This window comes from Protopterus annectens, chromosome 6.part0 (assembly GCF_019279795.1).
Source record: "Protopterus annectens isolate FY-2018-M chromosome 6.part0, PAN1.0, whole genome shotgun sequence".
NCBI lineage: Eukaryota > Metazoa > Chordata > Ceratodontiformes > Protopteridae > Protopterus > Protopterus annectens.
This window is the reverse complement of record NC_056737.1, coordinates 670,775,440-670,847,528: the sequence shown is the minus strand read 5'-3', so window position 1 is coordinate 670,847,528 and position 72,089 is coordinate 670,775,440. Positions and strand designations below refer to the sequence as shown.

Genomic DNA, 72,089 nt, shown 5'->3' with positions numbered 1-72,089 from the left:
GAAAAAAGTAATAATTAGTTTGCAGTAGTGATACACCAAAAATAGTAGTTCTCTCTATTTTCACTATTAGATAAAATGTATAGTACACTAAAACTCACAATTGCTGTCCTGCAGGACTCCAGAAGGTTTGATTTCTCCTTGCGAATGAAGCTTGACAGTCTGTCAGGTCAGAACAAATAGTGTGTCAAGATAGTTGTTCTAGGCAGGGATTGTTGATATTTTCTGAGGCACACAGCATTACCCATTTTAGGGTAGTATGCCAGATTACACTAGTGTATTCTGAAACAGCATGTGAAAATCAGATGAGATTAACAAAGACTTGGAGAATTACCACTAATATCAATATATAAATAGACCATTCGGAGGTAAGCACATTGCCAATATACTCTACTGGATGCCTTTTCAATCCCATTCATCAGTTGAAATTGGCAAGAGGTTTAGCTTCTCTAAGAAAAGATGATCATTTGAATTAACACCAAAACTAGGCCCTGAAGAATTCTAGTGGGAAACGTCAGAATATAAATATATTAAAATTAAAGCTAGGTGTGAACACCTAATGAGCAGGGCGCTTTTCCTAAAATGCAGATTTTGATAGTCTTATAGTTAATTCTGACCAGAGTTAATAAGACAGAAGGTGAACATAAACAGCATATCTGGTATCCCAATGAATATGGAACTAGGTCTTTCATTTTCTGACAGAAACAACAAACTAACCTGTGGCAATGAATAAAAAAATTAATGAGTGAATTAGCAAACATAAATTGGTCTTTGTGTGACTCAACAAAATCCCAAAATTCTTCAAGTGTCTGAACCCTGATAAATATGCAATGAGATACCAATAATCTTTATTGTATAGCCTTGAGTTTGTTTCCTTCAGTTTCCACTTGTAGACAGTATAACACCATTTAAATCAATTAACCAAGTCAGTGCTAATGTGCTCTGTGCTTGATAGGCTCATCTGGTTAACAAAAATGAAGAAGGAAATACTTCCAACAGGAGCTGTCAGGGGTTCCAAGTGTGTAGCTGTTATTTCCCTGTAATGGCTATCTGATGAATTCTGCTCATGCCTTATTGTTGTTGCAGCTATTGAGGCATTAGTGGAGGATGGCACTTAATTAGAAAGCTGCTTTTAACTACGTGCAGTTTGCGATTAAAGGCCCACTCACAAGAATAATAGTAAAAGAGAACTGTAAATATCATCCCCGATTAAGAAATTGGGTGCATCCATTCATTCTGTCTCAAAATCACAGCACAGAGATGTTGTTAGGGGTATACTTTTACAGAACCAGACAAGCTCAATACAACGGGCAAAAGATACACTTGTGTTTTTTTAGAATTATTTAGTAATAAACTAGGCTGTTTTAAGCACAAATGATGTTATTCACTTACCCTTTAGTAAAAAGTAAATTATTTGCCCTGATACGTGTGACAATATCAATTTTAAAATAAAATGAGCATAGATATGTGAAATATTGGAAACAGTTAAAACACCATCAAACAAAAAAAAATGAATGAATATTACAGAATGAATGAGATATGTATATTAATGTAATGCATGGAGTGCTGAGATTATTCCCCAAAACAGAAAAAATATATTAAATTATAGACCCAGATTCAATCCCCAGTAAGTAATCCAAACAAGCAGTAAAACAAATTACTGGCAAAATAATACAAAAATTACCCTAAGAAATTATTCAAATGTTAAATGTACCTGAAAAGTCAATTAGAACTTGAAAACTGTATACATGTACTCAGCTAACACTGATTTTTTTTTAGAATTGACCCTGACTTTGAACTATGATTTGACCTGATTGACATAATAAACATATATGGTGACCATTTATTCCAATCAAGTGTGTGTGGTGTGGTTATTGATATGTGCATGCTTATTTTCATCCTGAGACAATGAGAGTAAGGATAGGAACAGGAAAGGGAGGAGAGACCACACAAAAGTAGTTAGGTGGGTAAAGTATGGGATAAAAAGAGACAGGTAGTTAGGGTGAGTCATTTTTCAATTAGGAAACAGGGCAGAACATAGTGGAACACCCCTCTACCCACTCTTCCTTGTAAAAGCAGGAAGTGGTGTTGTTAGCATATGGATGATCTGGAGCTTGCTGACCCGTAAGGGTGACCAGTTGTCAGGAAGGAATTTCCTGCATTATTCCACTGGGTTTTAAAGGTTTTTGCCTTTTCCAGCAAGTGGTAGGCAGGATAGGATAGATGTCACAGCCATGTAGGTGGAAGGGCAAACTTCAAAGGCTAAATTTGCAAAGGAATCAGCCTAACTTGGAGCAGAGCTTGGACAACTTGGCTCTCTCTGGGTGGACCTCCCCAGGGTGCAGAGGGTAGGCTGAGGGCCACAAGTTGGGGGTCCCTCAGGTTGCAGATCCCCTTCAGCCACTAGTATCTAGCTGAATGCTGACAGGGGACTGTTGGTGGCTGGTTCCAGATCCCTTCAGCCATTGGTGTTGGTTGAGCATTTTACAGGGATTGTGTGTGGAGTTTGATGACCTGGTTGTTTTGCAGCCTTCCAAGTTCTGCCCTTTGTACACATCTGAATATTTGATTTTACCTGTGACTGGCACTGATTTTTTAGAATTAGCCCTGGCTTTGAACTATGATTTGACCTGACTGACATAATAAACATATGGCTGTGGCTATTTCTTCCAATCAAGTGTGTGGTGCGGTTATTGACATGTGCATGCTTATTTTCATCTTCTGACAATGAACTCTCCCAAGCATTTTTGAATGCTAGCTTTATATTCAGTGCAAAATTTTCCCTGAAGTATTTTAGTTTCCTTTACAGAAGAGTGCAATGTTGCTGCATCCATGCCAAAATACATCTGAGACATTCCATGCTGTGAGGCACTGCATAGCTTCACGAGCTCCTCATTCCCAAAGACTATAGAGATTGCACACAAAGTACTAGCCAGTGCTGCAGTATTGTACCAGAGTTAGTGGCTAATAAACTAAAGGCCCTAGAAAAGTCAACCTGTTTGTGTCAGATCAGCATCTTGGGCATTGGCTACATCAGTTTTTCCCCTGGTGTAGTCTTGTTCCATTTTTCAAATGCTTACACCCTTCTTGCAGATATATTTTAATGAAACTAGTGGGAACAGTCACAGACTAGATATGTGGAAAAACTGGAAGCATTTAGCACCATTTCCACAGACACAGCCTTCAAGCTGGGAAACAGTGTAAGGTTTATTGAAAATCCTATATTGTACTTTGAAAGTACTGTTGCTTACAAACTTACAAATGTGCAAATGCAAAAAAGCAATGTGAAAGCAATCAATTTTTGAGTCCATCCAAGTATGCATCTGCCATTATCTATAGTTGCTTTTGCCTTTCAACTCAGCATAGTCTTGCTTTATTCCACTTTTACATTCACCATAGTAAAGAAAGGAAAAAAGAGAAAAAAAAGGCATGTGTGAATAAATGAACATGCAAGTACTGGACTGTAATAGTTAAAGCTTTTTTGTTTTCTTTTTCACATGTGAATACATTGTTTTATTCCACTTGTACCTGAAGCCTGCCACCTTTAAACAAGCTATCATATTTCTTGGCAGTTTGCTCTATGCATTTATCTCTGTCTTTACAAAGAAAATTAATTTGATCCAGAATCTTCTGCCTGTGATCATCTATTTACATCAGCTCTTATTATCTCCTATTCTTCTTCACCAGAGCCTCTTTTTTATTCCATTATTCTTTCTAGAATTGTCAGTATTACTGCAATGCTACCAACATGCATCCTTCTCCAAAATACACAAGTACAACATTTCCGGATCCATTTCACATTTTGTTATTCTCAACCCTTTCAACAACTCACTGTACTTAGCACCACTTCAGCCATTCTGATATAATTTTAAAGTTATAGCCTCCAAAACTTGATACAATTCTCAATAGGCCTTGTAAGGGTCTGTTGATAATTTGTTGGTCCAAGAATAGTGAGACTGAATGACAGAAAACGCAGACTTACATATATCAAGTCCAGGATTGCAATTTCTCAGAATATTCCCTTTACTCTGATATATGGCAATCTCAGAGTTGAGATATATAAATTGGGGAGCCTGTCACCCACGTCAGAGAGTGGAATAAGGCTTACCCCCTACAACAAATAGCTTTAAAGGAGAACAGCGACATTTGGCATTTGTTGTTAGGTATTTTCTGTCTTTTTTGTTTTTGTTTTGTTTGATTGTTTCATAATTTTGTGGCTCGTATTTATGAGTGTCAGAATTACAATATGGAGCCAAGGCTGTCACAGTGGAAAGATAAACCCTTACTTTCCTGATTTTGGCTTTCCTAACTTTACATGCAGCAAACTGTTAGATAAGGGTGCCACCACGATGATCTAGAGTTGATTATTTCACAACTTCCCAAAGGTAGTTATCCACTATTACCTTTCCCAGCTGGATAAACCAATCAAAGAATCTCTTCTGAAATGTTATTTTCCATACTTTAATGTCTTGTGCTTCTATTTAGTTATCCTCAATTGCCACCCATTGTCCCAAATGCCACATTAAGACCTTCCTATAGGCTCCTGTCCTATTATTTCTTAGCCACTATGGCCCCCTTATGAAGAAATCTCATTCTAAGTAAGACAGAAGTTACAAAAATTATACAGATTCTGAACAGGTCTGGCCTAGCCCCACGATCTGAAGTGTCTTATTCTGGATTCACTTTATAATCTCGAAATACTGAAATGTCGAATTTCAGTATATTGAGACCAAAAAAGTCGAATCTGCAGAATAGCGAAAGTGCATAACCGCAAATCTGGATATGTCAAATTTGCGGTTATGCTTTAATGTACATGACGTGTAGTGTATGTTTGTATGGCGTGTGGTTTCATGTGTGGATTTAGGTGGAATTTAAGGTAAGTTAATAGTGTGTAAGGGTTTTGGATAAGTGTTTGAGTGTATGTGAGTGTGTTTGGAATTGTATGTGTGGGTTAGGGTAGGCTGGTAAAAGTATGAGTGTTTAATCGTTGACTGTGGTGCTGTTTGTATGTATGTGATGTGTATGTGTGAGGGACTGTAGAATGTCTGGTTGTGAGTTTGCTGTCTTTTAGTGTTCGGTGCAATCTCAGAGTTAGAATATATAAGTAGGGGGGGTGTGGTTTGTAGATGTGTGCTGTTATGTTTGTGTGTTTTTTTTTTGGTAGTGTGGGTAGTTTAGTGTATGTGTAGTGTGGTGTATGGTGTGTTTAGGTTTGGGATTTTAAGTTTCGTGGTTCTGGGCGTTTGGTGTTTAATGGGTTCGACTTTATAGTCTCGATATACTAAAATTCGACATTTCAGTATTTCGAGATTATAAAGTCAATCCCTTATTCATTGCCACCAGAGTGGTGATATCCAGCACACATTGCCCTCTGTTCCCTACTGAGTAGCCAGTTTGTGATCTACTGTAACGAACCATCTCAAGTCCAACCCAGGCGGCATTATATGTGTGTTTTTTATAACACACTAAATCTCTTTGCTAAAATCCATGCATGCATCATCCAGTGAATGAATCTTATCCATCTGTCTCTGTTATATCCAGACAATAATATTGCATCATGTTACTCTGGCACAAGCAGGCCTTTGTGAAGCTACGATGGTTGAGTCCCGGCAGCCTTTCACCAGCTAGGAATTGACCAGCATGATCATGAACATTCTATTCATATGTTTACCCACAATTGACATCTCAAGTTGACTGGCCAATAACTTGCACGGCCCTTTCTAAAACCATTCTTCTGTGTGTAGGGGGCAGTGGCCACTAATCCAAAGCCCACTGTGTCTGCAATATATACCAAATAGTAATGATTGTGTGATTGCATTCAATCCTGTTCCTTGACAACTCGTATTTATTTCTTTATCTATTTGAATTTGTTTACTGAGGTAGAGCACTGATCAGTTCTGAGCAATTTCAGTCTCAGCTCAGGGACAAATGTGGTCAGATATACAACAGAAATAAGAGTACAATAACACAGAAGTGACTGCAAAACAGCACAAGGGTAGAGACATGTTTTGGATGCATAGTAAATTCAATATATTAATTTACAACATGTACAAAAGTTTCAAAACATTTCAGAAGTTAGAGTAAAATAAATTATAGATGTGAAAAGGAGCAAAGGATCTTAGTGGAGGAGTCAGAGTAGAGAAGAGTTAAAGAAGTCTTTAATGATGTGCTCTGAGAGGTACAAGATACATTCTGCTTGATTAACTAAATGTGATTTTAATAGAGAATGAAATTTGGAATAACAGGATGAGTCTTTAATTTCAGGTAAGAGGGATTCCCACAGTTTGAGGCCGAGAAATGAGAATGCATGGTCAGAAATTTGTAACTTGAAGTGTGGGATTTGTGTTTTAGAGCATGAGTGGTTCAAGTTTGTTAGGTTATATGTGGGAGTATCTCGTATAGTTTTTAGCTTAAAGGAGGGAGAGCATGCTCATGTAGAAGACTGAAATGTTGTGAGCCTAGTAGCAGGTCTGCTCTTTGGTTATCAGAAAGCCAATTTGCCTTTTTTAGTGTTATGCAGTGGCGTTCATTTCTGGGGGGAATGTGTAATAAATCGACATATTCTGTTTCATAGTTTTTGAATAGTGGTGCAGTTTTTAATAGAAGCTGCTGATGTAAGAGGGAGGGTGAATTCAAGTTGAGGGATTAGAATTCTTTCTCCTAGTCAGGGCCGGATTTTCCTATAGGCTAACTAGGCTTCAGCCTAGGGCCTCAAGATCAAGAGGGGCCTACATTCAAATTGTTAGCAAAATTAAAATTACACTATTCTAAAAACAGTGAACACTAAAACACTGAACCGAAAATAAGGAAAAATTCTACGCATATGACTAATAAACAAACATAAAAATGTATTGGTTAATCAACGCGTTCGGCTCATTGGGTCTGTTCGTTTGTATATACTAGATTGCACCAAAGTATAGTTCATACGTTCACTGATTGCTATGGAAAATATTGACGTGCCTTATGCTACTAAGCTCTGGTTTGTTCTTGCATAAATAAAGTGCAGATTGCTGTAGACTGGAACAGACAAATGAACAGACCTATTGATATCCCGACGTTCGGTTATATTCGTGTTACTTCGATAATATGAAACACATGTTAATGTTATTAGAAAAGATTCTTATTTTAGGATTGCGTACACGATCATTTGATTCTCGCCTTTTGAGTTCAGTAGGTTCAATACTTTAGTGAAGTGTTTATAGACTATTGAAAAATATTTTTGTGACAATATCTTCATCTTATTTATGCACAATAATTAATAACTCAAATATTTTGTTCTAGATTCTAATCTAAGAATGAGTAAAAGATTTGAAAGTGGCGCTTACCTGGTGGAGTGTGAGAGGAAAGGGGATATTTTTAAGCCCAATAAGTAAGGATTTTTTTTTATATGTATTTTCACGATACACGCTAAACTTGAGTGAAAGATTTAATCAGAAACCATGCCACTTGAATGAGATGAGACCTGCTATAAGAGATAGTTGTGATCATAGATTGTTAATGTTTTCTTGGGTCTTCTGAGTTTCTCTTTAGTTACCAAAAGCATAGATTTATTTGCTAACATGAGGTTTTTTTTTTAATAATCCATTTATTGAGGTGATTTTAATAGAGAACGAAATTTGGAATAAGAGGATGAGTCTTTAATTTCAGGTAAGAGGGATTCCCACAGTTTGAGGCCGAGAAATGAGAATGCATGGTCAGAAATTTGTAACTTGAAGTGTGGGATTTGTGTTTTAGAGCATGAGTGGTTCAAGTTTGTTAGGTTATATGTGGGAGTATCTCGTATAGTTTTTAGCTTAAAGGAGGGAGAGTATGTTCATGTAGAAGACTGAAATGTTGTGAGCCTAGTAGCAGGTCTGCTCTTTGGTTATCAGAAAGCCAATTTGCCTTTTTTAGTGTTATGCAGTGGCGTTCATTTCTGGGGGGAATGTGTAATAAATCGACATATTCTGTTTCATAGTTTTTGAATAGTGGTGCAGTTTTTAATAGAAGCTGCTGATGTAAGAGGGAGGGTGAATTCAAGTTGAGGGATTAGAATTCTTTCTCCTAGTCAGGGCCAGATTTTCCTATAGGCTAACTAGGCTTCAGCCTAGGGCCTCAAGATCAAGAGGGGCCTACATTCAAATTGTTAGCAAAATTAAAATTACACTATTCTAAAAACAGTGAACACTAAAACACTGAACCGAAAATAAGGAAAAATTCTACGCATATGACTAATAAACAAACATAAAAATGTATTGGTTAATCAACGCATTCGGCTCATTGGGTCTGTTCGTTTGTATATACTAGATTGCACCAAAGTATAGTTCATACGTTCACTGATTGCTATGGAAAATATTGACGTGCCTTATGCTACTAAGCTCTGGTTTGTTCTTGCATAAATAAAGTGCAGATTGGTGTAGACTGGAACAGACAAACGAACAGACCTATTGATATCCCGACGTTCGGTTATATTCGTGTTACTTCGATAATATGAAACACATGTTAATGTTATTAGAAAAGATTCTTATTTTAGGATTGCGTACACGATCATTTGATTCTCGCCTTTTGAGTTCAGTAGGTTCAATAATTTAGTGAAGTGTTTATAGACTATTGAAAACATTTTTTGTGACAATATCTTCATCTTATTTATGCACAATAATTAATAACTCAAATATTTTGTTCTAGATTCTAATCTAAGAATGAGTAAAAGATTTGAAAGTGGCGCTTACCTGGTGGAGTGTGAGAGGAAAGGGGATATTTTTAAGCCCAATAAGTAAGGATTTTTTTTATATGTATTTTCACAATGCACGCTAAACTTGAGTGAAAGATTTAATCAGAAACCATGCTACTTGAATGAGATGAGACCTGCTATAAGAGATAGTTGTGATCATAGATTGTTAATGTTTTCTTGGGTCTTCTGAGTTTCTCTTTAGTTACCAAAAGCATAGATTTATTTGCTAACATGAGTTTTTTTTTTAATAATCCATTTATTGAGGTGATTGTAGTCAGATTGTAATTCTTGTTGTATGATATCTAAGAAATAGTTTGAGCAATCTGCATATAGCAGAAGAAATCAAGTGGAAGTTTATTGTTCTATATAGAAATCAGAAAAGGGGCAGAAAATGGATCTTTGAAGTACACCCTTGAGTAGCAGAGAGCAGAGTAAGGTATAGGAGTATGTCTTACTCTGTAAGGAGTATAGTTCACTTAGCAATGACAGTAAGTTAGATAACTTTGGAACCAAGGGATGGTATTAGGGTTAATTCCTAGTACTGAAAGGTGCACACAGGACACACAGCCAATCCAATTATTAAAAACTACAAGAAAATCCTGGCCAAGCTAGAGTTTTCACTGTGTGATTGCTTAAAACCTCTTGTAAAACAGGATACTGGGATATATGCAAATGAACACCTGATGTCCTTAATGGGTTATTTACATATATCCCATTATCCACTTTTACAGGATGTTTTAAGGAATCACACAGTAAAAACTCTAGCTTAGTTAGTTTTTTCTTTTAGTTTTTTAGTACTGAAAGGTGGATTATAAGAGATGAGTGACTGACTAAGTCAAAAGCTTTGGTGAGGTCTATAAAAATTCTACAAAATAACATTCCTTTGTCCATTAACATGAAAATTTCATCAAGAGACCAAATGGCTGTAGCCATGCTCTTCCCTGACCAGAAACCATGTTGTTTTTGAGAGAGAAGGTGGCATTTAGTAATATATTCTGTGAGTTGCAGAGACCGAGCTAGGAAAGATGTGCAGCAGGTAAAGGTGATAAAGGATAATGAGGGAAACATACTCACAAGCGAGGAGAGTGTGTTGAGCAGATGGAAAGAGTACTTTGAGGGACTGATGAATGAAAAGAATGAGAGGGAGATAAAGTTGGATGATGTGGGGACAGTAAATCATGAAGTACAATGGATTAGCAAGGAGGAAGTAAGGATAGCTATGAAGAGAATGAAGAATTGAAAGGCTGTTAGTCCAGATGACATACCTGTGGAAACATGGAGGTGTTTAGGTGAAATGGCAGTGGAGTTTTTAACCAGATTGTTTAATGAAATTTTGGAAAGTAAGAGGATGCCTAAGGAATGGAGAACAAGTGTTTTGGTACTGATTTTTAAGAATAAGGGTGATGTGCAGAGCTGTAGTAACTACAGAGGGATTAAACTGATCAGTCACAGCATGAAGTTATGGGAAAGAGTATTGGAAGCTAGGTTAAGAAGGGACGTGATGATTAGTGATCAGCAGTATGGTTTCATGCCTGGAAAGAGCACTACAGATGCGATGTTTGCTCTGAGAGCATTGATGGAGAAGTACAGAGAAGGTCAGAAAGAGTTGCATTGTGTTTTTGTAGACGTAGAGAAAGCATATGACAGGGTGCCTAGAGAGGAGTTGTGGTATTGTATGAGGAAGTCGGGAGTGTCAGAGAAGTATGTAAGAGTGGTACAGGATATGTACGAGGGTAGTGTGACAGCAGTGAGGTTTGCGGTGGGAGTGACGGATGCGTTTAAGGTGGAGGTGGGATTACATCAAGGATCAGCCCTGAGCCCTTTCTTATTTGCAATGGTGATGGACAGGTTGACAGACGAGATCAGACAGGAGTCCCTGTGGACTATGATGTTTGCAGATGACATTGTGATCTGTAGTGGGAGTAGGGAACAGGTGGAGGAGACCCTGGAGAGATGGAGATATGCTCTAGAGAAAAGATGAATGAAGGTCAGCAGGACTAAGACAGAATATATGTGTGTGAATGAGAGGGAGGATAGAGGAATGGTGAGGATGCAAGGAGTAGAGGTGGCGAAGGTGGATGAGTTTAAATACTTGACATCAATAGTTCAGAGTAATGGTGAGTGTGGAAGAGATATGAAGAAGAGAGTACAGGCAGGATGGAGTGGGTGGAAAAGAGTGTCAGGAGTGATTTGTGACAAACGAGTACCAGTAAGAGTGAAAGGGAAGGTCTACAAGAGGGCAGTGAGACCAGCTATGTTATATGAGTTGGAGACAGTGGCACTGACAAAAAGGCAGGAATTAGAGCTGGACATGGCAGAATTAAAGATGTTAAGATTTGCACTGGGTGTGACGAGGGTAGACAGGATTAGGAATAAATATATTAGAGGGTCAGCCCAGGTTAGAAAGTTTGGCGACAAAGCCAGAGAGGCAAGATTATGTTGGTTTGAACATGTGCTGAGGAGGGATGCTGAGTATATTGGGAAAAAGATGCTAAGGATGAAGCTACCAGGTAACAGGAAAAGAGAAAGGCCTAAGATAAGGTTTATGGATGTGGTGAGAGAGGACATGCAGGTGGTTGGTGTGACAGAGCAAGAAGCAGAGGACAGGAAGAAATGGAAACAGATGATCCGCGGTGGTGACCCCTAACGGGAACAGCCAAAGGAAGATGATGATTCTGTGAGTTGCAGGTAGTCAATTTTTTAAAGATTTTGCAGAGTTGGGAGGATGGAAATGGGGTGATACTGTGATAGGAGTGTGGATTATTTTTTTATTTTTTTTGTATGGGCAATTGTTTTACTATGACAGATTTTCATATATTAGACATGGTGCTGGTAGTAAGACAAAGATTAAGGATGTGTTTTAGGGGTGTAACAATGAACTCATTGGCAGTGGTAAATGAGTCATGGATGTAGGTTGTCTGCATATACTATGCCATCCAGCTCTATTTGTTCCAATAACTGGATTATGTCCCTGGATCAGATGTACCAGAAAAAGAAGAGAGGAAGATGCTGTGAGTGGGATGAGAAAGCATTTTTTGTGGTGTTTACAGCACACTTGGGGAGGTCTGTGGAAATCATCTGCAAACAAGCTGAAGGAAGTACTAGTAGCAATGTGAGTCAGGTTACTTCTTGCGATGATATTGACTTCTTTCCAAAATTTCCTAGGGTTTTATTTAAAAGAGTTTTGGAGGTGTATCTTGGTGTGACCCTTGTGTCTTCTAATAGCTTTCCTGGTCATGTTCCTTAGATTAGTACACTGCTCCCTGTTTTCTTAAGCAGGATTAAATTTCCAGGAGTACCAGGATTCATCCTGGAGTTTGAGGAAGGATTTTAATGAACGGGTAAGCCACTCGTTGGGTTTGGAATTAAAAAGACTAGACATTAAGGGGGAAGTGTCTGTCTGTCTTGTAGACTGGAAAGAGTGTGTGTAAGAAGTTCAGCTGCTTCGTTAGGATTTGTGGTGGCTAGAATAGGGGTCCAGTAAAGAGAAGAGAGAGTTGAAGAAAGTTTTCAATACTGGCACTAGATTTAGATCTTAAAGAGATTAATTTTGGCTTTGTTTTAGGAGCTGGGAGCAGAATGGAAAAACTGATGGGGCAATAATTGCTTAACGGGGGTGAGAGAATTATGATGTTGGAGATTATGTTTAGGATATTGGAGATGATGAGATCAATGAGTTAGTGTTTTTTGGTCAAAAGGTTGGGTCTGTTAGGTTGCTTGACTACGTCAGTTGTTATTCAGTGAGGTGGTCTTAAGACCTCTAAATTAATGGCCCTTATCATGCTGATATTAAAGTCACCTAGAATAATTATATTTTTCTTATTGTTTGTGTGGTTTAAAATCAACTGAATCACATCTTTAAATTGTCATACAGAGGAAGGGGGAATGAGGTATGTAACTGTTAACAGAATATTTTTAGTACTGGGCAAGAGGCAGTTCCTGATAGAAACAGCATTAATTTGATCCATTCTGTTTGCACTTCCTTGGACACTGAGAAGGTAACAAGAGAGGCTGTGTTCAATATTACTTTGAAGGAGACAGGAAATGGCTTGTGTAAGTATTTGTGAGCTTGACTTATGTTTGCTGGGTGGGATGGGTGAGTGGCTGATATTTAAGCAAAATGATGTGTAAGTAGTGAGTGTCTAGTAAAAAGAACAGAAATAAATTGGAGATGTATAGGAGTGCCTAGGAGTACTAAAGGTGACCAGTGTGTAGGTTAGATTGGTGCCTGCATAGGAAGGTAGGAGAAGTGTAATGTGTTAGTGAATAATAACAGCATATGCTGATGTAACAGACAATGGTTTTGAAGAGTGATGCTGGATAGGAAGAAAAAGGGGTAAAAGAGTTGGTACTGAATAGGGATTAGCATAATGAAATTGTAAGGAGAAGTGAGGGGAAAAAGAAGTATGATGGAGAAGGCATGACAGGTCAACAGTGGAAGGCCAGGAAGGTACAGGGATAATTTGTGGGAGAAATAACAGCATTTGAAATATGAAGGGAAGCATGTTAACAGGGCAATGTAGAAAAGGCAGAGCTACAGCTTATTGTAGCTTTAATGATTGATTGCAAAGGGTGAAAGTCTATACTGATGTTTAGGCAGTATTAGTAAGATCAGAGTATGACAATGTGCCTTTAAAAGTTTTTTTTTGAACTCAGGAAAAAGGACAAGAAGAGGGGTGGAGATAAAGTTGAGGAATCGGGGGCAGGAGAGGATGCAAGAGTGGGAGGAAAACGAAGTATGTCACACAAAAACATGTCAGCAGATGCCAGTCAGTCTGCAGATGTTTAGTGAGTCTGAGCGGAATGATCCAGCCGTGATCAGTATGCATGTTAGAAAAAAAGTTATTTATAGCTAAAGACTGAAGCAATTTAATCTAAAGAGGTAGCAACAAACTGATTGCGCTCTCCTGGCCAACCCAGGGTGGAGAATTAAAAACGTTGTGACCATGCAACTATGCTACTTAAAAAAAAAGCTTTCCCCAGAATCCTACTCTTGGATACTATTTTTGATTATGGCAACCAGCTACTAGCAAGAGCGATGGAAGGGTCATATACAGTAGTAACTGTGTGATAGCAAGCACAGTTATTTATTTATTTGTTTCTCTTTTGTTAACCGGGTTAGTCCACTGGGCTGGTGGCCCATTTTCACTGCAGATCCGAGGAGAAAAGCTCCACACAAAGAAGAAAATGTAGAGTTTACATAGCAGTAAAGTGAATTTGGATACATGACAACATACAGTCATGCCAGTTATGAAATATGAGTACAAAGCAACAAATAAAAAAGCAATAATGAAAATTCACAATTCATACCAGTTCAGCAAGGGCAATAGCTTAAAAGTACAAGAGGTAGAAGAAACCTGTACTAAAAACATGTAGGTTTACAAGAGGTCATCAGAAAAAAAGCCCTTAACATATCTTTCATGATTAAACCAAGCTGGTAGAGAGGAAGAAGAAATATTAAATAGAGGGGTGGAAGTAGAGGGGGAAGTAATGTTTAGGAGAGTCAAGAGAGTAAATAATGTAGTTGTAAGAAGGGGGTTGGGAAGTACAGTAGTAACAGAAGAGAAAAGATGAGATTTAGGCAGAGCATTGCTCAGTGGCATAGCTGAGGTACCACAGTGTTAGTATTTATAAGAGTTATGTTAGGGTCAGGAGAGGAAAATTGTTATACTCCAACAATTGGGAGAGTAAAAGTTAGGTAGAGTGGTGACAAGTGCAGGAGGGAGAATTAGCTAGGTAGCTCCTCAATTCTCTTTTGAAATGAAAGGAAGATTGGATAGAACATATACTGGTAGGGAGTTTGTTCCAAGTTTGAGATTAAAAAGCATTTATAAAGTAGTCTGCCTATTGTTTTGTTAGGCCTGTAGGTGCCAAGTAGCTGTTGCTCAGTGCTACGGAGAGATCGTGAAGGTTTATATAGGAGTAGGAGGGTAGACAGGGTGGAACAGTCTGCAGGTGTGTAAAGTAGAGAATGCATCATCTGTAGCTGAGAAAGTTGTAGTAGTTGAGGGATTTCAAGCCACTTTAGTTGTTTAATAGCAAAGCAGTGAATGAGATTTGCAAGGGAAGTTACAGGCAAATCTGGATATCTGGTTCTAGGTTTGTTCAAGTTTCATTAAAAGATTTGCTCGGAGGTGGGTAAATATAGCAGAAACAGAGAGTAGGCAAGGGAGGGCTTGAACTCAGGAAAAAGGACAAGAAGAGGGGTGGAGATAAAGTTGAGGAATCGGGGGCAGGAGAGGATGCAAGAGTGGGAGGAAAACGAAGTTGGACAGGTATAGAATTTTTTGTTTCTATACAAAGGACTGAGTTTTGATTAGTATTTTTGATGGATTGTTGGATATGAAGATCAAATTTCAATTCATCGTCAACTGTGATTCCTAGAAGTTTGGTATGGGAGTCAGCATGAATGATAGTGTTGTCTAGGGAAGAGACAGTGAAGGAAGTGTTAAGGTTGGGCATAGATTATGAATGAAAAGAAGCTTAGTTTTCTTTGGTAATGAGTTGGTTAATGGTTAGCCAGTGTTCACTGGTGTTAAAAGAAGTCTGTGTGAGGGAGAGAAGGTCGGTATGGTTGTTGGAGAGGGTAATAAGAGTAGAATCATCCACGGACTGAATCAGAGATGAGGTGTAGCAGGCAGAGCATAGATTGCTAATGAAAATATTACAGAGAAGGGGGCCTAGAATGGATCCTTGGGGTACATCTGTTTGGATAGGTAAGAAAGGTGAGCAGGAGGTCTGCCATCTAGCAGATTGCTGTCTGTTATTAAGATAATTGGAAAACCAGAGAGTAGTGAATGCAGAGAGAATGAGTTCAGTTAGTTTAGTAAGAAGCTTAGGGTGGGAGATGTTATTGAATGTCTTGGAAAGGTTGAGGAAAATACATGACACCAGTTTATTGTTATCTGTTGCTTCTGCTACAGTCTGGGTGAAGGATAGAAGGGCTGTGGACATGCTGTAGTGGGGCCTAAATCCATGGTGAGAGGGGGTGAGGAGATTTTCCTGCAGTAGATATTTAAGAAGTTGTCTGTGAATGCATTTCTCTAGGATTTTTGAGAGAGGAGAAAGGATGGCTATAAGTTGGAAATTGGAAGGGTCAGGGGAGTTGCCGCCTTTATGAAGTAGATTTGTATAAAAGGATTTCCAAATTCCTGGGCTGAGGATTCTTTGATAGAACACAGTCAATAAGGATTGAAACAAATGATATGCTATGGTATTAGCTGCAAGTTTGAGAAATTGGGGGAGTTGTCAAAGGAAGGAGAACAAGGTTTAAGCTCCTGCAGAAGAGATTTTATATAAACAGTAGGAACAGGTTTTAGGGGTAAGGCTGAGTGGAGGCAGGTGAAGGAGGGGGTGGGGGTGTGGTTGGTTAGTATTGGGAGGGTTAGTTTGCAGACAGAGTCTATGAAGTAATTGTTTAGTAGAATGGCTGTTTCAAGAGGTGTTTTATTGGGGAAGGGGTTGGGGGTAGAAGGTTTTTTCTGGATGGAGAATATTGTTAATGGTGTACCAAAATTTTGGGGGGTTTGAGGTGTGGTAGATTGAGCTTCTTGATAACATTTTTTCTTGTCTCAGACAATAAGTTTTTTGGTAAGGTTCCTTAGTTCTTTGAATTTAAGGAGGAGAGAAGAAGATTTTTACTTTGTCCGTTGTTTCTAGAGTGTCTCTAAGTTTCTTGGCAGAAAGGGTACCTTTGGAGAGCCAGTATGCTGGGTTAGATTTGATCCTAATTTTCTGATGGGTGCTAGGGAGTTTAGTAAGTTTAGGAAAATAGTGTTTAACTCAAGAACAGCGTCATTTAGAGGAAGGTTGAACAGGCAAGAACAATTTACAAGAGCTGATAGTTGAATGTTTCTGTGTTGAAGTTGGACAGGTTTTGGCAATCTCCATAAAGGTGGGTTTTGGTGGTATGTGAGGGTACTCTTAGTATTGAGATAGGGAGGTAATCACTTAAGAAGTCTGGTAGAGTATTTGGATTATAGTACTGATTAGGTTTGGAAGTTAAGATCCAGTCCAGAATGGAGTTGGAGTTGTTATGGATGCGTGTGGAAGTACAAATCCACTGGCTGAACCCAAAAAGGTTTATACTAAGACTAGGGGAGTTGGGGGAGAGTTTATTCCAATCGATATTGACATCACCTAGTAAGATTGTCGCATATGATAGGTGTAGGGGGATCCAGGATAAGACAGAATCACTGGAACACTTTAATGAAAAAAGTATGCAATACCACCCATTCAATTAAAAAGAGGGAGATCACAGGAACCATTATGTGCCTTTTTAAGAATGGAAATGGCAGTGACTCTGAGGCAAGCTAACACTTTTCTGGTTCTCAGAAGCCTCAAACCAAAGTTGTTCCTGGTAGTTTGCAGGAGTCAGTAAATGCTAGGTTCACATTACTGCTATTGCCAAGTAAAAGACCATTATGTTTCCTGGAGAGAAGAGAGGGATAGAAGTGAAAGAAATTGGGAGAGCATCTAGACCAGGGTAAAATTACAGAAAAGACTGATAAAGCTGATATTTATTTAGGGAGGTGACAGTATACAGAGAAAGGCAGCAGTTACTGACCTGAAATTAATCTAATGTAGTGAAGTCAAGCCAGTTTACAAGCTATTTTTATACAAACAGAACTTAGTTCTGATAGAACAGCTCAACACATTAACACATGGTACTTTAAAAGACTGCACAGAGCAATATACAGTGATCAACAGTTATGTCCTTGGGGAATTAAATAATGAATACATTTAATGAGCTACCAACAAAATGAAAAGTCTCAGTAGGATTTTACAATTAAATCTATATCAGAAAGGACCCTCTCAAAAATATACTTGGAGAGTCAAGTACATCACAAAATAACTAAGTATTTTGTTTTTGTTGTTTTAACAGTTTTTACTGCATTTTCCCTAACTTCTTCACTTTCCTTTTCTAGTTTTCCCCACTATTTGGTTCTTTTTTTTTTGTTGTTGCTATGGTTTGTCTTTCAGCATCTGTTCAGGGAACCACAGTAGCATATTTCCTCATTCCTACTTAAGCATATCTCATCCAGTCTCCCTTAGTTCTGCACAAATCTGGCCCAGTATGGATTCATATATTGCACCTAAAGCTTCATGTCTGTTATGAGAAATCACATTCTGTGAAATCCAGTACTAGGGTTGGTTGCTACTGTTCTGCCCCCATCTGAAGACATACAGTTGCCCTATCATAAGGTCATTTATCCTCATATTCTGAACATTTTCCCAGCTGATCAGAATGAAGAGGAGGGCATTCACTCTTCTGAAGCAACTGGAATCTTTCTGCATAACAAATAGTACAACACACTCCAAGGTACAAGATGAGACTAATGCTGTCCTGTCCACCCGCATAATGTTGAAGTTTACAATGGCATTTTTCATCTAGCTTACCTCCACAACTTTTAAACAACTGTCTGCTAACATTGCAACTTATTCTTAGCAGATGGTACATCCTCCATCCAAAATATCCTTGAATACCAACATCCTGGCAACATCCTGGCAGACAGATTCAGTGCAAACTTCACCCCCCTCTCACCCCCAAAAGGGCCCACAACAATACCGGAAAAGTGTAATGTCCTGGAAATCACAGATGCACAGGTGAAAACAGCCCTTTCAAAAGCCAAAACCACAGCGTCAATGGGGCCACATGGTGTCCCAGGCTGCGTCGTGCACGAACTACAGAACGAACTAACCCCCCACCTAAACACACTGTTGAATCTCAGCCTCTCCACAGGCTATGTGCCCATAGAATGGCACACAGCAACAGTTATTACGCTCCACAAAGGAGGGGCCACAACTGACCCTGGTAACTATCGCCCCATAAGCCTAACTAGCCTGGTCTGCAAGGCTATGGAGCCCATCATCATGGAACTCATTAACAAAGACATTGGGAACCTCCAAACACTTGACCCGACCCAGTTCGGCTTTGTTAAGGGCAGATCATGCCTACTAAATCTGGTTGACTTCTTTGAGACAGTCACCAAGGCCATAGATGAGGGGAAGGTAGTTCACACAGCCTACCTTGACCTCGCCAAGGCTGTTGACACCATTCTCCACTCAGGAATTATAGAAAAACTCACCAGCCTGAACATAAACCCCTACGTTACTAGACGGGTTGCCAACTGGCTTACAGACAGAACTCACACGGCAAGAATAGCGGACTCCAGGTCCGACTCTAAACCAGTCACAAGTGGCGTCCCACAAGGCTCGGTCCTGGGACCCCTACTGTTTGTCATATACTTCTCAGAAGTACAGGCAAACACAGGAGGACTATGGCTAACCAGGTTCACCAATGACTGCAAACTGGGAGCCATAATTGACTCTCCAGCTGACATGGACATTCTCCAAAAGGGCCTAACTGAGATGGACACCTGGTGTCAAAGTCATGGTCTCAAGCTAAATGCCAAAAAATGCATAGTCATCCCATTTGGGAAAATCAAAACACCCATAAATTGCCACATAGGTGGCAGCCCCCTTAATACAGAAGAGGTAATAAGAGATCTGGGGACCCAGGTAGATAGTAATCTCTCCTTTGACAATCATATTGCCAAAGTAGTTAGGGAATCCTTCTATGTAGCCCATATAATTACTAAAGGGTTTGCATCTAGAAATAAAGAGGTTATAGTGCCCCTCTACTCATCACTCATCAGACCCATCATAGAGTACAATGCCCCGTTTGGGATGTACCTCACAAGACACTTCCAACAGCTGGAAAGACCACAAAAGTACCTCACCAAGAAGATTACTGGTCTCAAACATATGTCCTATGCAGCCCGACTGGAAAAACTCCAGTTGTACTCAGTGGCATATCACTTATTCAGAGGTGATATCTGCCTGACTTACAAAGCCATGTCCAACTCAGAATTGATGGACATGCTCCACCTAAAGAAATCCGAGTCACTGCGAACCACTCGCTCTAGTGAGCTAAACCTCGACACAACAATAAACAGAACATGCTGGAGGGATAGATTCCTGTCACAGAGACTCCCCATGCTTTGGAACAAAATTCCTAACTACATTAGACAGAGCCCCTCACTAACACTCTTCAAGAGAAACCTTGACGAGTGGATGGGTAACAGAAAATACATTCCTGGGATCACTTCATTGGCTCTTCTTAACAGAGGCTCAGTTAATTAATCAATGGGGCTGCGAAAGCTGACACACTCTGGCTAGGCTTATAAATGCCCTTGGGCAGATAGCCTAGTACCTACTTATGAACCTATGAACCTATACTTGTTTGTAAACCAGGTAATTCATCAGTGACTCTTTCAAAAGTGACCTGGAAACAGTAGTTTGATTAACGGACATGGTCACAGTGACACAGTGTTTGAGTAACGTCTGAGGAAATCATATCAGTGGCTAAAGGATGGAGCTTTTTAGCAGTTGATAGACTAATGCATCTATGCTATACTGCTACCCAATGGTCAGATTATCATATAATAAGAATTTTGACTCTCTCAGGCTCCTCATCCTCATTCTGATCCTCTGTCTACATTTTCACTACACAGTTGTGCATTACTTTATAAAATGAGGCCTCCTTTTTCTCTTCAACTTATCTTGTCATTCCCACTTGTAATTCTGATGCCTTCCTTAGGAGGTCAGTGAAGTACTATCTCCTCAGAAGAATATTTTAACCCATGCAGGAATGCCTTTTTATTATTAATAATAGTTTCATAACTTACTTATTTTTTTATATTTATTATTTTTATGTTTTTTCTAATATGTAATTTTTACCATATCGTCAATGCCTTTGTTTTTAATCTGCACAGTACCTAGCCATGAACATAACCAAAAATCTGTCTCTGCTATGCCCCACTGGCACATATACTTGCAATAACTACCACATAACTACCACTGTCTCTGCTCGACAGTGGCACAGGAAAATAACTTTCTTGGGTGGCGTAGGCCAGGGAACCTTGTTGGCTAGGCTTACGTAGGCCCTTGGGCCGATAGCCTAGTACCTACCTATGAACCTATGAAGATGGCTTCCCATTCCTATAACAGCATCTATAGCAATGGCATTATATCACGAATTTCATTCAGTTGACAAATTTTGTCTGTCATTAAAAAAAAAAAAAAAAAGTACTTGATCCATAATAAACAAATGTGAAAAAGTAGCGTTAGTCATGGTACTGAAGAAACTGTGGTGGTGGTGCTGCGGTAGCGTTATCGCCTCATAGCAAGACGTTGTCCCATTCGATTCTCAGCTAGAGTGTCTTCTGTGTGGAGGCATACATGAATGGGGCATGCCTTCGTTGAAGGTTGTGCATCAGGGCTGGTAACCCGGTACGTAAAAATCCACTACCAATCATTAGCAGACCGGAGTTCTGCTGTGGTGACCCCTAACCGGGAAAAGCCGAAAGACACAAACAAAGTCATGGTACTGAAGATTAGAATTGTAGCTAATAAATACATACTACATGATAATCATTTGAAGTCTTGAGATCTGCTTTGCCTAGTCCCAAGGTGAGGAGACTGAATAGCCGAAAATACAGACTTACATATACCCTGCCCGAGATAGCCACATTTTGAAATATTCCCTTTTCTTTGAAGTAGGGCAGTTTTGGGGTTGGTGTATATATACATATATATATATATATATACATACATATATATATATATATATATATATATATATATATAAGTTTGGGGGGGCTTGTCCCCCCTGTAAAAAGAAGTTTAAAGGAGAAGAGTAATGTTCAATATTCCCTCTTCTCCTGCAGTTTTGTTCTTTTTTTCAGTATATCAGGCCTCGACATCTGGAGTCCTGACATTTTAATAGGGAATGAAAAATACTGTTTTATGAGAAAATCACCTCTACATTAGATGTCTGAATTGATTACCTTCTTTTCACAATGTTGTATTTAGGGATGCCATCAGTAGATGGTGATAACTGGTTACCATAGTTTTGTGGCAATGACTAATGAGCCCCACCCCAAGGCCTTTCGGCTGGTGACCATTTAGATGGTGCAGTCTGGTTACCATACTTTTGTAGCAATGGCTAATGATTCCCAACCCAACAACTTTCAGTTGGTAACCATGACACATGATGACTGGTATGAGGGGCTGGTTCCTTTAGATTTGTAGGATCAAGGCCTTTCTCAAAAAAGACAGCCTAAAGGAGTACCAACCAGTTCTTTCTCCACTGTTTCTTTTACAAGTCATGGTCATAAAGAAGCAGTTACTATCAATGATTTCAGATGTGTAAAAGTAACCAGCCCCCATCATGTTTGGATATCACTGTCTGCCATGGTCCACATCTATGAAAAGTCACAGCAAGTTGCTTTTGTTGGTTTCCCTGAAGGCAGGGCACCTGCTAGACTGAACCAGCATTTTTGATCCACAGAGCAGTTAATCAATCACCACTTAATATTGTAATATAATATATAATAATAATAATAACAATATTTAACATGAAAAAACAACACTCCTAATTATAAACATAATAACTTTAAGGTGAGTTAATAGAGCAAAAGAAAGCAGCAGACAAGTGTGAGACCTGCACGTACATTAAGATACATAAAGAGAATAAGGCGCAGATATGTATACAGACACAAAAGGTAATGTACAGTCACCATAATGATGATGCACTGTGACCTCATCCAAGAACAGGGCCTTGAAGGAGCCCACATGAAATGTGGTATGCTTATCATATGCAGTGCCATCACCACTTTTACCTAACATGGAAGATCCCACAGGAGCAGACCCAATTCCTAGGATGAGCTTGACAATTACTTGGGGGCAGCAACAGCAGTCCCAAACCTTTAAATGCACTTTGATAGGGTCTCAGCAGACACTCCCTGAAATGACCATGAAAGAGATAAAATGTGCTTTATTTGGTTGTTTGCTTGGTTTTGAATTTGTTAACCAGGGTAGAGTACTGATCTACATGGACCATTTTCTGGCCAGCCAATAATTCAAAGGAGATATATACAAAATAAAAGAAATAAGCAATCAAGAAAATAAGTAATCTTAACTGCATAACAATGAAACCAAAAATATACATAGCTGAATAATCGTGTTTACAATATTTACAACTAAGAGGATGCATATAGCACAATGGTTTCTTAGATGGTAAAGGCAGGTAGGGAGGAAGGCAGGGAAAGGGGGATGGTGGGGAGACAATAAGAAGTACAGAAAATGCTCAGAAGGAAGTGAATGTTGGTACCCAAGTATAAACAGAGACAATTATAATTATGAATATAAGGATATCATGTTATAAGCAAATTCTGAAAACAAATGCATTTTGCTTTGGCTATAAGATTTTTTTTTTGTCTGAACTGAGGGTAACAATGGATTGATTTATGCTGTATATAAAGGAATTCCCAGAGCTTAGGACCACACAAAAAGAAGCTATAGTCTATACAGTGATATTGTCCCACATAGTGCTTAAGGTTGTATTCTTATGGGTGAGAGATTTTAAATGGTATATAGAGTTTTTTACTGTTAGTCAATTAAAAAGAATGAAGAAGAGTCTTAACTTTAGAAGTTTAAATAGAAGGGTACTAAGTAATAGTTGGGTTCTTTATTCTACAGGAAGTCAGCTGGTCTTGACGAGGAGCAGGGTAATGGTGTTTGCTTTTTGGACAAAGAGTTATACATCTACATAAGTAGCTACTGCTTGTAGTGTTAATATTATGTTACTGCACTTCACAAACCATGGTGCAGGTACTCTATGGTAAGTACTAAAAAAAGCTGCCATTCTTTCAAATTTCCTCTGAAAATGACTTCATTTTCATAAGACACAAAACGGTGGCCTGAAAACCATGCTAACAAGATGATTTCTGCAACATGACTACTCAAGTAGTATTGTAACACATGTACACATGCACGTCTGCAGCACAAGCACACCACCATGAGCTATGAAGTACAAGCATGGGTGTAGCCTACACCTTATGCTGCAGCTGCACTGCAGTAAAATATAATGATTCATAGAAATACATGCTTCTTGACTTAATTACCTAGATGCTGCTCGAACAGGTATAAACATGGGCTCCCTACTGAAATGTTGGCAACTGTAATGCCGAATGCAAAAAGACTGAAAAGATGAGACAGAAATCCAGAAGAAAAGTGAACCTTGAACATTGCTCTTCTCCTTTAAAGTTCTTTTCTGCAGGTGGGTCAGCCCCACTGTGGGCGACCATGGCGGTGCAATGGTTAGCGTTGTCGCCTCACAGCAAGAGGTTCTCTGGTTCGATCCTCGGCTGGGGTGCCTTCTGTACGGAGTCTGCATGTCCTCTCTGTGGTCGCGTGGGTTTCCTCCGGGTGCTCCGGTTTCCTCCCACATCCCAAAGACATGCTGTAGGTGGACTGGACACTCTAAATTGGCCCTAGGCATAAGTGCATGTGTGTGTGTGTGCCTTCTTTGGAAGGTTGGGTGCCGGCTGACCCCACTGTAACCCTGAGCTTATATATATATATATATATATATATATATATATATATATATATATATATATATATACTCCAAGATCGCCATACTTCAGAGAAAAGGGAACATTCTAGAAAATGGCCATCTTGGACATAGTGTATGTAAGTCCGTTTTTTTCATTCATTCACTCAACATATTTTAGGACTCACTCTACCAGGTTCTGTCATTTCAAATGGTTACCATAAACATGTGTAGTCTTGTAGGCACACCACCATTTTCTAGGCCAAGCCATACAGCTTTGCATATTTGACCAGCAACATTATAGCCAATAATATCTGGCCAGTCTGGTCATGTACATGTCTGTCACTATTATGGTACTCTTGTTGCATATCTAATGTGTGTGTTGGCCCACTCAGGTGTGTACAACAGTCATATACCTACACATACTTCCCCCAATGTCCTACAGTAAGTCTTTATCAGTGGCTTTTACCAAGGTGACCCTAGATGTTAGTAGTAGGGATGCATACCATACCCTATACATGCATGCTGACATGTACACCTTCTATATATTTGCTCATATCTGTCCCTATGGCCATGGAACGTATTATCATGGAACTTATAAACAAAGACATTGGCAACCTTTGAACACTGGATCCCACCCAGTTTGGGTTCGTGAAGAGCCAATCTTGTCTCCTGAACCTGATTGACTTCTTCGAATCAGTCTCCAGAGCCGTGGATGAGGGTAAGGTGGTCCATACAGCCTATCTGGACCTCACCAAGGCCTTTGACACCATCCCCCACTCTGGAATCATAGATAGACTTACTAAGCTAGGCATCAATCCCTACTTCACTCGATGGGTTGCCAACTGACAGAACCCACACTGTAAAAGTAGCCAACTCCAAATCCAGCTCCAGACAAGTAACAAGTGGAGTACCTCAGGGTTCAGTCCTGGGAGCGCTCTTGTTTGGCATCTATGTCTCTGAAGTACACGCCAAAACTAAGGGACTCTGGCTAACAAAGTTCGCAGATGACTGCAAACTGGGAGCCATTATTGAATCCCCAAATTATGTGGATACTCTACAAAAGGACCTTACAGAAACAGATGCTTGGTGCCAGAGCCATGGGCTCAAGCTCAATGCCAAGAAATGTATAGTTATCCCCTTTGGGAAAAAACATGTACCCATGAATTACTACATAGGTGGCAGTACACTAAACACCGAAAGTGTGATAAGAGACTTAGGGACACAGGTGGACAGTGGTCTCACCTTCGATAACCACATTGCCACAACAGTCAGGAAATCCTCCTATGTGGCACACCCCATCACTAAGGGCTTTTCATCCAGAAAAAAGGAGGTTATTGTCCCACTGTACTCATTCCTCATTAGACCCATTATAGAATACAATGCCCCATTTGGTATTTACCTCTCAAGACATCTGCAACAACTGGAAAGACCACAGAAATACATCACTAAAAGAATCACAGGCCTAAAGCACATGCTCTACGCTGACCGCCTTAAAAAACCTCCAGCTATACTCTGTCACATTTCGTCTACTCAGAGGCAATCTCTGCTTAACATACAAGGCCATGTCAAACCCAGAGCTATTGGACATGCTACACTTAAAGAAATCCCAATCCCTCAGAGCCACACGTTCCAGGGATCTAAACCTTGTCATCACAATAAACAAAACATGCTGGAGGGAAAGGTTCCTGACCCAGAGACTGAGACTCCCCAGACTCTGGAATAAACTACCCATACATATCAAGCAGAGTGCCTCTTTGGCCCTCTTCAGAAGGAACCTTGACGATTGGATGGGAGAAAGGAAATTCACCCCAGGGATCACATCAGTTAACCTGCTAGACAGGGGTCCAGGGAAGTAAATAGTGTGGGAAGAAATAGCAAGGGAATTGTTATGGCTAGGCTTGCCTAGGCCAATAGCCTAGTACCAACCTATGAACCTACAGCTGTCATACGACATACTCCCAACAACCATCCCTTCGATTATAGGAAAGTTTATGTAAGTTACCACCTTTTCTGTAGTTGCCATTCTGTAGTCTTCATAGCATACAGTCTGCAACTCTGTGCCATGTGTTTACAGGTGCCTGCATGTCTAGAGAATGGACTGGACAGCAGAGTCTGGATCCTGATGAAAATTATGTTTTGCTAGCACCATTTCTACTGCAGACATTAACGAATGATAAAGGAAAAACAGTTTTTCCTTAGTAACAAGCAAACAATCCAACTCATTTCAGTCAAGAGATCTCCATAATACACTGCTCAGGTTCAGGACAGTTTTCAACAAGGACTGGAGCAGCAATACCACCTTCAGTCAGTGTGCCCACTAGCCTAGTGGGACTAGCCTGGTAAAGAAAGGATAAATAAATAAGTAAACAGACAAATAAATAAATACATGCATTTATTATAACAGAAAAGAAGATGCAGGAGAGGCAGACAACACCACAGATAAATAAATACAATGGTGGTCCTAACAGTTTGGAGACTTTTAATTATGATCATTTTTTTTTTCTGTGCTTAAGTTAAGTTCCATTCAGCTTAACGATGAGTAACTTGAGTTTTTTAAGCACAACTTTTCAATTTTTACCAGTAGAGTATGCTGATATTGCAGAAATGTCAGTTGAAATTGCTCAGTTGTTGACTTTGTTCATTTTTTATGCATGACAGTACTTTAGAGACTAATTATGTTAGATCTTCTGTAGTCAGTAAAAAGAGCAGTTTTAAGTCCCATCTTCAATAGCACTGTCAGCCTTTGGGGAAGGCAAGCGAAATAGAAATCAGAGACTCTGTATTCAACCAGCAGAAAGATCCTTCTCCTAATTTAAATGTAGTTATGGAATTAATAAATAAAAATGTAATGTATGTGAAGGCAGGTAATGGTGGCACATTCCATCAAGATATATTTAAACTGTTTGGTGTAAAAAGAAGATTAGAAAAAAGTAAATCTGAGATATATTAATTTAGCACGAAGATAAACTAATAATTTGATTAGATGATAGGTCACTGCAAGGAACAAGTGATGTCTTCTTCTACAACTTTTTAAGGGTGGATGATCCTAGGATTGTGATTCCCTTTGCGATCCCTATGATCCACAAAGGTACAGTTTTACCTCTTTTTTGACAAATAGAGCAGGGGACTCTAAGATGGAACCCTTTGTAGCATATATTGATAAAGTATTAAGTTCACAGTGTAAGTTTAGGTTCTTATATTAAAGATGCCATTTACATTTTTAAACAAACTGCACTGTTTGAACAAGAGTGCTTTGCCAGATGGCATAATTAAGGCTATAATTGATGTAACCTTCTTATATACTTGCACACCCCAAAAAGAAAGTATGGAAATTACTAGACGTTTTCTGTCTGAAAGGACAGGTTTGCCTAACGGAGAAGTGCACGGTGCGTAATTTAATGGAGATTGTTGAAGAAGACAATATTTTCATTTTTCAACAGACATACTTTAAGCAGATTAGTTCTACAATAAGTGGAGCTAGAGCAGCAACAGCAATTGCAAATACAGAAATGAGATAAAGGGAAGTTAACTATTTGTTCAGTTCTGATGGTTTTCTACAATGGTTTTGGACTTACATTTTATTGAGAATTTGTTTTTTGTTCTTGGTTTTTTTTTTTCTCTTTGACATGAAAATGAACAAGAATTTCTTTCTTTTTGAATTTCACTGGTACTGTTTCTAAGGTTAGCATTCATTTTTGGAATGTAAATGTGATTTTCAATGAAAGTCAAAAGTTTCAATCAACTATTTTCAGAAAATCATTTTTTTCAAATCAGGCATTAGGCCAAGCAAAACAGAAGGTACCATCTGGGTTATGCCAATGTTAAAAGGAATTCTGTCAAAGGACAGTTAGCAAGACTTTCTTAATTTACATCTGATGATACAGATATTTGCAAACAGATGTTTATTAGAAACAAATGTTTTCAAATAGAGATAACCCCAAGAATTTTGTTGAAGATATTCCCAGTTATGTTATCCGTGGTAGGTAGGATGCTTATGCACCCGTCATTCATTATAATTTATAACAATTCATACAAATAAAAAGCACATCAGAAGCATTCAGGTTTTGATCATGCCTTTGAATTGTCTTATACTGTTCACTTGTGTAACATCAGAAACATAATCCAAAATAACTGGAAATTACTGAAAGGTAATGAAAACATTTGTAGGAAACAGATGAGAGACCATGTTTTGTTTATAAAAGGGCAATAGTCTTAAGGGAATGTTAAAGCATTCTAGTGCTCCAAGAAATGTCATATGGCAGCAGACCAATGTGCATGCAATAGTGTGGTTTCTGTAGGTACATCAGCAAAGGGTCTTATATTTGCTTACCCCATGTTAATGAGAAATGGCAGTTCTAATACCATGGGAGTGCTGTATATTGGCATGCTTTCTAACTGTGACAGCTTCTACACTGGTAAAGCCATGTGAAAGCTGTTGTAAACATTATTCCATTAAGAACAAAGATGCTTACAATGTATTTTATAAACATGCTAAAGTCTATCAAAATACATAAATGTTTTGTTCATTTTGTAAGAGAATTCTTAAACTGACCTGAAAATAGGTGATTATAACAGTATTTTAGAAAAATGTGAACTATGCTAGCAACTTAAAACAAAGGCCACCATCATCTGTGTTTTTCATTGAACATGCTTGTTTTAAATGTGTCCTTAAGATAAGGCCCTGTAAAAGAAAAAAAAAGATTTGGTATACCCAACTGCATTAATAGTTTGTGAATACATTTTATGTATGCTTTTATAAGTTTTAAATATTTTTGATATTACAGTTTTTGATGGCTAATGCAATTAATATATGTTCAAAAGCAATTACAGTTTTAAACACCCTTGTCTCTCTAAAAATAATTTAGTTTTGATCATGTGATGTTTATTTATATATATATATATATATATATATATATATATATATATACACACACACACACACTATATATATATATATATATATATATATATATATATATATATATATATGGGTCTACTTCAAACATCAAAAGCCCACAATATTAAAGACCAAATTGTTAAGATGAAAACATCGAAACCTCACTTCAGCGAACAACCGGAATCCATTCCCAGGGTAAGTAACCATTCATCCCACAACTAACAAAAATTAATTCATACCATCCCCAATCCATGCAGGAGGGGGGCTATGCCCCCCACAATGCCCATAACTAAGTATACCAACTCCAAGATTGCATTACAGTTGGGAAAAGAGCAAAGTCCACATTGTTGGCCAACAGGTTACTTACTGTGGGAATGGATTCTACGATCCAGTCATTTGCTGAAGTGAGGTTTCGATGCTTTCATCTCGACAATTTGGTCTTTGATATTGTGGGCTTTTGATGTTTTCAGGTAGACCTCTATAGCTATAGATATGGATATATCAATGGTGATGTTAATGGAGTGGCCTTTATTCTGATTATTGTTTATTGTTGAGCTAAAGCTGCTTAGCTTAACTTATACTGATAAAGTGTTATTCTGTGTCTGCTGTCCTGTTTGGCTTTTTTTATTTTTATTTAGTTGTGATAAATTAGCCCAGTTTGTTAATTTTGCCATTTTTGTACAACCTAAATTACAGCACATACAAATACAAAATATTCATTATTGCTGCCCTTGGTAGGTCTACCAAGTTAAAAACAAAATCAAATAAGTAAATAGTTAAACCTTGTTTTAGGTGCATCTTCAGACCAAATGTGCTGCCAAGTGCCTTCAAGTACCCAAGAAGTACTGTACTTTGTAAAGTTTAGATCCAATTACATTTAAACCAGAATAAACAATTGTTTCATTGATGACTTTATAACCTTTAAAAATGCAGATATGAACCCAAAGAATGACATCTGCAACTAACTAATATTCATTTCCCAAGTGAAGATGCCCATCACACAGGGAGCAAAACTACTCCTGACCCTCAGATTACTAGCAACAACTACATGTTAACTCTTAAGCGTGTTCTCTACTCTCTGTAAAGTATACGATGCTGTGTAATATGTCCATGACAAGCTTATCTTATACAAGGATGCTACCTATTGACAAAATTACTGCTTAGAGAATTGCTAGTATTACAATTCTTCCCAGGGAATTATACTTAAAGTGGTGTTAGATAACAATTATGACCATTTGAGTGAAGCTTCAGAAGTTATAATTACTCATGCAAACTGCAAATTCTTACACAAGAATTATAACCGTGAGAGTGAAGCTTTAGAGGTTATAATTCATACACACTACAAAGGAAGTAGATATTTTTCTAATGTGGAAGCTGCCTTCTATTTCACATATTGGGTTCCTTTATGTTTTACCATTTAGGGAGAAATAATTCACTAAGTAATAGATTTTAATATTTATTGTTTTTATTTGGTTTGTTTATTTGTTAATCTAACTTGTTCATTTGTTAACCTCAGACCTTTTCAGCCACAACTTGGACAACAAGGACAGGAATAAAGACAATATCTATAGAAAGTTTACAGTAGGCAATTAACCAGCATATTTTTGTAAGTGAGAAAAAAAAACAAAGAACCCAAAGAGAAACTGCAAATACGTGGGCACTGCAGAGTATGCATACACCACAAACACACAGCAAGCAGAAGACAGGCATCTGACCTGAATCCTGATGCTATAAGATAGACACTTGTACTACAAATCTGCCATTCTGAATCTGGAGTAATGACACTTACTTTATAAAATAGTCTTCACTTCTGTTGCCACAGCACTATGAAACTGTACTGTATAAAGTGAGCAAAAAAGCTTTGCAACATTAAAACCTCTTGATTTTTTTTTTGCCAGAACAAGCACCTTCCATGAACTACAATAGTAAGTAATATTGGCATGCCCTACTACTACTAGGCTGGGTGCACAACCATACTGTAAGCAGACTGTGAGAAGAGAGTATTCATATCTCTAGATGCTCTTGTGGCCCAGGTCATGGCTGAAAAGGGTCAAAGAAGGACTATTTAATAGACAAACAAATAAACAAACATGAACATAAATAAAAATATCTAAGTTCTGCATGTCTACTCAGAAACACAAGTCATTGGCATAATCGCTAGCATAATCATAAAATTACTTTCCATGTGGCAAATTGAAAATGCAACTAAGAAAAGTGAAATAACACAATGCTCATGGAAGACTAAATTTTCTTTTTCTGCAAGTAATTCATTCAAGACAACTCCAACAAGCATTTAGACTAATATGTTAAAAATCTGGCTAACAGTGGAAAATTAAAGCAAACGATAATATGTGTTTCATTCTACTACAAATCACGCTCATTTTATTATCATTATTACTGCTCTTTTGCATCCTTGCATAAGCTGCACCTGTGCAATATCACACATTTGATTTGTGTTAAAACAGTACTGGTATGCATTTGTTAGTAATCATCATACATTTAACTTATGTGTTAAAATTGTACCACTGTGCATTTCTCAGTAAATGATAAAGTTAAAATCAACCTGACTACGTATGTTCAGATAAACACTTTTCTAGGCTTGACATTACCACCAGCAAACTAAAGGTGTCTGACAAGGTGGTCTCCTGACTTTATGCATTTAGTGTGTATGTGTGAGAGACACTTTGTTGCACAGGCTTTAACTGTAAACAATTAACATTAGTCATAAATGTCTAATTCAGTAACGAAGAAATATGGCAATATGTGCTAATATATCAATTACCATATCAGAACAAATCTTTATAACAGTCAGGAAGAACTGCAATACGAATTTTCCTTATATACACTAAGTTGCCTTGTTTCTCATGCATACATACATTACAACTGCATAAAAAGTAGAAAAAGCTATTTAAATGAAAAAGTTTCTTAAGTTCTAAAATCTTGACTGCATTTAAATTGCAAATGCCTCTCCACACATTTCAGTGACACCTACTCTCTCTTTTTGCTTGGTTTTCCAAAGAAAGCTGCCTACTAAAGACAGACACAACATAATTTGTACCTTTCTCAAACATATAACAATTTAAATGTGTCCTTAACCACTTACAGGGAAACAGTTGAAAACACAAGACTCATTTTTCTAAATGGGTAATAAACTCCATTAAAACTGTTATTTGTTTTATTTTGAACAAAAAGAATCTATAACAGTAACAATACAGCTAACCAAGATTGTCACAGTTTACAACACATTTATATATCTTTAAACAAAACTCCACAACAAAAAACTATGTAGTAAGTGTTTAAAAAATCAGTCACCCATCAATATGCAGATTGTCTTCTCTATACTAAACAATACCAAATACAAGAAAATATTTGTAATCAACAGTAGTAGATTTCAGTATAAAATTATATGCCAGTCTAAAGGCCTGTCCACACAGTTTATAAAAAATTCCCAAGGAGATTTAGTGACCTGAACGAAAATGCATGTATTAAGTATGAACATCCCCTATTCTGCAAGAAAAGAATGTAATTTGTAACTTTAATATATCCCACATTAGGTTAACTAATTACAGAAAGAATGCATTTTCATTATGTGTCCATTTGTAGAGATTTATTTCCAGCCAAATATAACTTAATTATATAAGGTCTGAGAAAGAGAACAACAAACCTTAGTATACATCACATTTTATAATGATGAACATACACTAACACACAAATTCTAAATTAAGATTATACCCTTCTTAAGAAGTAATGATGGGGTCTTTAGTAAAACTGTCACCTAAGTGCTGAATTACTTCCAGTATTTATTTAGCTTTTACTTTAAACTAAAACAATTAAGGGAAAATAAAGTTCATTGATCATCTGTTCGGTCACACTTTGTTTATACAGCAGTATTTGAACTTAATTTTACATTATTAACAAGCAAAGCCCTTAGAATTTCTCTTACAGCCACAGTTGATAGCATCAGTCACAGAAAAAAAATAAAGTGAAGTCACATTTTTAAATATTTTCTACAAAACGCATGTTAACTTATCTTCCAGATTTACAATATTGTTAAGCTGCTCTGTTATGAACAGTAAAAGTGCTGTTTACAAGAATATTATAAAAATACATAGTTACACATGCTGTCACTATAAAAAAACAATAAATGCTAATATTTTATTTCTGTTATTCTCATGAAAGTACTCAATTATTTTATTTGGCTTTAAAGCCATGTACATTAACAATTAAAATAACCTTAACTATTTCCTGCCACCCAACTAAAAGAAAAAAAACTAATAAATAACACATCAAGTTTATCAGGAAAATATAACTTACAATTCAGTATATTTATTCTCAGTGCTTTTCCAAGTCACAGCAAATGAAACATCTATTAAACATACTGCTTGAAATTATTCAAATGCTTTTAAATGAGGACTTGCAGGAGTTCAAATTAAAGGCTCAGGCTTACAGTAAAACTGGAAACAGTAGTACACATTTCTTGAATATGAATGCCAGTTTAAACAACAGCCAATGCACTCTTTTTACATATTTGCCAACTGTAAAATAGTTTAAAAGTGGACTGTTGATTACAATACATGCACACTCTTTCCAGAGTGTAATGTTTTCACAGTAAATGAAACTATATAGCTTGCAGCAGAATAAACCAGTGTAATCCAGATGTGAGATGCAGGCACACATTGTTAAAATAAATAAATAAATAAACTAACATAGCAACACTCCTCTGAGCATATAATTAAATCCCTTTTCAATTAATTTTAAGAGCTTATGTCTTTCAGAATATTAATATTTCAGTATTGCTTCATGTTTGACTTTTTAAGTAAAGCAAGTCAGATATTTTACACTCACTGCTTAGTGCTATGGAGAAGATAATGCTCAAACTTGATCGTGGAGTGGGAGAAAAGCAAGATGAATGTGATATTCAATAGAAAGAAGAGGCAAAACATACAATAATTAGGACTACATTCTGTAGCCTTACTTGGAAAGGTTTTTAATGGCAAATGACATCCTCTCAAATATCATGAGGCAAAGCATGTAGAACAGCTGTATGTTTTATATGTATTATAGGTAATACTAGTTTAAGATCTATTACTGCAATCATTTGTTGCAAAAGTTCAAACAAAGAATAACACCCTACAAATCAAAGTTACCCTGTACACTTACACAACTCAGGGCTATGAACAATGAACAGGGCACTAGTCACAATATAAAGAGTTCTGTGATTTTTCATAACAGATTGCAATCAGTTTTCTATTCTGAATCAAAACAGTTTTATATGTACTTTTGTAAAATGTCTTCATGCCATGAGCATTTGACGTTGTCTGTCCTTCTCTCTAAATAGACAGAGTTTTCAGAAGGCCACAGTGGAATTTGCGAATGTGCCTATATAGATCACCAGACTGTGTAAACCTTCTCTCACACCATTTACATGCGTGTGGTTTCTCCCTTGTGTGCACCACTGCATGACGGCTTAGATTATGTGAATACTGGAAACTTTTACCACACTGGCCACAGGTATAAGGCTTTTCACCAGAGTGTGTCCTCTCATGTCTCTTTAATGTGTACATACAAGAAAAGGTCTTCCTGCAAAGTGAGCAAGTTGGGATAGAACCATCTGGTGACAGTTTAGTCCTAGAACCATCTCTGTCTCTAAAGTGACTGCTCAGATGAAGTTGCAGAAGGGGTGGATTTGGAAACACTTTACTGCACAATGGACACACACAAATATGTCCCTGAGGCACCATTAAATTGGAAGGTGAGATGTCAGATGAAGTTATATCATCTTCACTTTCCTCCCCTTCTTGTTCCAATTCTTCTTCTTTAGCATGAATAATTCCATTTCCAGGGAATATGGGTCCTAACCCTGTCACTAAACTTTTGCCTGAATTCCCGAAACACTGGCTTTCTGGGCTCATTGCTATACTCTCTTGATCTGACAGCAAATCTTGCTCATCTTTAACAAGTGGCTCGCTACCCTGCTGCTGGCTGTCGGAAGCCAGCTGTCCAGAGACATAGGAGGAGTGTAAGGAATCTCTCCCAGACACAGACTTGAAAGACAAATCCAGAGCACAGTCCACATCACTTGGGGCCTGACTACATTTAACAGACATTTGGGACAAAGGTCCAGTGGAACTACTGACATCGGGTTTTGTTTTTCCAGCTGTTCTAACGCTGAACTCTGACTCCGGAGGCACTGAATTTACACTTGCAGGATCCAAAGACCAATCGGAATAAGCAATAAACTTCTCTTTGTGTAAAACTGTTTCGTATTCTGTGACACTTATTTTTTGTTTGATATCTTTGTCAAACGGGTCAGTCTGGAGCTCTTCACAGTCTGAAAAACTGTTTTCTTTTTCTGAACTCAAAGCATCCTCCTGATTTTTTCCTTCCGAAAATAATTCTTTATCTTTCAGCTTGCCCTTGCAGACTTTTACAATGTCATACATGTGAAGGTAGCTTGCAGCAGCCAGCACATCTTCGAGGGGTAGGCTGCGGAATTCAAGCTTTCCTTCATACATAAATTCAAGGAGAAGGCTGAAGGCTGGCGCTGTCACGATGTCACTGTTCAAATGCACAGTATCCCTTTTGTCTAGCTGGTCCCTGTAGAAAAGATGGAAGTACATACTGCAAGAGGCAAGGACAGCTCTGTGGGCTCTGAACTGCTTTTCACCTACTAGAACTGTGCAATCACATAGGAAACCCTGGTGACGCTGCTGACTCAGACACTGCAGCAACTGGCGGCTATGGTCTGGGAACTCCATTCTTCCTTCATAACCTGTTCAAAACAGGAAAAACTTGAATAAATAACACAAACTGTGCTGAGCATAGATAAGTGATTATATTTATTTCCTTAAAGAAACTAAATAAGTAAAAACATATTATGTGTACATCTACCAAACTTAACTGATAAAACACTACATTCTTCAAAACATATTCAGAACTGGAAAAACTTGTACATGTTGAGTAGACAAACGTTCGCAGGTGCAGCAGCCACTGGCTCGGACTATGACAAACAGGTTTTGGAATGCTGCTTAAACCTCGCTAATGTAGGTACTGTAACGCTACTGTTCAGTGATTTGAAGTCTAACATTAAACGGTTACACGCTACAACTGTTAAAACTCGGTTTTGACAAAAGTAATAGCTGGAATGGCCGATGCAGCTGTTCGTAGCCTATTTTTAACTACACCGTATAAACTTTGCTTATTCCGCAGAAGCTGCTTAAATGCTCTACCTGCACTGAATAACACACTTGGCATCTTACCTCTGTAACCCAGAAACTGCCCCTTTCTTTCCGGGTTGCAGTTGACCCTTAAGTTATATCCCGACCATAGAACTTTGTTCTTCTTTAAACTGTGAAGGATTTCATACAGGAAGGGGATCTCCAGCAGCAGTGAAAGAATAGCAAGTGGAGCTACTGAGTGCTTGGTTTGCTAATTACACTGCAAGCTGGAGAGTCAGCTGCTCTGACATCACTGCAATGGAAATGCTACCTCCAGCTGTGCTCCTTTTAATGCCATATGTTACTCCAAATCGAGCTACCAGCCAACCACAGCTTGCTGCTTTTTAAAGTTCTAGTAACCCATTTATAGGCATATGGGATACACGGCAGAAAAGATTAAGCCGGTTCCCGATGGTTTCGAAAATGATCCCGTCGTTCATAATGTCCAGTGAAGATCTGAATTTCCAAGGAAGGTTTTTACTCCCACTTGGTGAAACACTACAAACTTTAAGGAAGTGACCTGTTAAAAAGAATGTTGTCTCTATGTGCTTGTCTCAAATTTCAAGACGGACTGAAGTATTAAGACTTCATTCTACAAGTGCAGACAGTGTTTACAAAAGCAAGAAAAGAAGCATTTGTCGTGTTAATTAGGGGGCGGTAAACATCAACACCTGGAACTCCAAGCAGGCATAGCCCTGTGAAACTTCTCTCTAGACTCTTCTGAAAAGACACTCAAAACAGATACAAGTTAGCAAGTTGTATTTTAGAGAATAACCGTTAGTAATACTCACGGATCTAGTGCATGCGTTGTATTTTTAGAAGTCCTGGAGTGCGAAGATGACTTGGACTGCCCCCAGATGTGTTCTCCCTTGTAGGCTACTGTTTAACGACTCTGTTAGCCTAGCAGCGCTCTGTTGTGAGGGAGCAGGTTAGTAACGGGCTAATCTCGCGATAGTTCCTTTTGCTGCCCAGTCACAATAGCAATGGGCTACAGCCGCCGGCAGACAGCAGGAGTCCTAACAAAGGCTCAGTTTTCCAGATAATGTGTCATTTTTTTTTGTGCGCAGGCGATTGCAGATACAGTTATATGTACGTCCTGCTGCATTAGAAGTTTTGGGAGCGTTTGCATTCAAGAATTTATGTTTTACATACTTTGGTCAGGGCTGCTGAAGTAGGCTGATGTGCAGACAGTGATTTTTACAGTTACAAAAAGGCAGGGTACGTGATAAACTTCAATTTGGATATACAAAAATTATATAAAAACTGGATCCCAATCATAAATAAATATGCCTTTGACCAGAAGAAGGACACTTAAATGAAGTTTCAGATGGAAGCTCAAATGGAATGTGGGACAGGTGTGAAATTGAACCATGGGAAAATACTAACCAGGGAGACAGAAATTGTGGGTTTTGTATTTGTCGCCGTTCACCCCCCCCCCCCATACACGCACAGATTTAAAAATTCTATTCATTCTCAGACTCAACAGCTGCTGAGCCCCCCCCCCCCCCCATACACACACACACTTATACATTCATACATTTCCCCATCTGCCCCATCCAGTTTAGGAAATTCACTAATGTAATTCGACTGCTTCCTCAGAAAAGGGCGGCTTTATACATCATGGAGAGGCTCAGCAGTCAAAAGATGTACTTATTTTGTTAAAAAACGAAAGAAGCTGCTCAGCTTCATTTGTGCCACTCAGTAATTCCGTGGGTGATTTGGTTAAAAAAAATACCGAACATAAATACAGTCCTTATCATCCAGTGCTGACTGGTGGGAAAAGAACATGCTGAAGGAATTCTGCTCCGTTTTGTTGTTGATTGTATAACGTACCTCTTAACCTCTTAGCGCAAGAAATCTGGATAGAGCCAAAAATATTTGGGGGGGGGGCAAATGCTCTAAACTAGGGACAGATTTTAAATATTGCTCTTATAAACGTATGAAGTTGCTATCGTTTTGCATTAATGTGTATTTTCTGGAGGATATGAAGCCTGAAACTCGAATGCCTGTCATTATTTAGTGGCTTCAGTCCTCAGTGATACTGATTTGCCAGAAAACCACAAATTTGATGAGGAACGGGACAGAAATATGAGCCAAATATCTGGACGGTTGAGAGGTATGATTGGACACCTGATGCAGCGCCATAAAGGCAGACAAAGCGGTCACTTGTGTAGTTATGTACTCCTTCCATGGGATCAGCTAGCCTATTTCACAAGTCCTGCACGACTCTTTCCAGTCCTATAATACGGTTAAAACACTCCATAATACAACTAAGTAGTTAATCCACTCAATATCCTGCATTAGAATACAAAGCAAAATTCCCAATGTCCATCCCAGCTGATGATCCTGAAAGCGATAATTTTTATCTGTTTAATTTGATGTGGACCGCTACTTTTACAGCAGTTCAACGCGTGATTTACGATATTTTAACACACACGGTCTTTGATACGTCTTAAGTTTTTTAAATTGAGACATATGTTGACGTTGCTCCCATAACAAATATTTTCAAACGAATGATCTCAAAACTAACCTTAACTTCTATATGTAGCCTTAAAACACGATGAAGCTATGCAAGAAATGTGTAATCCGGTACCTGTGGTTTGGATTGTTCCATGTGAGAAGTGGGGCTGCTCTAACGGCTAAATGTGTACATTTCAACTTTAGAAACAATAGCTTCAAAAAAGTCACATTCAAAGATGTTTGCTGCTTTTTTTACCCGTGTTTATCTCAGACGTATTTAGGCATGTACTGAACTTTCGAAGACATGTCTGTCACAGCTGACATGTTTTTTTTCCAGATAGCAGCCCGACCATTCAAAGCCCATTATTTAAGATTTGATCGGTCAAACAGACTGCAGCATTTTGTAATATGCAAACAAAATTATTGCTATACCGTAAAACGGCAGTGTTATACTCTTGTTTTGTTCCTTTTCTTGTTTAAAAAGTTGTTAGAGTGACTTAGTGACGAAATCAAAGAAGCATAGAATATGAAACACAGAGGACGCCAGCAAAACACCACAAGAAAAACAAATACGGCACGGAGAAATACACGAATTAAAATAAACAAATATAAAAACATAAGTAAAAAAAAAGTTTAAACACTGAAACCCGAGTCTGGAACTCAAAAAAGTAAGATGTCATGGAATGCACAATAATCCACAAATTGTTGTGCATTGTACAGATGTTTTACTGTACTCAGAAGGACGTTTGGTGGCAGGCAAGGTTAGGTCCTTACGAGTTTCTGGAGTGCGGTAATATTTGTATAGCGCACACACAGAATGTTTTATCATGCTTGTAGAATGGCCTTTGTATTTTTAGCGTTTGGTTCTAGAGCTTGCTGATCATTTGTCCAAGTTGTACGTGCATTGCAGGCATAAGACTGACGAACAGGAAGCCATGTCTTGGTAAAACATCATTTTTTGGTTAGGGTGCAAGCCCCCCCCCCCCGCACCCCAAGAGGGGGACCCCCACACACACTAGGGTTACCACCTTTTCAAATGCTCAAAGTGGGACATTTTGTGTAGAAACACGAGATTATGTGGGACAAAACATACCCAAGGCCAGTGCAAAGGACAGAACTTCACTTTTTGGCCAAAATAAAAGCTTATTCGTGTAGCATTTTAGTTGTTTTGCTATTTCATGTAATAGGTATTTCAGATACAAAATTGCTGTTTTATGCAGCTATTAAAGAAAAATTATGAAAACTTGTTGTCCTAAAATCTCAGGACATTTGCTTTTTTTTAGTTTTTTTTTTGCAGGACACATCTGCCCAAAGAGGGACTGTCCCTCGCAAAGTGGGACAGGTGGTAACACACACACACACACACACACACACACACACACACACACACACACACACACACATGCATATACTAACTCCAAGATCATGCACCTTTGCGGAAAAAGTGCATAGCCCGTCCCCAAGACCGTGGACTCTCCCTCTTTCAGTGCATTTGTAACAATGACCACTTAAAACATAGGCAGGACGAGTTCTAGTACTACATCCATATTTGTATATGGTTGGGTAACATAATCATTCATATGTTGTTGTATTTTTTATATTTCATGGCGTTGTCGAAAGAAACGGATATTTTGAAAGTTCTGCATCAAAATAACAGAAATTGCTTAAATTACCAGTTGTGTATTCATGAAGTGAAATGACTCTATATACATTTGACAGTTGTAAATATGAAGATATTTCCCAAAACTGTTCAACGTACTAATTTTTTAGTACTGCCTGCTAATCCGTGAAACTATCATTCTGTTTCTAGTAGAAGTAATTTTGAAATTGCTGTTTTGAGAGTTTTGCTAATGGTGTGTGAAATTATATTTCATGATGGAGTAGCGAAATGGCAGCGGAACATTTCTTAAGGTGGGGTCCTGTAGAAAACATGCTGAAAATGTATACCCTAAATGTTGAAAACTGGTAGTTGCAAATAACCGTTTGCCTGATTTCTAGAACGACTGAAAATATATGACTGTTAATACCAGAAGCTGCTTAAAAGCTTTACCCTATGGGCCCATGTTTGATTCCCTCAATCTCCATCTGTATAATGTGTGACTTGGAGGAAGTTAATCAAAAGAGCTTTTTGTGACTCGTGTCTAATGTTGTAAAATATTTAAAAATAAATAGCGGATTCTAGCTTTGACAATAATTTTGTGCTAAAATAAATACAGTTTCAGGATGTGACCTTATATTTCTAACAAAAAAATAAAAAAAAAGCTTTTAAAGTAGCAAAAACACATTGAAATCAGCTGCATCTTTTCTGGGATAGTCTACATTGTAGATCTTTGCAACATCTACTTATTAATAGTAACATGTTCAAAACTTGTACAAGCTCCCTGCTGCAGTTAATAAATACACTATGCATTCCTGTGTTAGTAACTGTAGCAAGGAGCTTGCCTAAGCTCCTTACTGTACTGCTAATTGCATTCATTTAAGAAGCCTGATATTGTTTGTGGCTTATTAAATGAATGCCAGTTCCCTGCTCATGCCCCACCAGCAACTTGCAATTATTCCCACAAACAGGGCGTGCCCAGGGCAGTCGTCCCCTTCACCCCCCCCCCCCCTTACAGCAGTGGTAAAACAGTTATGCAGTTGCCAACATGTTAAATTAGAAAACTCAGTTTAACATGTTGGCAGTTTTGTAATTAATTGTCATGTGTTTTAATTTTACCAACTGATTAATCAGTGACTTTACAATATTTACTTAATTACTTCTTAGTGTCATGTGATAATAAATGCAGGTCAAGAGAGAGTTTTTTTTAATAGCACCTCTACTTGTTTTAGATTTTGAAATGTATTTTCATTTCACTTAGTAATTATTAATAAACTTCAGTTTACAAGAGAAGAATATTCACATGCATGATGACATATGCAAACACTGTTTTATGGAAAACCAAAGACAGACTAAAACATTTACTTTTATCTTTAAGTTATGCAAGCTGTTATAAATATCTTAACTCTGTCTATATCAAGGGTGTCCAACCTTTTTTGATGTGCGGGCCCCGTATCAGACTTGATAAGGTTTATGGAGACATATTACCATTATTCAACATATTTTATCTTTATTTTGAGAACTGAAGTTGGAGACTTCATAACATTGACATTGAAATTGCTGGTCTATCCAAACTATATACTAAGTTAAAGGCTGGTGTATTTTTGGTGGTTTTCCATGCTTCAAATATAGCAGTCCCAGAATTAGTCTGCTTATGTATGTAACTGGTGTGAATGCTAAACTTTCTGATGCTTGTGGTGCAGGGCGATGAGTTCTTTGGAAAACATGTTCTCAACATATTTACAAATTTCAAATGCTGAAATTTGACTTTACATACTCACAATTTCTTGAGTCACTGTTGTGTGATACACAGTAATGAGAGTGAGAACACATTTACAAGCCTGCCACAGAGTGAAAGTACTGCTCAGAAATAAGAGCAGATTTCTAGTCACTGTTATCATTACAGTTTCAAGTTTAACTGTAATCAAGTAGAAGAAATAGTGATCATAGAAACGTTTTTCATCCTGCTGCTTTCCCTTTCCCACAACATCCCCCAAAAAGGAAATAGACAAACTTCCTCTCTGCACATTGAATGTTTGATTGTGATAACTGTGAATGACATTAAAACTACAGCAATGTATTGCAACTTGCTTCATTCAAGCAAATGTACTACTCTTGCCAAACTAAATCAATGACTGTTTAACTACTAAATGATGGGAATCAGACAGTTTAAGCCACAGTCTGCCTCAACGCACACCAGTTTTTGCCATATTACTGACTGTGCATGTCTCAGGTGTCTGACTGTGATTGAATAAAAATAGTGATAATAACATAGACAGTAATGTTTTTCAACTTGCTTCATTTAAACGCTTGCTAGACCTGCGAAAAAGATAGAGGTACTAAAGTGACCACAATAATTTATTTATACTTGTTACTGTAAGACATATACACTGCCTCACTGACAAGCACCATCAATGTTTGCTGTAACAGCGATTGGAAAAGTGAATAAATTCCCTACATCCATACTCGCACACATGCACAGACATCACACTCACTCATTCTTGCAACATAGTCACTTACTTTTCATTTTTGTGGGGTTTTTTCAATTTTATGTGTACAATTCAAAAACATTAAAATAAGTAAAAATTCTGTATCTGAAAAAACTCTATTACAGCAAACAGCAGCTAAAATACAATTGGCTTAAAAGTACAGAAAATGCCATACAGTTGCCATGTGCACAATTAAGCAGCATGCAGTATGTGAAAAAAATAAAGAGCAGTATGGTCATCTACAATCAACATACACTCAATTTAAAGTAGAAAAAAATCACAATCTAGCAAAGAATAACCGAAATTCAATTCTTCAAAAAAAAAAAAAATCAGAACTCAATAGTTAGAGAAATCCAAAGATAAGCTTGCTTGGTCTGATTCAGATACCTCATTATGCTGTGTTAACACTGCATGAAGCAGTACATATTTGTTTTTTCTATCTAATCAAAATATGTAAAAAAAATTCAGTGGTGCAAAGAGAAGGGGCCGTGATCTAGGCAACTGAAGTATGATTAGCTGCCCTGGATCTGAAGAAACCAGACAAGGAGGGAAATGAGAGAACAGGTGTGGCCTGCTTGCCTCACCTGGGAAGGAGGAATAGGTTGAAGAAACTCATTGGATGGTCCTTATCTCTCTGGTGGAAGCCAGGGAAACAACACTCTGTGCTTGAGGATGAGGACAGAACTACTTGTTGGCAAAGTCCTTTATCTGCATGGTTAGCATATTGCATGTCCCCTTCACATATGCAATCCAAGAGTGTGCAGATGGCATATAAATAACAGAAAAATCTAAATCAGTTCTCACAGCTATCTCAATGATTGCCCCTCCTGGCTAACCTTTACCTTGGAGATGGGGAAAATGAGCTTTCTGATTGGCCGGGATGAAACTGACGATCAGTAGACAGTGAGGACAAAAACTGCAGGGAAAATGATTGCCTGCTGTGACTGGAGCAAGATATTTGCTACATGAGTCTCAGCCTTTCACACAAATGTCTTCATTCCTTTGAAGTGACAGGAAGTTTTCCTGGACTTTTCATGACTAGGACTTGCTATGCATCCCCTTTAGGAGAAATATTAGTCTTCCTCACAGCTGACAACAAATCAGATGTGCATGGCAGTAGCGTTTGGCTTACTGCTGATGAAACAAGGAGATTTGTTAAAGAAACTAAACACATTTTTTTACTTATAGGCCAACTACAAATAACAGGTATACACCATTACTTTTCAGTCAGCATTGCAAGAATCCTTCCTTTCTAAGAAAGTATATTGTTTCATCTCTGATTTAGAGGTCATGGAAAACCAGTACAAAGCAAAGGTCAGTGGGAGGTGTTGTAGCCTACTATTTGTTACTTAAACTTTACTGATGTTATGTGTCTTGCAACATGTAGATCCCAAACTGCAGTAAGACTGAACTGCAGAGAGACCTCTGTTGCTGTTTAAGCTTGAAATAGTGCAGGGGTCTGCAACCTGCACTATCAAAAGAGCCATTTTGGCCCTACTCTTACCAAATAAAATTCATCTGGAGCCACAAAACATATTTAAACTGTAAAATGAAGACAACAGAGCATATTAAGTTTTATATATAGTTATACTGTATATAAAATAACTAAGTTTATACGAGCAATATTTAAATCCATCCCTATTTTGTTCCTTTGTTAAGATTTTGATTGGGATTGCTTAATCACTGTGCGTATGTCTGTGTGTGTGTGTGTGTGTGTGTGTGTGTGTGTGTGTGTGTGTGTGTGTGTGTGTGTGTGTGTGTGTGTAGAAAGTTCATGTTAACAGAAACAGTGTTATTCTAGCAAGTTTCAAAGTTTATAAGAGAAATATTTAAAATCTGACTCTATTTTTTTTTCCTTTTTCCCCCTTTAATTGCGGCTTTGTCCAGATTTCTTGTGGTAAGAGTTTCAGAGGTATGGCGGAAAGGTACAGAGACCTTTTAGGCGATGCTAATGCTGCCAAGGAATTGCTCGATTGCTCTGCGTGTGTGGAATGCATGGTAAAAGAAACCATGTTTTTCTAGCAAGTTTTTAAGTTTATAAGAGCAATGTTTAGAATCCATCGCTTGATTGCTCTGTGTTTGTGTGTGTGTGTGTGTGTGTGTGTGTGTGTGTGTGGTGTGGGAGAGTGGCCATTTTTCAAAGCTACAGGGAGACATAGCAGAGGGGTGGAAGAGCTGCATGTGGCTCCAGAGCCACAGGTTGCAGACCCCTGAAATAATGCTACTACCCATCCTTGCTTTGCTGTGATATACATAACATTACAAGGCACCACTTTAAATTAAAAGAGAAATAGGGGGTGCAAAATAACTAACTGTAGCTTGTCTTTGATAATATAAAATACACTTATAGTAACGATTGTGGCTCATGGGCCATTTGTTGGACATCCCTGATCTAATCAGTTCTTCATCTGTCTCCCCTTGAGTAACTGTTTCCCCACCATTCTCTAGTTTTATTATAAAGAATAATTGTAATAATTCAGTTCATTTTTTTCTGTGTATTCCACAGCACTGAAAATACAGAAAACTGATCTTGGAATGTATGTCATGGAAAACAGTAGCTAAGAATAATGGCATTTCAAGACATTCATCATTATGATGACTGCTGCAGTAGCCAAAGTTGTATGTGTTATATCCTGCTAAGTATATAACAGTGGGACAGCTTGCAAAGCAAACACAAACCATTAGTCAGCATGAGCTGAGCTGACTAAAAGTCAAGCTTGTGCGCCAAGCCCTTCAGAGTTTTCCTACCACTCCTCTGCAGGCTTTCAAGGCTCCATGGCAGGTAATGTTGTTCAATTTCTGGGCAGATAAGTTCCCTTTGGGGGACAAAAAACTTCAACTTTACTTTATATCATAGAAAACATACTTTTCTGTAAAATAATACATTTTGAGCTCGAGAAAAAGCCAAGGTTTTGTTTTAAAAAATAAGAAGAATTTAAAGAGAGTTTTGTGTGATAACACTCTCACCAGACTCCAGAAATAACTTATTGGATATTTGGGAATGTATCTTTGCAAGAGATGCAAGGAGTGCAATTACATCAACAGTTCTGGCTTGTTTCAGCATCCTACTACAAAAAGGGTTTATAACTTTGAATTCTATGTGGACTGTACCTCTTGCAATGTAGTTTATTTGGCACTATGTGAACAATGTATTTGTGTCTACACTGGAAAAACTAGCAAAGCATTTAAAGTATATATTCTTCATCACTTAAGTGATATACATCTAAAGAAGAAACAAAATGCATTAGCCCGACATGTTATACATAATCCAACATAAATTTTGCTTCATGGCAATCCAACTTGTCAGATAATTTGAGGGGAGGGGATATATCCAATTGCATTGAGTACATAGAAATGAAATGGATAGCCAGGTTAGAAGCAAAGAGCCTGGACTCAGTGGTGTGGTCCCTTTCAAACCATCAATCAGAAGGCAGAGACTGACGAGATAAGATTTTTCAATTGGTGATTATCCTTTAAAAGGCTCCAAAGGAACAGGAAACAACAGGATCTGAAGAAGGCTGATTAAGCTGAAAGTGCTTGTTTGTTGTTTTGTTTTGGATTTCTTGGATTTACTTGCAGGTTTTTACTTTGTCATCTTTGGGACTTAAACTTTGAGCTTTGATTTTAGATTTTTAATTAAAGTGTTTGATTTTAACAGTTCTGCATGGTAACAAGACCTTTTTATACCAAAGCTATAAAGATAAGACAAAACCAGACAACACTTAGGTGAAACACAGGCTGGACCATGGGTTTTAGCATAATTAACCTTTCTTTTATGTTAACTCAAATCTGTGAGTGTGGCTGACAGTTTGGAACATTTGTTCCTATTAGGAGGGTAAAACTTCAATATTTAAAGATGTACTTAGTTTTGTGTGTTAGTTAATAGGTTTTAGGGGGTATTGGAGGTGTGTTTCTTTGTTTGTTTGCTTTTTTTGTTCAAGGGCTTTCAATAAAACTAACAAAAACAGTTTTTAAGATGTGACATAGGTTCAAATAGATATGACAAGAAACAATTAAATAAAAAATCAACCTGCCAACAGTGTAGGCACGTAACACAAAAAATGTAAGTGGACATTTAGCAAAGGAGCTGTTATACATAAAGGTGGGAATAATAACTTTTTAATACAATGATGTTTTCTGTAATACCTTTAAATGTCAATGGTCTCACAGATAAATGCAAAAAACAAAGAGCAATGAACTATATTCAAAATGTAGCATGCAAATAGCTATGCAGCAGGAAACATACTTGGAAAGAAATGAACATGTGAATTTGATGAAGAAAGGTTTTCAGGATGGCTATTCAGTGGAATACCTGGGACAAAGGGAAAAAAAAGATAATACTTATATTAATTGCAAGAGTAGCTCCAATAGTAATGGAAGAAGATAAAACAATAATAATGGTAGATTTGTAGTAGTAAGGGGCTGCTGGCAAGGGAGGAGGATTACACTGGATTCCATCTAAAACTACAATAATGGAGCTTAAAAAAATTCTGGGAGAAATAATCAGCTTTCAGCAAGGAATATTACTTATAGGTGGGGACTATAATTTGATTTGTAACAGCTAAGATGTGTCTGGGAGGTCCATAAAGGAAAATATAACAAAGGAGGGTAAATTTTTGAAGAAACGTATGAAAATATTTGCCATGAAAGATGTAAATTCAGTACTAGGAGTTCTGAGTTCATTTATATATTATTCCACAAGATACAAAACTGGGGTATTCTAGACAGAGTTTACATTTCAGAGGAATGTGTGGATTTAATTGAAGGTCTTGATACACACCCAATATCTATTTCAGATCATGCACCAATTATAACTAAAATAAAAACACAGGGTAATGAAATAAAAATGAGACACTGGCACTTTCCCAGTTATCTATTGAAAAGAGATTAATTTAAGGAATAGGTAGTGGAAATTATTCATGAACTATTAGAAAAGATAGACATTTCTTCTGAAAATATAGCTAGGGATTGTAATAAAATTAAAGCGGAGCTTAAAAATAGGGTGGAAATAAAAGAAAGGGAGATGTGATTAAAAGTAACAATTTTGTAAAGGGACTGACAGATGTTAAAGTATTGCAAAAAGGAGGTATCTCACAGAACAAGAAGAGGAGCAACTGCAGAATGCTAAGCAGAAAATAAGGGACTACCTCGATAATATGCATACATTTAGCAAGCTTGCTGTTAAACAACTGATTTTTAATAAGAATTCTAGAGCACAAAAACTTTTAGCACAATGATTCAGGCAACAGAAAGTAGAAAGGGCTGTCACCAAGCTTAGGGAACCTGTAACAAGGAAGATAACAAGAGATCCTGTAGAAGTAATAGAAATATCTCAGAAATTCTGTGAACATCTGTATAAAACAGAGAAATATGCAAATCAAGAAAAGGTACAAATGGAAATGTTTATGGAAGAATTAAATATGCCAAGGTTAGAGGCAGACGAGGCTCAATTATTAACAGTTAGGATAGGAGGAAATGAGATAAAAATGGTGATGTACAAACAATCTACAGGAAAGCCCCCGGGAGTAGACAATGTTCCTGTAGAAGTTTGGAAGCTAGATGAGAAAAATCTGATAAAGGTCTGGACGGTTTTGTTTAACAGTATTTTAAGAGGAGGAGAAGTACCAACATCCTGGAAAAAAAGCGGTGGTAGCTGTAATACCTAAAGAGGGTAAAGATCCATCAGATACAGCTTCATACAGGGTCATTTCAATACTAAACCATGGTTATAAAATGTTTATGTATATAATGGGTAAACAAATGGCCAAAGTGATGCCAAAAGTGACAGATATGAATCAACGTGGTTTTGTGGAGGGGAGGCAAATAACCAGCATTAACAGAACATTGATGATCCAGAGGGATGCAGAATGTAGGAAAATACCACTGTTGATGGTGAGTCTTGATGTAGAGAAAGAATTTAACAGAGTAAGCTGAGAGTTTATGAGCAGGGCATTGGAAGCATTTGCATTCCCTTATAAAATCTGTAAGTTAATTAGGAGGATAAATGAGGGATCGGATACAAAAATTAAAGTGGGTGGGTTCCTCTCTGATACTTGCTGCTTGAGCAGAGGAACCAGACAGGTATGTCCTCTTCCCCTTTGTTATTTGCATTATATTTAGAACAATTGGCAAAGAAAATAAGGGACTCAGAAATTCAAGGCTATAATTGTTATGGTAGTCAAGAAAAGCTGGCTCTATCTGCAGATGATATTATTTTATACCTGATAAAACCAGAAAAGGACATTACAGTTTTGTGGAACATTTTGAGAAAGTTTCAGATCTTTTCTGGATACAAAATCAATGAAGCTGAAACAAAGGCAATAGTGGTAAATTACGTACCTATACATGAATTGGTTCAGCAATATCGATATTTATGGAGACATGACAAAATGAAGTATTTAGGAGTATGGATTAAAAAGTTTTCCACTGTGGAAGCTAAGGATATGTGGGAAGAGACTAAAAAAAAGAATACAAAAACTGAGAAGTTGGAAGCTGTTATATGGATACAGATAGTAGATACAAGCAGTTAAGTCATTTTTAGTGCCTTTAATCTTATACACAGGTCAGGCATATTTTTGTCAACCAGAGAAGAAGTTGTGGATAGCAATTAATAAAGAGCTGAGGATTTTATCTGGGAGGGGAAGATGGCAATAGTCAAGTGGGATAAATTGATTCTTCCAATAGAACAAGGCAGATTGGGATTATCTGATTTGAATGAGATATTTCAGAGCTACTTAGTTAAGGCTCCTGTACATAGCACAAGCAGAAACCTATAATTCAAAGTGGAAAGTAATGATGATGAAACAGGGAATCTCAAGGAACAAGGTGAGACTGGAATATTGGATGCAGGCCTTTAAGGATATTCATAAAGTAGCAGAAAGTATTCTAGGAACTAAGTCAATATGTCAATGGAGAAAGGTGATTCTGCCAATAGGGATAACTGCAATTAGGGGTATAGACAATAAGCAAGAGGGGGCTGTAATTTATTGGAGAAAACTGGCAAGAGAACCAAGGTATTGGGAGCAAAAACTAGAGAGGGAAAGGTAATAGAATGGGAAGATGCCAAGAACTTATATGGACTGCAGGCTACAGCTTGCCTTCCCTATTGAGGACTGATATCAGAGTATAGGCAAAGAGAAAGAAATAGGGGGTCCTAAATGAAAGACCAGCACTTATAATATTTTTAGTAGAATATAGAACAAAGGCTGCTGTTAAAAAAGGAATAACATACCTCTCAACTGTCCAGATTTTCACAGAATGTCCAGTTTTTGGCTCATATTTCTGGTCTGTTCCTCATAAAATTTGTGGTTTTCTGAAAAGAAAACTGTATACTCCGATAGGCTGGGGACCTATCCCTGTAGAGGCTGCCTAGCATGTAGGCATATTTTTAGTGGTAGAGAAGTTATACACCATCAGTTAGATAGTAAAATTTAATTTAATTTCTATACAGATTGTACAAGAAATTTAATTTATTTTAGTTTTTGTACAATGTGCCATATGTTTTATATAGGCAAAACTAATCGTACTTTAAAAGAAAGGATACTAGAGCATTTTAGAGATATTAAAAATAAGAAGTTGGAAAATGCTTTAGCACATCATGTTATGAAAAAAGGGAATGAACATAGCTTTAAATTTTTTGTCCTCGAAATTATACGTGACAATATGAGGGGAAGGGACCTGAAAAATGTTACAGAGGCCAACAAGCAGAAGTGGATAATGTTTTTCAAAGCAGAAAAAACACCTGGTTTAAACAGTAAAGTTTCTTTGAAACCATTTCTAAAAGCTTGTGCACTTAAACACTGAAATGATATGAACTTATTTCTGTATTTTAAAAAAATATATTTTATTGTATGTGAGCATATGTTTTTAACTTCTTAATGAGCGTATGAATAATCTTCTGTGATTGGTCAGTTTTTAGTATTTGAATATGTTGTTGTATTGTATGATTGTAGTCTGAAGAAGCAGTCAGGAGAACCGCAAAAACGCTTACTATTAAACATTTTTTGCCATTGTGCCTATTGGAGTTTTTTATTGGATTTTCATCTATTGCCTGCAGCTGTGAGTGCCCAGGATTTTTTATCTGGGTTTTCTGGCAAATCACTGGGATGATCTGGGGGCTGAAGTCACTAAATAATGGCATACATTTGAGTTTCAGACTTTACATTTTCAGAAAAATGTATGTTTAAACAAATGCTGCTACTCTTAGCACCTTTCCTAAGTTTATAATAGCAATATTTAAACTATGCCCCTATTGTTGGGCCTTTTTTTCCCATTTTGTCAGGCTTTATCCAGATTTATTTCTCTAAGAGATTGAGAGATGATAGCGCATATAAATATTGCATGATAACTGTAAGAATCAATCAGAGGAGGTTAAAAAGGATTGGGAAGAGAGAAAGATTAAACAATTCACAAAGTACAATGGGGGATATATGTTGGTCTCTCAAATATGCAACAAAATATGAAAGATTTAGGATTTTTGCTTGGAAATATTTACATAGATATTCTTATAGCCCAAGTAGACTCCAGAGATTTTTTTCCTCAGGTACACAGAAAATGTTGGAGGTGTGATGGGGAAGAAAGAAGTAACTGGGAACATATTTTCTGGGAGTGCAATGAGTTAACAGACTTTAAAGATTCCCTGCAGACAACTCTATCAGAGATACTGGGTGAGCAAATTGGTGTGACTAGGTAAATTATTTTTCTGAGCTATGATAAAGAATCAGAATTGTCTAGACATAGTAAGGCCTTGCTGAGTCTAATAATAGTGGCTGCCAAAAGCAATTACTGGAAAATGGAAATCAAAGTCGATCGAAACCAACTGTACTAGAAGTAGTGAATATAGTAACAGAGATAAAACAACTGGATTTGGGATCTTTAGAAAAGGATAGGAACAAATTACATAGGAAAACTGGGAAAGGTGGGAACAATACATACAGCGGAGGAATGAGATTTAAAAGAAGGCAGTATTTAAATGGTTTATGTAGTGTTTGAGGGACAATGAATGGGTAGATTATAAGTGATGTACAAAGTTTGCAACTAAAATTATGTCAATATCATATGTGATGTATAATGCTTGCAACAAAGATTATGTCAATATGGTTTGTTTTCATTTATACAAATGTTTGATTGCCTATGCCGTAAGTTAAACTTTAATAAAGATGTTCCTTGTTAAATAAAATAATGGGAAGACGTATGTTAAGAATGATAAGCACAGGGGAAAATGTACGCTTCAGCAACATGGTCCTCTATGCATACTTTTACAAAGCACTATAAGCAAGAGTCCAGGTCAAGGACAGGCTTTGCTAGGACGATTCTACAGGGGGAGTCCTGGACCCTTGTCCTGTCTCTTCCCAATTCTTCTAAATTATGATAATCTATCCATATATCTCAGGCTATTGCAGCAGTGATCATAATGATGAACATGGTATAGCTGTATAAGTCAACTTACCATAACAGAAGATGTTCTAATGATCACTGCTGCAGTAGACTCTCCCTACATCCCCCTTACGTTTTGTATAATTTTTCCACATGGTGCCTACATGTATTTTTCTTTTCCTAGCATTGTCCTCCCAGGGCCTTAGCCTCCTCCATTTTGTTGGCATGAAAGCTCTGAAGGGCTTGACACCCCAACCTGACTTTTAAATTGACCACTGGGTAACATGAGAATAATATGCTGATTGATAAATCCAAAACTAATTGTATGTTGTTTGGGAAACAGATTAAAAGGTGATTATTTACTACAGCCCAAAGTGACTGAAACTGTATATTCATTTAAGGACCTAGATATATAGGTAGATCCATCTTTGAGTTTTTGTTATCATGTCAACAAATTTGTTAGTGATAATTATAGAACTATAGGTTGTATAAAAAGATTTATACAAGTCTAGGAAATCAGAAATTATAACATCATTGTTTTTTAGTTACATTAACCCCAAACGAGTATGGAATAACAATATGGAAACCATATAAGAAAACAAGCATGAGTAAACTGGAAAGAGTACAGCAAAAATATACCAAAGGCATCCATGGATGTGAAAATTTAAGTTATTATGAAAGACTAAAATATCTGAACATGTACAGCGTTTCATATAGATGTTTAAAAGGAGACCTTATTTGGGTATATAGGGCATTTAGAGGCAACTACCTTGGGGTATGTTTGGGGTTATCAAAACGTAGACAATATCCTTGGTTACCTCCTAAATAGTCTAAAACATGACCTACAGGACCACTTGAGGCACTTTTCAACTTCAGCCTCAAAACAGCTTACATTCCAGGTGAATGGAGGACCAAAATGATCATCCCTCTTCATAAGGGTGGACCATCAACATATCCCAGAAACTACAGACCAATCAGTTTGGCATGTCTAATACTCAAAGTTGTAGAAAAAATTATCATGGAAGTGATCAACAGGGACATTAGCAACCTAAAGACACTGGAACCATCCCAGTTTGTCTTTGTTTTGACACTGAAACCATCTCAGTTTGTCTTTTTTAAGGGAAGGTCTTGCCTACTTAACCTGGTAGACTTTTTCAAGAGGTCACTATGGCTATAATGAGGAGAAAATGGTGCAAACCACCTACCTTAACTCAAGCAAGGCATTTAATACAATCACCCCACTCAAGTATTGTTGACAAACATCCAGAACTAGGCATAAATTACTATATAACTCAGTGGGTTGCCAGCAGAGTAACAGATAGAACCCAAGAAGTCAGGATTAGTGAGACCACCTCCACCAAATGACTGGACACAAGCAAAGTATCCCAGGGCTCTGTGTTGGGCCTGCTCCTGTTTGGCATCTATTTCTTGGAAGTCAAGACTATTGTCAAAGACCTCTGGGTCACCAATTTCACAGATAACTGTAAACTGGGAATTTATCATAGATTCTCCCATGACAGCAACATCCTACAAGCGGGTGTAACACAAACAAATAATTGGTGTGAAAGCCATTGATTAAAACTCAATGCAAAGACATGCATTATAGTACCCTTTAAGAAATCATTCACACAAACTAATTACTTCATTGATAAAACATCCCTAAGAGTTGACCCGATAGGTAGGAATCTGGGAACATATGTAGACAGTAATCTGGCATTTGACTAACATGTAGCCAAGATAGTAAGAAAATAATTCTATGTTGCCCAACTCATAAGCAAGGGTATGGCGTCCAGGTTCAAGGAAGTAATAGTACTACTCTATTCAGCCCACATCAGACCTATTGTTGAGTACAATGCCCCCTTTAGTATGTACCTAACCAGACAGTTGCAACAGTTGGAATTCACTGAAAGTTTCCTTCCCAAGAGAATCCAGGGTATGAATACCCTAACCTACACAGATCGCCTCAAGGTCCTGTCTCTATGCTCAGTCTCCTACAGGTCACTGAGAGGTGATCTATGCCTAGCATATGAGGCATCCTCAGATCCAGCTCTGATGGTTCACTTGCACATCTGCAAGACAATCAGCACTAGAAAACAGTAGATCCAAGGACCTGAACATTGCCTGCAGCATAAATAGAACCTGCTGGAGGGACTGATATGGTCTCTAAGGATCACAGTGCTTTGGAATAAGCTGCCCATCTTTATGAAGCAGAGTTCATCCCTGACCCTCTTCAAAAGAAACCTTTATGATTGAATGGGAAATCCCAAATTCACTCCCAGGCTGGCTCCCATGTCTCTGATGGATGGAGGTTGGCAGTAAATAAATTAATCCCCAACTAACTTACTCCACCCACATAACCCTCAGCTACTACTTTACTAACATACCCAACCATATAGGCATCCAAGGAACTCTGGGACAAAACTGGGTTGGATTGCTCAGCTAGGCTTGTAAAGAACTTGGTGGGCATTAGCCTAAAATAAACCTCAGTTCAAAGAAATAGATCTGAAAGATACAACCTCAACAGGTATGGGCCAAGGACAGAACCCTTTGGGACACCCTGACTGTAACCTGGAATTTCACCTGTCCAATTGCTGTGTGACACTTACCATGTTGTAAGCCATGCAGCTATCCATCTTATCAAGAGTACATCAATGCCTAGTTGTTTTAATTTATTCATCAGTGTTTTTGTATGACCCTATCAAATGCTGAAGTCAAATCTATATAAGTTGCATCACAGCACAAATTTTCATTTATGGTTGTTGCTATATTATTATAGAACATCGTGTTACAGATGATTACAGCTCTATTTTCAACATATGCATGCTGGTATATGGTTTCTATTCCCAACATTTCCAATTATGACAATAATTTATACAAAATAACCTTCTACATTATGTTTCCACAACATGAAAGTAAAATTATGGGTCTGTATGACACTCCAGGGTTTGTATTATTTCCTTAAAGACAGGTTTAACAAGTGCATGTTTCCAGTCTTGACGAAACTCCCCATATTTAAATGACCTAGTTAGTAACAGATATAATGGTATTGTAAGTTCATGTTGAAGTGTTCTCAGATCATTAATATTATTAATTCCATCTCCCACTTATGCTTTTTGGGGTCCAGTTTGTATAGTTCTTTTTCAAAATAATCTAACTGGAGTTCAGTATCTGATGTTACCTGGATGTTACTAGAACAGTTTATCACCTCATTTGTGGAGTCAAACTGCTTTGCATAAGATTTTGTAAATATATATTATAATCTGTTGTGTCTGAGAATAAATTTTAGAGTTTACATAGTTTTTCAATTTGTATGTGTTTACTCCTAACACATCTTGGGCCAGGTTCCAAAAGACTTGCTCTCAGTGCAAGTGACCACTCACACTAAGAGCAGGCTTAGAGCACTTCTTTTGGAATCTGGTCAGTGTGTCGCAAGCCTGTTTACAGATAGACCTTACACAGAAGTAATTTGGAATCAGGGTAAACTTACACTGAAATAAACTTTTTTGGAATCTGGTCCCTTATGTAGCTATAAAATGGTTTCCTAATATGCTCAATATCTTTGTATAAATGTTCTTCAGATTTTTCTTGATCTTGTCTCACACTGCATTTAATTTGTCTGTCCAGCTTCTTTATTTCAGTTTTCAAAATTATGGTTCAATCTGTTTTCCATTTCTTGTATTATTTGCCACTTGCCTTGATCAGTTATCTTGTTCTTATGGGAATATATCCTCCTGATGTTGTACGCCTAAGTCCTGATGTTAAACATTTTTTTTTATGTTTTGCATCCAAGCAAATCGTCTTTCAAAATTTGCAATACTCCTTCTGCAGTTTGCCAGTGACTGTATCAATCCAGTTAGTTTTATATAGTGACTCTTTTGCTTTCTTCTATTTTATTATTAATCTTTTGTGCTTTGGTTTAAATTTCAGTTTGGCAGAATTATCTAGCAACAATTTAATCTTTATAACCCCATGATCACTGCACATCAGTGATGGTAAAACTTGACATGAGGTAAAAGTCATTTCTGTAGGAACACAGACAATGTCTAGCATGTTTCATTCCCTGGTAGGCTTTTGTTTTTACACTCTGAAGCAATTGTTGCCCCTGATCATATGTTGTACACAATTTATTTACTGATGTTGTTGATTCAATATTATTCCATTTATCATGTATTACTGAGTTTTAAAGTACATTATTAAATATCAGTTATAAGTATTTGAAACATTCGTTAACATAGAATAAGTTAAGTATAGATTTCCCATTATACACATACCATTACTGAAAAAGTTAAGACAGATGTATATTTAGGGCTGGATCAAGATAATTAAATAATTATTTACATAAAGCGTGAATATTCTTCTCTATTTCTATATTAGGGAATCTATCCAATCTCCACTTTTCTTTTTATATTGATCCTTCTTTTCACTGCTTCTCTATATAATCAACATATTCTAAAAAATTACTATGCATCTCGTTTATTAAATATCATGTCTAATTTAACCACTTACAGTCTCATTTCTTCCTTCTGTCATCTCCTTCCGTGTGCCTTCCAACCTCCTCTTAATAGTATTACCAAGCAAATTACGGATATAATTTTTTATTACACAAATAATGTTGTTTTCATTACTATATTATATTCATTGCTTACATTATAGGTAAGCCAGCATATATGACAGATATGTGTCAGATTATATTGATATTGAATAAAGAGACTTACAAGTTGAACTAAGAAACATTACTAATCATAAGATCACAGCACAATATCATCTAGAATTTTTTTTTTACAATAAAATGGCTGTAATAGAAGTCTCCATAACTTCTTCATCATGAAGGCCAAAGCACAAACACATTTGTTTAAGAAGTAACAGCCTGGTTTCTAATAACATTTTAAGTTTAGCATACAACAGTTGCATTTTGTTTTCAAAATCAGTAATTCATCTACTCCTAAACATTCTAATACTGATATGATACATTCTGATTTTAGTTATTTGCTGTAGGTATTGCCATTTTTGCTACTGGCATCACTGCACTATGAATAAAAAAGTAACCACTATCTTATTCTAATGCAACATTTACAAACGCATGTCAGTCAGACAAAGTGTTTTTATTTCTCAGAACAGCTATGCAAAGGAATACTACATTTCTTTTCAGCATTTCATCCGTAAAACAAGTGTCTATCCTTCATTCATTTTTCACTTATATTCATAGCCTTAAGCTTGCCACTCAAGACACATATTATTAACTTTCTCAATAAATAACATCTACTGTTTTACACTAATTCCCAGTTAAAATATCATACATTGAACTGTATAGTGTCAAAAGAGGCGGAATAGGTGGCATATTCAGCAGAAGTAAGAACACTTTGCTTTCAGGTCATTTGACATTTCTTAAATCTCGATAGAACAGAATACACACACATTGCTCCACAAAAGAATGTTAAACACATATTATTTCTGGGGCAATCAACAATAAATACCTTCTAACATTTATTTAAATATTTCATTTGTATTAAAGCAAACTATATTCCCAAACTGAATGAAACGATACGTACACACTGTTATATTTATCCAACTGCTCTCTAAAGGAAACAGCGCAGATGAATTTTATATTGTTTCCAGATGTCTCAATAATTAATGAATAGGTGCACACATAGGATTACTATGGCTTTATTGAGGATGTTGTAGTCAGGGACCTGAATCCCATGACAACCATGCCATTAGACTACAGCACTGAGACCCAACAGAATAAATTACATCTAACATTGAACCTCCCTACCAGTATGGACACAAGAACAGCACTATGATGGGTCTTGCACGAGGCAATTCCAGGAGTTTGATATTCCAGTCCCTAATATTGTAGTTTAATGGTGTGATCTTCAAGAGATTCAGGTCCTTAATCACAGAGCCCTCGGTAAAAAACATATTAAATAGCACAAATATCCTTCTTTTTTTTTTTTTTTTTTTTTTTGTACATTTGTACCGTTCCCCACTTAACAAGTTATACATAACATTTGTACAGCTGGCTAAACAAGCAGTATGTATATACTGTTCATCAAAACAAGTAAAGTCTGCAATCAACTCACTTCATGACTTGACAGAAGAAAATGCATGCATCATGTCCCGTAGTAATTCATATAATGGAACATTACAGCAAAAATCTAAGCAGAACTCCTGCATTTACCTACTAGATCCTATCCAATTCAGCTTCGTGAAGGGCAGATCCTGCCTGCTAAATTCGGTGGATTTCTTTGAAAATGTGACCAAGGTCGTTGACGAGGGCAAGTCTGTGCACACAGCATACCTCCATCTGGGAAAGGCATTTGGCACAATCCCTCATTCAGGCATTACCAATAAACTTAGTAAACTGAATGTAAACCACTTCTTTGTAAGATGAGTTGCCAACAGGCTCACAAATATTGGACACACACTATCAAAGTGGGTGACTCAACAGCAACCAGCAGACCTGTTATCAGTGGGGTGCCACAGGGGACAGTGCTGGGCCCCCTGCTGTTTGGTATATACTTCTGAGATGTTCAGGTCAAAACTAAGGGATTGTGGCTGACCAAGTTTGCAGATGACTGCAACATAGGTGCAATCATTGAATCTCCAAATGATCAGTATATTCCAGGAGGGTCTCACACAGACCAGTGACTGGTGTATTAGTCACAGTCTCAAGCCGAACGCAAAGAAATGAATTATCAACAATAGCCTAAGTACCCATGAAGTGGTAAGGGACCTGGGATCACATGTTGACTGTGACCTTAACTTCGACCACCATGTATCTACTGTAGTAAGGAAAGCTTTCTACTTGGCACACTTGATTAGTAAAAGCATTGCCTCAAGAGCAAAAGAAGTTATAACCCACTATACTTGGCACTTATTCAGCCCATAATTCAGTATAACGCCACGTTTGGCATGTACCATACTAAGCACCTACAGCAATTAGAGAGACCTCAGAGGTTTCTAACAAAGAAGATCAAGGGGCTCCGGCATGTGTCTTATACAGACCGACTAAAGTCCATGTCACTATACTCTGTATCATACAGATGCCTTAGGGAAGACTTATACCTGGCCTACAGAGCAATCCAAGACCCAAACCTAATGAACTTGCTGCATATCTGTAAATTAAATGGGACTAGGGTTACACATTCCAGGGACCTAAATATGACCTATGACTTAAATATGACATGCTGGAGAGACAGATTTATCTTCCAGCAACTGCCATGTCTTTAGAACAGGTTACCAATTAATGTGAAACAGAGCACCTCTATGACACTGTTCAAGACGAACCTGGACTAGTGGATGGGGCACCATAAATTCTTACCGGGGATAGAGTGCACAACCCTCCTGGACATGGACAGTCATCATTAAATGCAATCCTGGATATTGATTAGCATTTCTATGGTATTACATTGGGATGAAACAGCTAAGCTGAAAATGACCTCCAGGTCAATAGCCTAGTAATCTCTTATGATCCTGTGAAAATTGTTTTGTGTTTGTGTCTTTCGGCTTTTCCCGGTTAGAGGTCGCCACAGCGGAACTCTGGTCCGCTAATGATTGGTAGTGGATTTTTACGTACCTAGTTACCAGCCCTGACGCACAACCTTCAATGAAGGCACGCCCCATTCACGTATGCCTCCACACAGAAGACGCTCTAGCTGAGAATCGAACGGGACAACATCTTGCTATGAGGTGACAATGCTACCGCAGCACCACCACCACAGTCCCTATGAAAATTGTTACATATTTATTTTATGTAAACTAATCTGTATTAAACACTACCATTAAACTTCTACTTTTTAATGATATCTAGCATTTGCTTTGAATAAAAATATTACCAAGTTAATATAACAAATGCACTCACTGCTTTTGTTTTTCTTGCTTTTTTGAAAGTACAATCTGTATTATACCTGTCCAACTTACCCTAACAATCTAATATTTACTTTAGTCTACATATGTGTAATTAGAAATAATTTAGAGCATACAAAGCTGAAAGTAATGCAAAACTTCCTTTGTTTTGCTTTTAGTTATCCTGGAAGCTCTGATTCCCCTTCTAAAGTCACAACAATTCAAAAACAACTCCTCAAGGTAAACGTGAAAGGTCCATGCAGGCAGAGTGTTTCATGAGATTCAGCAATAACATAAAAGACCAAACTTTGTGCTGAAACACAAAAGGAATGTGTTCCTGAGCATATGTTAATGTTTGTAACATATATTTAAAGAAAATGAAAATAAAAATAAAATTTACATATTAAAATAAATCAATGACCCCTTAAAGTCATCTCAGTACTTTACTCACTCTATTATTAGTTTCATTTTAATCATTGAATTAACACATTCACTTTCACAGAACAATTATATGACATGCTTATCTTTGTTTAAAACGTTGTGAACTGTAACAGTATTAAAACAATATTGCAGAAAAACAACTTTAAAAACATTTTTTCAGGTTTTACTTGTTTTCCATCTTAGTATAAACACATGTACACAGCCTAAAAAAAACTGGAAAGTAGTATTTTGAGGGGGGAATATAAGATGTACTAAGTTGCAATAAACTGAGCACTTTCACTGAAAGCATACCAGGACTTCAGTAAAACATGCTACACAATCACTGAATTTTTAAAGGCATACATAGTCACAGGATCAAACAATACCAAATCCATCAATTCTAAAATGTAAATGCAGTCAGGAAACACAATTTAAAGATACTAAATAACATAAAATACAAAAAAATAGTTTATGTTTTCTTAAAGTGCAGTTTAAAAAAAACTAGTAAACTCACTTAATCCTGGATATTTATTATTTTAGAATAAAATCTGCTGTCTAGTTTCTCTCATTTCAAGCCTGTTTGTAAAATCATTTTCTGTAAAATCCATAGATTCATGGTCTATCACAAACAAAACAAAATTTCTAGAAATTACATAAAATGTAGTGTGTTTTAAAAGAAAATTATTTGATTTTTTTTTTGTTTTGCTAGCATATAGATGTTCATGTTTCTTAATATGTTTAACAATGTTTCTTGACTGCTTTTACAGTTAATGATTGATTTTTGCATTATTTGATCATTAAATCTATCATGTGACCATGTATGCCTTTAAAAGTAACATGATGAGTTGTAATAAAATAAAATGCATTTCTTGCATTTTACATGTTATTTTATATGTTTAAAACAATTTCTCGACTACTTTTATAAGTTATATTTGATTGATTTAGTGTTACTTAATCATGATATCTTATTTGCCTGTGTATGCCTTTAAAAGTTCAGTGGATTTGTAAAATATCTTCATTGTTGTAAATAATTCCTGTTATACTTTCAATGAAAGCATTTAACTTATTAAAATTTAGTATGTCGTGAATGAATGCCCCTAGCTTATTAACATTTATTACTTCCAATTTGCACTTTATCAGAGTGGTATGTTCTAGTACTTTTAGTCTTTTTTCCATTATTACCAGGAAAGGACTGTGTGTCGTTTCATATGCACAGTCTAGGTGTGTACTGTACTTTGCATGAATGCTTCCCTTAAGTACTTTGCTTTTATTTATCTTTTCACTGTTACTTATCCTATGTTTTATTTGTTGTGACAACATTTCATCTGCCTTTCTCATCATGCTTATTCTGATTGTATTAGTTTCAATCCATATCTTTCACAGTGGAGACTATATTATATTTCTTTTTTTCACATAAGACACAGCTTCTTGAAGTGCATTAAATATTCTTGACTCATAAGGCCGAAAGAGTTTTAGTGCTGCTGGATAAACTATACGCAGTTTAATATTACTCTTTTTAAGAGCTATCACAGAGGCCCAATATGCTTTCCTTTTTTGTCACAGAAAAGTTATTGGCATACATTTCTTTTCCAATTAAGAACTACATTTTACAGTTATGAACCTTAGAGTTTTTTGTCTTTATATGGAGTTTCAGGAGAGATACATGAGGTCTTTCCATTCCAAAGGAGAGTCCTTCTTGCAAGTTTAATATGTTTGGAAGCTAGGTGGTTAAGAGTTTCACCATATTGCAACCCTTCGTTTTTATGGCACTCCAAATATTCTGAGGTTGTTCTTCCTTTCCCTACTCTCTAAATCATCCATTTTATTTTGCAACCAAGTATTTTGTTTTATTAAGAATTCAGTTTGGAACTTATCCTCTTTTATATTTCTATTTGTTATAAAGAAGGGATTGAGATGCTTTTCTGAACCCCCAGATGAATCTTGGATTTAAGACGTCCATAAGATCCATTTTTGAAAGAACACAGGCCTATTTTCTTGTATAATTCTTGTATATAAGTCATATCTGTTGTGAGCACTTGTTTAAAGACATGTCATGTCATGTTAAGTGGATAAGGAAGCGCTTATTTTCTTAGTTTGCTACAGATGTGTAAGTCAAAGAAAAGTATATAAAATATGTCCAGAGCCACAACTTTATGATTCTAACAAGGTTTCATAGCTATAAGGGTCTTGAAAGGATGTAACTCCTTTGTTAGTTGAATTGTACAGAACTTTCATGTCAAAACTGTAATTTAGCAGCCATTTTGGATTCTCATTTCTCTGTCTTTTTTAACATGCCATGGTTATATTGTACTTAACTGACATTTTTATTTTCTGTCATTTCAACAGTCTGTAACAATGGAATCTCAATGTAACCTACATTTGTACAAGTTAACTTTGACTCGCTTTCTTAGTAGTTTCACAGTATTCTGCTATTTCATTCATGCTTTACAAACTGGTTCTACAATATCACACTTTTTGCATTTGTTTATAAATTCATATATAACATTTCCTTTTGGCGCAAAATAATCATTAACTTTTTCCATCATTTTGTCATAATCATATTCTTCCTCATCAGCAATGGTGAAAAACATTTGTTTACAGGTTTGGCTTTTTTTCTCTTCACACTAAAATGAGTTACACTTGAGGTTGGCATAATGGTTAATGTGTTTAACTTACAGATGCAAGGTGCAGGTTTGATTCTCACATGGGTTAAGTGGCTAGGCTTAAAATGGCCCACAAGGGCAGTTAGCCTAGTACTAATCTATGAACCTATTCACCTCATTATCCTGTCAGTCAAGGTTGGTTACAGTAAGAAAATTCACAAAAGATGTCTCCTGTATAGAAAAAAAGGAGAGGCTGTATGGAAAAGAAATAGTTCTGGAGGAGAAAAAAATGACATTTTATCTGTTTATATTTCTTATTGGAATGAATCATCAATTTTCCAGTTCTAGGACATACAACCACTTCTGGCATCATGACACAAATAACACATGATGTGTCTTTTCTTTGCAGCAGCACAGTTTACTGTTGGGCTTATATAATATAAGTGCAGGATGTACAACTAAACAGCATGAGGATCACTTTCAGCTATGCAGAGCCTGACTAAATCCTGCCTAAGCTTAACCTCACTTCCTGAAGTTTGTGCTAGGATTGTGACCCAAATAGTTCCTGTTCTTCTCGTTACTCTAATCATGTGTTCATGTCTGTGTATGTAAATAGATTTACAGGTGTGTGTGTGTGTGTGTGTGTGTGTGTGTGTGTGTGTGTGTGTCTGTTTGTGTTACTTACTTATTTGCCCAATACTTTAGTTCTATTTATCAAAATCAATATAATAGCGGAGTCTTGTTTTAAGCACGTATCTACGCATACATATTATGCTTTGAATAAGGCAATATACATTTATTTTTATTTGACTCTAATTACTGATTGTTTTATAGACTAGGTTATGCCTAAAGTGTGTGTTCAAAGACTAATGTACATATATAAAGAATAAATGAATAAATAAATCTTTAACAAAGGATGCTACTAGTGCATGTGACAAGATTTCTAATGTGCAGCTGCCTGTCAGGTAGCCACTGCTATTGTAGCGACATCAAACTCACTGAATTTGTCAGTTGGCCAAGCATCGTATACCTTCCAGCATACGTAGAGAGTATTCCCCAAATGTTTTACCCTACAAAGGATTAGATGGTGACATCAGTCTATTGCTTACAACAGCAGTAGTGCTGTAATGTGCACAGCAAAGTGTATACTATTACAAAGAACTATCCTAGAAGACCATTCTTGAAAAAGAGTAAGTATTTTGTGTGGAGAGACCAGGTGCCACTGTGAGTGATCTAAACTATTTTGCAAGTACCCAAGGGGCCATAATGGTGCTTGGTGTGAGATTTAACATGGTAGAGACTAGTCTTTGCACATGCTGGCTATGGCCATCAGAAACAGAAATATGGATATAAGCATTGCAACAAAGGTGATGTTCCTTATGGAACCAGGCCTCCCTAAAATGTACTCAGCAATGTGTAGTACCTGTCCAGCTTACAAATCAGAATTGCCTGCAGCACATTCATTATTTCATCAACTTGATCCATTGTCACCAGACATGCAGCTCAGGCTGTGGCCTGTATTGTATTTGTTCAGCTCCATTTGTCATGCAGATTTCATCCATTTACTTTGAGAGAACACATCAGAATTATATACACCATTAAACAGTGGCCTTGCATTTAGAATGTCAAGCTTAAAAACAAAGGTAGTGTCAGTACTGATTTTGCAAAAGTGAATTATCCCATCATTGCTCTGAATATCAAAAATCACCAGGTTGTATAAATATAAATGCATCACTGCAATAAACCCCCCCAACTCAGTATTATGTGGAATACCATATCACAGACACGTCAGCTTGCAGATCTTATTTATGTTGCAGTGTTTAGCAGAACATGTCATATGTGCTATTAGCACTGGGCACATCAGAATAGAAAAACAGATCCCCCAGTGCCCCCCCCAGAAAGTATTATGAGTTGTACAGTACCTAGTATTGCCAAATATGTGATGCATATTAATACAAAAAAAGTATCAAATTACTATTACAGCCCATCCTCATCTCCCTCTTCACATTACTGTGAAGAGTACTGTTGCTGAATTGGTACTAAAGTAGTACAAGAGCAATACTATCTTAACTCATGTTTGATTGTTGTAGTCAGTTTCTTATACTTGAGCAATTTTTTTGCACCAGGTATTGTATGAGAATGTTATCAGGATCAAGTAACAGAGAGTTTAGTTAATCTGTTTCTTCACTGTTACATAATTCTGGAGTTAATAAGTTTAGAGATCCAAAATTGAGGAGCAATCCCTGCAAAAATACTTGTTAACACTAGTTTTGCTGACTTTAGTTTTGGTATTTTTGAGGTATGTATTGAGTATGCATATAAGTTGCATTGTTGTTTCAATACAGATACTGTTTGTGTATGTGTGTACACACACACACACACACACACACACACACACACACACACACATATATTTTGTATATGAGCAGACAGACGATCTGAGGACATTAGCAAACATTCTAGCTGAATCAAATGGAGGAAGTATGCAAGACAGGGAGATAAACTGAGTTACAGGATCTAACTAGATCGATTACAAGAGAAAACACAAGTGAAGGTTCAGAAATTATAGGTTCATGGGTTCATATGTAAGTACTAGGCTAGCTGCCCTTGTGGGCCATTTTAAGCCTAGCCAATTTCCTTTATAGTGCTCAAAATAACCTATCCTATTCGGTTAGAGATTGGCCTTACCCATCCCATGGTCTATAATTATAAATTACCCCTATTGAGAATAAATGGAATCCTACCATTGATAATTTGAAGGAACTCATGCATGGGATAAAGCATTTAGAAGCTGCCTCTGTCCATTAGTATTACAGGGTGCAGAACTGGGGTATACTAGGATCCAAACTGCGCTTGAATATGGACAGAGATGAACTTTGTTTTATGTGGATGGGGAGTCTGTTTCAGAGCGGTGGTATCCTCTGTGAGATATACCTATCCTTCCAAACCATTCTGTTGACATTACAGAAGAGTTTTACATCCATAGTTGGAATATTTATGATGTCATTTTACTTGCTGATGTGCAGTAACTCCATCAGTAATGGATCAGAGGATGCCTTGTATGCTAGACACAGGTAACCTGTTAGCAGTCTGTAGGATATGAAGTAGACTGACAGGACTGTGAGTAGGTTCATGAAGGACATGTTGTTTAGACCTTGTATCCTTTTAGTAAAGTATCTCTGTAAGTGTGCACATTACGGCATGTGTCTGGACATATACATTCCAAAGGGGGCATTATTTTCAATGACTAGCCTAATGAGGGCTGAGTAAAGCTGGCAATGATATCCCTAGATCTAGACATGGTCACTTTGTTTATAAGTTGTGCAATATAGAAGGACTTTCTTACAACAATGGGCACATGTTGGTCAGAAGTTAGGTCACTGTCTACATAGGTTTCCAAATCCAGAACAACTGGGTCAGCAGTTAGGGTATTGGTGTGCATGCTCCAAATATGGCCATGAGAAAGCAGCCAAGGCTGTTATTAGTAAAGATGCAAACCTACCAGCAGAAAGAGTTGATCCTGACAAAACTGTGACAAAAGGACAAAGTATAAAAAGTTGGACACAGTAGAGTATTTGTGGAAAATAATTATTCACTGTACACCAGGTAGAAAAGAAACACGTTTATTCCAGTAATCAGGGAATGTCAAACAGCATTTGAGAGATTCAAGCTGCTGTATCCAGCTGTCTTTGGAATATTTTTTTCCTGGAGGATAAAAGTAATTTTTTGATACAGAACAGGCTAAGGAGGAAATGCAAAAGTTTGTGCAACAAAAAAAAATGAGCCATCAAACACAAATGGACTCTCTTCTCATTCTTCTGATAATAAAGCACACAGAGAGACTTTGCCAGTGAAACCTTTTCCACTGTTCCAAAGGAAAATGCTTGACAGACAGAGAAAAGCACAGGAGTTGACCACAAGAACTGGGAGCATTGTGGAATTGAACTGGAATCTGGAGTTGGGAGATAGAGATGAAGATGAAGAAGACCAGTAACATGGAAATTAGTGAATAAATATGAGACAGCATAGCATCAATTGCATTTGTGAAATATGACTGTGTAAGAATAAGTGGAAAGAGTGGACTTTTGGTGACTTTGTTAAACTTGCGAGGAACTAAAATGCATTTCCCTCACTTTATGTCATTAATGTTTTGAAAGACTCAGAGAAGAAAGAGGGGGAAGGAAAAAGGTGACTGTAAGTAAAGCAATTTGTTTTCTTAATATTTCTATGAAACGTTTCACAATATAAATTGCATATTTTATAGCAAAGTATTTTAGTTGTTCTTGTATCTGATAAAGTTTTTAACATTAACATATGCCTTTTTTCTTCATCTTCTTTCCCCCTTTTTTGGTATTAAGAAATGTAAGCATTACAGTGCAAAAAGAGATGAAAAGCCTGACAAAAGCATGTTTAAGTTAATGGGCTGTAATCTTGGGATATATGTAAAGCTGAAATATTTTCTCTTACTTTGCATAGGTGAATGTCTGGATTAAGACCCTTGGCTTAAACTAGTAACCAGTTTTAAATGGATACAAGTAAATATGAGAATACTGAATATAATGAAAAGTTTTCCTTTAGTAATAAATGTTTTAGCATGTCTTTCAGGCTGCAACAGAGAAATATGTTTTCATTTTTTCTCTTATTTTCCACAGAGGGAAGCTGAAAACAGAGTAATAAAAGAAAGAGCACTGGTTTCTTCAAGGCTGAAAGTTAATGATTTCAGAAAGTATGCAAGTAGTTATCACACCTGTGGGAGGGGGGATAAAGATAAAAAAGGAACAGACATCAATTAGTGTAAGTAGAAACACAGACAATAACAAGCTTCTTAGCATGGATAACTTCAATTATAGGTTAACTAGCGGCTTTGTTAGCAGCTGTCTGCTTGGTGCAAATGCTCCTCATAGGATGGTTAAACTTCATTATTTGAAGATATACATGGTTATTGTGTTTGCATTAAGTTAATAGGTTATGGGGGTGTTCTAGGGGTGTTTTTCAGGATTTTTATTAAAACAAAAAGTCTAGTAAAATGTGACATAGGTTCCAATGTTGATGATAAGAAAAACTGTATAAAGACTTAACGTGCCAAAAATTAATGGGTACATGCATCACAAAAGCTGGAATTAGACTATTAAAAAATCTCATAAATATATATATATATATATATATATATATATATATATATATATATATATACCAGGTGTGAATAATGGCTTCTTACCATAATGGTGACAATTTCCATATAATCTTGGAATGTGAATGGTCTCACGAGTATAGACAAAATTAAATAATACTTAATTATATTAAAAATACAGAGTACAAATGGAAAGAAATGAGCATGTGAATTTGATAAAGAAAGGATTTCAAGATGGATATTCTGCAGAATATCAGGGACAATGAAAAAGAGGAGTACTTGTAGTAGTGATAGGAGAGGGGAAAAAAAGATAATGGCAGATTTGTAGTAGTAATGCACCACTGGCAAAGGATGAGGATTACACTGGCATGTATTTATAGTCAACCTAAAACTGCTATTTTGAAGTTTAAAAATTGGAAGAAATAATCATCTTTCATCAGGAAATATTACTTATAGGTGGGGACTGGAATTTGATTTGAAACAATGAAGATATAACTGAGGGGGCCCAGAAGGAAAAATATAACAAAAGAAGGTAGATTTCTGATGACATTTATGAAAATGTGTGGTATGAAAGATGTGAATTTAGTAGCAGGAACTCAGAGAGAATTTACATATTATTCACCAAGGTATAATAACTGGTCTCTTGACAGAAATTATATTTCACATGAACATATACATTTAATTGAGAACTTTGATACACGTCCAGTAACTATTTCAGATTATGCATAAATAATTACTAAGATAAAAATGCAGGGAAATAAAGTAAAAATGAGACATGGGCACTTCCCCACTTACTTGCTAAAAAGAGAGGAATTTAAAGAATGGGTAGTGAAAATTATCCGGGAGTTATTGCGGAAGATGGAAAGTACTCCAGAAGTTATAGCTAGTGAGTTGAATAAAATGAAAGTGGAGTTTAAAATGATATATAAATAAAAGAAAAAGATATCTGGTGAAGAAGTAATAAGAATTATTTAGATGGGATGGCAAAGGTTAAAGTATTACAAAGTAAGGGGAATGTTACAGAACAAGAAGAGGTACAATTGCAGAGTACCAAAGAGAAAATAAGGGAGCCCCTGGATAATATGAATGAGTTTTGAAAGATTGCTGTCAAGCAACTTGTTTTTGATAATAACTACAGAGCACAAAAACATTTGGCACAATGACATAGGCAACAGAAAGTAGAAAGGGTTGCTGCCAAACTAAGGGTTCCTATAACAAGAAAAATAACCAGAAATCCTGTAGATGTATTAGACATATTTTGGAAATTTTATGAAAATTTGTATAAATCAGAGAAGTGGAGAAATTAAGAAAAAGCACAAATGTAAATATTTATGGAAAGCTTAAATATGCTAAGGTTAGAGGTAGATGAGGCTCAACAACTAACAGTTAATTTAATATAATAATCTTTTCGATATTATCTTTAAATGTTAATGGTCTCAGACATATAAAAAAAGAAAGAGTAGTGAACTATTTTAAAAAATGGAGAATGCAAATAGTTATGCTACAGGAAACACATTTGGAAAGAACTGAACGTGTGAATTTGATAAAGAAAGGTTTTCAGGAAGGTTATTCAGTGGAATTCCTGGGAAAAAGAAGAGGAGTACTTATATTAATTGCAGGAGGAGCTCCAATAGTGATAGAAGAGGATAAAAGAGATAGTAATTGTAGATATGTAATACTTAGGGGCTACTGGCAATAGAGCAGGATAACACTAGCATGTATTTATATTCTACCTAAAACTGCTATACTGACGCTTAAGAAAATTTGGGAAGAAATAATGAGTTTTTAGCATGGAACATTACTTATAGGTGGGTACTGGAATTTGATTTGCAACAGGAAAGATGTGTCTGGGGGGGGGGGTCCAGAAGGGAAAATATAACAAAGAAGGGTATATTTGTGAATAAATTTATGAAAATATTGGCATGTAAGATGTGAATTCACTAGTAGGAGTTTGGAGTGAATTTACATATTATTTCCCCAAGATACAAAAATTGGGCTAGGCTAGACAGAACTTACATTTCACAGGAACATGTGCATTTAATTGAAATTTTTGATACGCATCCAATAACAATTTCAGATCATGTGCCAATAATAACTAAAATAAAAGCACAGGGTAATGAAAGGAAAATGAGACACTGGTGTTTTCCTACCTATAAGTTGAAAAGCGAGGAATTTAAGGAATGGGTAGTGGAAATTATTCATGAGCTATTAGAGAAGACAGAAATTTCTTCTGAAAAGATAGCTAGGGAGTGGAATAAAATTAAATTGGAGTTTAAAAACACTGTGGAAATAAAAGAAAAAGAGATATGGTTAAGAAGCAACAAGAATTATTTAGATGGACTGACAAATACTGAAGTATTGCAGAAGAGGTGGAATCTCACAGAAGAAGAAGATGAGCAACTGCAGAATGCTAAGTAGAAAATACAGGACTACCTTGATAACATGCATGAGTTTAGAAAGATTGCTGTTAAGCAACTGTTTTTGATGATAATGCCAGAGCACCAAAGCTTTTAGCACAAGGACTCAGGCAACAGAAAGTAGAAAGACTTGTCGTCAAGCTTAGGGAGCCTATAACAAGGAAGATAACAAGAGATCCTGTCACGGTGCTAGAAATATTTCACAAATTTTATGAAAGTCTGTATAAAGCAAAGAAATATGGAGATCAAGAAAAGGCACAAATGGAAATGTTTATGGAAGAATTAAATATGCCAAGGTTAGAGGTAGATGAGGCTCAATTACTAATAGTTAGGATAGGAGGAGATGAGATAAAAATGGTGATGTATAACCAGTCAACAGGAAAGTCCCCAGGAATAGATCCTGTGGAAGTTTGCAAGCTAGGAGGTAAAAAGTTGATAAGGATCTGGAAGGTTTTGTTTAACAGTATTTTAAGAAGAGGAGAAGCACCAACATCCTGGAAGAAAGCAGTGGTAGCTGTAATACCTAAAGAGGGTAAAGACTCATCAGATCCAGCTTCATACAAGCCCATTTCAATCCTAAACCATGATTATAAAGTGATTGTGCATATAATGGCTAAAAGAATTGCAAAGGCAATGCCAAAATTGATAGACATGGATTGGTGTGGTTTTGTGGAGGGAAGGCAAATACTTGACAACATTAACAGAAGACTGATGATCCAGAGGAAAATTGAATGTAAGAAAATACCACTGTTATTGGTGAGTCTTGATGCAGAGAAAGCATTTGACAGAGTAAGATGGGAGTTTATAAACAGCACAATGGAATCATTTGCATTCCCTGATAAAATTATAAGGTTGATTAGGAGGATATATGAGAGAATGGAGGCAAAAATTAAGGTGGGTGGGTTCCTCTCTGATAAATTATGTTTGAGCAGAGGAACAGGCAGGGGTGTTCTCTTTCCCCTTTATTAGTTGCACTATGTTTAGAACCATTGGCAAAGAAAATTAGAGACTCAAAAATTCAAGGATGTAATTAGTATGGTAGTCAAGAAAAGCTGGCTTTATTTGCAGATGATATTATCTTATACCTGATAAAACACAAAAGGACATTTCAGTGTTGTGGAATATTTTGAGACAGTTTCATCTGTTTTTGGGATACAACATTAATGAAACTAAAACAAAAGCAATAGTTGTAACTTACATACCCATGCATTAATTGGTTCAGCAATATCCATATTTATGGGGACATGATAAAATGAAGTATTTAGGATAGCAAGATACAAGTAGTTAAAATGTTTTTAGTCACTTTAGTTTTATACAATCCAGGAAAGGCATATTTTTATCAACCAGAGGAGAAATTGTGGATAGCAATTACTAAATAGCTGAAGGATTTTACCTGTGAGGGGGAGAGATCAAGAATCATGTGGGATAAGCTAATTCTTCCAATTGAACAAGGCAGTTTGTGATTCTCCAATTTGAAGGGATATTTCAGAGCTACACAGTTAAGGCTCCTATACATAGCACAAGCAGA

The 72,089-nt window shown here is 37.0% G+C and overlaps 1 protein-coding gene across 2 annotated transcripts; it reads right to left on the bottom strand.

Annotated features, from left to right (window-relative positions):
• Positions 1-31,326: 31,326 nt before the first annotated feature.
• Positions 31,327-37,127, bottom strand: ZBTB42 (zinc finger and BTB domain containing 42). Of its 2 annotated transcripts, none has more exons than XM_044074356.1 (2): positions 37,016-37,127; positions 31,327-35,779 (listed from the first exon to the last, which is right to left on the bottom strand). In XM_044074356.1, exon 2 carries the CDS (start codon positions 35,763-35,765, stop codon positions 34,338-34,340), a length of 1,428 nt encoding a protein of 475 aa, XP_043930291.1. In that variant the 5' UTR covers positions 35,766-35,779; positions 37,016-37,127; the 3' UTR covers positions 31,327-34,337. The 2 variants fall into 2 exon arrangements, with proteins under 2 accessions (XP_043930291.1, XP_043930292.1); XM_044074357.1 differs by lacking the exon at positions 37,016-37,127 and adding an exon at positions 36,267-36,467.
• Positions 37,128-72,089: the final 34,962 nt, after the last annotated feature.

Bases quoted from the DNA above. Each gene is read 5' to 3' on its own strand.
- ZBTB42 (XM_044074356.1), bottom strand. From the start codon at position 35,765: ATGGAGTTCCCAGACCATAGCCGCCAGTTGCTGCAGTGTCTGAGTCAG.